The following is a 72,089-nucleotide window of genomic DNA, read 5'->3' on the forward strand; positions in this document are numbered from 1 at the left end:
AGCGATCTGTAATATTACAAAAAGGGAGAAAAAATAAATAAACCAAATTTATTCTTCAAAATCAAGTCTGAAAGACACAAAAGTTGAAGTAGGAGCTGATATGGGTGCATCAGAGCAGCACTAGTCAGATGCCACGTCTGTTGAGAAACTCTTTCAGCGCTAAAGCCTGGCCTCACCTCAGCTAGCTCTCAAGCCCTGTATACTCTCTTAATACCCTCCTCTGCTTCCTGCCCCAGCCTCGGCCTCCTGTCATGCATATCAATGCTGCATGAGAGCTAGAACAGAAGGGTTGAGGATTGGGCCGAGCACTGAGGCCTACACAACAGTCGGAATCAATCAAGTCTCTAGGATTACTGCTCCACTGAGTTGTGATCAATAGATCCACAACACTATCCCCCTACCAGGAGATTGACGGGGGTAAATAAGAGTCCATTGGCTGATGCCGCACCTCTTATGTAGCCCCCCCTCTGCTTCGATCTTCCATGAATGCCCACACCAAAAGGGAAGGCTGGGGAGCAGAGGGCAGGTTTTGTAGTAAGTGGGCAGAGCAGAGGTTCCTCTTTGGTCCAGCGCCTTCACACAATGACCACAGAAGAGAACAATTATTCCTGTTGTGGCTTTAAAATGTCTCGACAATTGAATGGAGCGAAAGAATGATTGATTGATTGATTGATTGATAGATAGATAGTCGCAGAGACAGAGGGGGAGGAAGCGCGGAGATAAGAAACGTCCCTTTCTGATATCTTGAACTTTAGGACAGAGTGAGTCTTGTGATATGAAAATGACACTGAGATTGAACAAAGTGGGTTTTTAATGAAAGCAGGGGGCTTTTTCATGCGTTGGCAGCCGACTCAAATGTCAGAGCTAAACATACATTAAGCACAGAGCTTACGTCAGTGTGTTATACTAAGAATGACCAGAAGGGGGCACTGCTGTAGTTTTGAATGAGCTTAAAGGGGAGACAACTCAGCAGTCAGGCTGTCACACATTTTGAACACACACATACTGTGCCAGGCCAAACACTCCTGTTTTCAAATCAATTCCTTGTCAGATCTACAAGAAACATCATACATATCTCCTCACATTTCCTAAACTATGTGCAATTCACATTAACATAAACCAGTCTATGGTGGTCTCAGTTGGTTTGAGGTGGTCTCTTAACATCAGACCATGTTAGAGACTGCATAGCAACACCCTGGCAACCACACACATCATAGTGACACATTCTGCATGTCATGTGTACAACAAAATTCTTTTTTTTGTCTTTTTTTTTTGAATTTTGAATTTTGTTGTACACATACAGAATGTGTCACTATGATGTGTGTGGTTGCTATGCAGTCACTAACATGCTCATTTATTGGTCTTAGCTGGTTGTACAGCTGGCATCCAAGCCTGACTTCAGTGGATAATGTCCAAAACCCCTATAAAACCTGTTAGCACCAGTCTAACCAGCTTGTCCACGATGGGAGACTAGTTAAGTTAATCTGGTGTATTTTGTATTCCCTCCAGTAAGGATTCTGGGTTGCATTTTCTCTCTCTGCATGGGTTAGCCTAATTTGGCTTGTGTCACGCATTTTGATAAAACACCACAGAGTTTGATTGGATGCACATTGTGTGCTGTTTTTTTCCAGCATGGGTTCTTTTGCCCAAGTTTTGTTCCTGGTTCAACAGTATGTCATGTCATGTTGTCATCTGCCTAACTTGCCTAGCTTCTACCAAATTTGCACCAAAATATCACAGAAGTTGGACTTTTATGCCTTTAACATCAACAACATTCCCCCCATCTGTCTGCAAATGAACAGACATGTGACCACTATTATATAAAAAAATAAAATAATTTTAAATGTGTGTTTTTGTCATATTTATTCCTTTTAAAAAGTCTATATAGTTTTTTAAAATATATTTTTTAGTTAGTTTAGTATAAGTTAAATTAAATGGCAGTGGTAAATGTTGCTGAAATAAAATCAGTTTAAGGTTTCTTATATATGTAATTTAGTTAACATAAAAAAAATAAAAAAAATCTGAATAGTTTTAGTTAGCTATAATAACCCTGCCTGCAACCCACTTTTGGGTCACGGCCCAATAGCTGAGAACCACTGGCTTACATAACCAGCAGGCCTTGTACTTATTACAGTGGCGTCATTAAACAAGACACAGCACATCTGGCTAATGCTACAGACGACAAGTAAGAGTAAGTCTAACCTCCTGAGAGCCATAACAGCGGCAGATAAAGACTTTAGCAGAGGCACTGACCTCCTGCGCATGGCTTACCTGCGGAACAGCTGCAGTAATGTCCTCAGTCAGGTAATTAGTCTTGCATTAATACACACGCTGATCTTATCTGCTCTATTAGACGACCATACGGCCACGATGATTTATGCTCCTCTGAACTCTCTTATGCTGCCTGCAGTTCATAGTTATATTGGTGGAAGGCGTTATTCAACAGACCCTTGGGGAAGACCATGAGAGCTCAGCTTTAATACTGAGGCAAACGCATTACTGACCTTCTGAGATCGGCAGGATCAAATGGTAGTTTAGTGCAGTTTAAATTGTGCTGCGACACTGCCAGGCTTCAAATTAAGACATTTAGTTAGGGGATTCAATAACAATGAACAGCAACTGTTGATTTATTCATTTGTTTGTTTATTTGGTGATTAGTGCTGAATAAGGAGCGGCCTCACACAAGCGCAGAACATCTGCATGATTGCGAGTGTGATATTGCACTAATAGAGCAGTTTAATTATCAAGAAGTTGTTTAACTTACCTTTTAAGGCCCGTTCACACCAAGGACGATAACTATAATGATAGCAATAAAGATGTAGCTGTAAAAAAAATCATTCTAAATGTAAAAGAATAGCCGAGTCAACACCACAACTAACAACGACAGAGAAACAAAATAATTGGAATCACTTTCACAGCAATGTTTTTTTTTTCCAGCTGATGAACAAAATAGTTATCACTATAGTTAGTATTATTGGTGTGAATGGGTCTTTAGACTATATTCCCAGTGTTTTTCTTCTTCTTCGCCAACAAAAATAGTTCTAAACGAAGCCAAAGTGGAATCAGCTGTCATGAACTTCGTCAGAAAACATAGGCAGCTGGCTTGTTGCCTTGCCTTGTCAGACAATGACTTTGTGGGCAGCATTTGTGCATGAAGATACCTCAGGAAACTGTTTTTGGAAAAACTTCTGAGGCAGCATAATGATTTAATGATCTATAGCAAAGTAGAGCGAGCTTTGGTGATAACTATGCAAATATTGAATTACTACAACATTAACAAAATTTCTCGCTAAAACATTGGTCAAAAACGTACATTTACACATAAACTGACCACCAACCGCAACTTTCAGATGCCATCTTTATTTTTAAGCTCGACTGTCACAGAATGGAAAGCACAGGATTGTGGGATATCAAAGGCAGCGAAGGATACATCTGCAGGCTTCACAAATCTATAAGATCAAGGGATCTCTGGAGCTAACACTGCATTTGGATGTGCCTTGATGCCTTGAATGCATACTCCGAAGGCAGCATTTTTAATCTTTCGGACGCAGCCAAGGTGTTTAGTTCCTGAATGAATCTGGTTTCAATTAATTGTTTGTGTGAATGATTCACTGATTCATAATACCCCAATAGCCACTTGTTGCCACCTTTTTGTCCCCCTTGATAATTTTTCTTTTTGTGTTCTTTGTATTGAGCTAAGTGGTCAATTTGTGACGTTTACATGCGAATTCGCCATACTTCACCAAACTTGAACCTTCATACGCAAGTGGTCTCCTGTGATTGTATGCGTATGAAATCAATCAAAGTCAATGGATCACAAAGGCTAGTGTGACATTGAGGTCTCAAACACTAACAAGGAGAGTGATACAAACACCTCAATAAGCACACTACCCAACTGTATACATATGTGAAAAGAGTAGTATGTCCAAATTCACAGTATTCATAAAACGATAGGCACAAATTCATATTACTACTTCCAGCAAGATTCTAAAGTGCACATTCAATGGACTCTTTACTATCCCATGAGGCCATGGGAGAGGAAATGTGAATGGCGGTAAAGTGACGCAACTGACCGCTGTTGGTCACATAACAATGACAACATGACGGATGTAGTGCAGGACATCTGATTCTGATTGAAATTCATATATAGAACCATTGATATCATATAATAAAGGCTATAAATCTCGTCCGCGCTGCTGGCCAATGAAGGTCGACGTCCATACACGGCGGCCATCTTGCCACAGGGGGCTCGCTCACTCGTAACATTGTTTTAATGGTGCATGTACTTTTTAAATAACCATAACTTGCTAAATTTTCTACCGATTTTCAAACGGGTTGGTTTGTTATAAATGTCAGAGATGTAGTTATGACACTGCATACTCATGAATAATTATAATATGATATATTTCAACATGTTCAAGAATTATAGCCACGTTAATAACGTTTGTAAGAAACCAAACCATTTATAAATCCGTTAAGATTTCAGCGAGATAAGAGTATTTGTGTTCGTGCAGATCACTCACTTTACAGAAAGCTTCCCTGTGACAAGATGGCCACTGGGTGATGACGTTAGAGACTCCGCCTTAAGACATCTAGCCTTTATTATGTATATCTATGTATAGAACATACTTTAACATACAGGTCATGAACTAATTACTTATAAGTGCCTACTCAGAGAGTATGCGACTTTGAATGCAGACTTTGAAGTCTGACGCTTGACCAGTCAAATTTGAGGGCTGATTAATTGTTTTATTATCTATATTATGGCTAATTTACATATAAAGGAGGCCTGTTTGTGCTAAAAATGGCTTAATTTACATAAACTGACTGCACCATTTAGCAAAATGCACCTGGCTAAATTGGATTGCTGGTGTCTTCAGTTTTCTGTACTGAAATACCACATGTATTTGCCTTTTCAAAAAAGTTTTAAGTCAAGACGAGGAAGAAACAAAATAAGACAAGTCTTGAAAGGACTCTGTAAGAAAAAGGAAGTTAGCGCTCTGCTAACTGTCAAAGCATGTTCATCTAATTCAAATGAGAGACACATCTACGAATGCCAAGAATGGACTGGCAAATGCATCTTAAACATCCTGCAGCTACTGTGTAGAGTGTCGAACAGTCAACAGCGAAGGTAAAGCGCTCTGAACATAACGCACTCTCAGTGACAGCCACACTTAACAGCTTCAGTGCAGAAGCTTGAGACGCAGCTAATGATGGCCCCGGCCCTATTAACTTCACCCACGCTGAAAGACACATAGATTATTTATGCACAGAAAGATGTGTTGTACTGACATTGATGCAGAAAAATATATGACAGCCAAAGAGTCGCGCACACGCTAGCACAAAGGAGGAGGTGTTGCTGTAATTTATAGTAATATTTTCAAAACCACTAAGAAATCTAGTTGTAAATATAATTCTTTTGAAGTGTTGGTGCTTAATGTAAAAATATCTAGTGTAAACGATAAATCACGTTTGAAAATTCTGCTGGCTACTGTATACAGGCCACCAGGGCACCATACAGACTTTATCAAAGAATTTGCGGACTTTCTATCAGAATTAGTATTGGCTGCAGATAAAGTACTAATTGTTGGTGACTTTAATATACACATAGATAATGAAAAAGATGCATTGGGATTGGCATTTAAAGACATTATAAACTCAATTGGAGTTAGACAACACGTGTCAGGACCGACTCATTGTCGTAATCATACTTTAGATCTAATACTATCACATGGAATAGATATTGATGCCGTTGAAATACTGCAACAGAGCGATGACATCTCAGATCACTATCTAGTCTCGTGTAAATTACATTTAGCCAAGGCTGCAAAGCCGACTCCGTGTTATAAATATGTTAGACCGATCACTTCTGCCACTAAAGATTGCTTTATCAATAATCTTCCTAATCAGTTTCATCATCTCAGCATCCCGGATAGCTTAGAAGAACTTGATATTGCAACAGAAACTTTTAACTCTCTCTTTTCCAGCACTTTAGACACAGTTGCTCCGCTGCGCTTAAAGAAGATTAAAGAACATAGTCCGACGCCGTGGCACAACGAGCACACTCAGGCCCTTAAGAGAGCAGCCAGAAAAATGGAGCGCAACTGGAAGAAAACAAAACTAGAGGTGTTTAGGATTTCATGGAAGGAGAGCTCGATTGCTTACAGAGAGGCTTTAAAAGCTGCTAGATCTGCTTATTTTTCAACCCTATTAGAAGATAATAAACATAATCCTAGGTATTTATTTGAAACAGTGGCTAAACTAACGAAAAAGAAAGCTTCAAGCCCAGAAGTTTCCATGCAACACAGCAGTAATGACTTTATGAACTTCTTCACTTATAAGATCGATAATATCAGGGACAAAATTATAACTATGCAACCGTCTAATACAGTATCGCATCAGGAAGTGCATTGTAGTCTCCCTGAGGGAAAATTTGATTCATTCATTGCTATAGGAGAGGAAGAATTTTGCAAACTCGTCAAATCATCTAAATCGACAACGTGCATGTTAGACCCTATACCGACTAAGCTGCTGAAAGAGATGCTTCCAGATGTCATAGATCCTCTTCTTAATATCATTAATTCATCTTTGTCTCTAGGATACGTACCAAAAACCTTTAAGCTAGCTATGATTAAACCGCTTGTTAAAAAACAGCAACTTGATCCTACAAAGCTAGTCAATTACAGGCCGATCTCTAATCTGCCATTTCTGTCAAAAATATTAGAAAAAGCAGTATCCTCACAACTGTGTTCCTTTCTTGAAAGAAATGATATCTGCGAGGATTTTCAGTCCGGATTTAGACCGTACCATAGTACCGAGACAGCTCTCGTTAGAGTCACAAATGATTTGCTCTTATCATCCGATCGTGGTTGTATCTCTCTATTAGTATTACTGGATCTTAGTGCTGCATTTGACACCATTGACCACAACATCCTTTTAAATAGACTCGAACATTATGTTGGCATTAGTGGAATTGCACTAGCATGGTTTAAATCATACTTATCTGACCGTTATCAGTTTGTAGCAATAAATGAAGATATGTCTTATCAATCACAAGTTCAGTATGGCGTACCACAAGGCTCAGTACTAGGACCGCTGCTGTTCACTCTGTATATGCTACCATTAGGAGATATCATTAGGAAACATGGAATTAGCTTTCACTGTTATGCCGACGATACTCAGCTGTATATTTCTTCAAAACCTAACGAAACCTACGAATTCACAAAATTAACGGAATGCATAGCCGATATAAAAAATTGGATGACTAGTAATTTCCTACTACTAAATTCAGAAAAAACAGAGATTCTAATTATTGGACAAAAAACTTCCACACGTAATAACCTAGAGTACTGTCTAACACTTGATGGCTGCTCTGTTAAGTCTTCGTCGTCGGTTAGGAACCTGGGTGTGCTCTTTGATACCAATCTTTCATTTGAAAGTCATGTGTCTAGTATCTGTAAAACCGCTTTCTTCCATCTTAAAAATATATCTAAATTACGTCATATGCTCTCAATGAATAATGCAGAACAATTAGTTCATGCGTTTATGACCTCAAGGCTAGATTATTGTAATGCTCTACTGGGTGGTTGCCCTGCACGCTTAATAAACAAACTACAGCTAGTTCAAAACGCAGCAGCTCGAGTTCTTACTAGAACCAGGAAGTATGACCATATTAGCCCTGTTCTGTCAACACTGCATTGGCTGCCTATTAAACATCGGATAAATTTTAAAATATTGCTGATCACTTACAAAGCACTAAATGGTTTAGCTCCGCAGTACTTGAGCGAGCTCTTAACGCATTATAGTCCTTCACGTCTACTGCGATCTCAAAATTCCGGTCAGTTAATAATACCTAGAATATCAAAATCGACTGCTGGCGGTAGATCCTTTTCCTATTTAGCACCAAAACTTTGGAACAGTCTTCCTACCATTGTCCGGGAAGCAGACACACTCTGTCAGTTCAAATCTAGACTAAAAACACATCTCTTCAGCCTAGCATACACATAACACATTATAGACTTATATAATTAGGCTGCATAGTTTAGAACAGCCGGGACCGGGAACACTTCCCGTAATCCTGATGTACTTGGTACATCATAAGAAGGACGGCGTCTACGCTAATATTAGTCTCTCTGTCTATCCCGAGGTTTACCGCTGTCCACTGGAACCAGGCCGTATCCAGATCTGATGAAGGACCAGCGCCAGGACACGACGACGACACCGCTGACCTGAAGTGTCAACCAGTCTCTCCTCCTCTCCACTCTGACTTCAAACAACCGGAACTGGACAAATACTCTGATTCATTCTGAACTTCATACACTGTTTACTCATTGGCCAGAGGAGAACTGGCCCCCGACTGAGCCTGGGTTCTCCCAAGGTTTTTTTCTCCCTTCTGTCACCTGATGGAGTTTTGGTTCCTTGCCGCTGTTGCCTTACCTTCTGGCTTGCTTAGTTGGGGACATTCAATATTCAACAATATTATAGATCTGCCTTAAAGGTGGATGATGATGAAATTATTTTTTGTATTATTTTCATGTTATCACTGTGAAGCTGCTTTGATACAATCTGTATTGTAAAAAGCGCTATATAAATAAAGATGACTTGACTTGACTTGACAATGGTTTGAATAATGGCAGGATGACAGGCGGAAGAGAAACTTGTGATTTAATGCAATTCAATGGTTGTTTTATGTTGCATTAATGTAGTCTGCGCTTTTAAAGGCTGAGTCCACTCATTACGCTCCTCAGGTTATAAGATTGGTCGTTCTTTGAAAGTCTTGTTATGTTTTGATGAAGCACAGGCTTTCTTTAGCCTTTGGTTGCAAGCTTGTTTTCTGAGAGCTTTCTTCTAAAAAGTCTCAAATAAATTGAAATCTCTTTCAAACATCCCACCTAAACCTTTGGAGGAACTGCTCTTAAGCGTAATGAAGTAATACCAATCAACCTGTTTTTTTATTTTATTTGAAGTATACTTGTCTGGAAAAAAATGATAATTTTATAAAGATGAACCGTGGCAGGCCTTCACTCACATCATGTCTGAAACTAGAGTCTTTTCATCTCTAATGCTATTGACTAAACTGAAGATCAACCTGTATGCCAACTGGTACCTCCAATGTCTCCCACCCATAACATTCTTCACCTCTGATGTGCACATGTTTGTCTTTCATTAGCTTTCATCTCTCTTTTTATTGAACTTAACCACCGGCATGAATGCGTCTGGCTTTGATGTGATGCTCAACCCAGCATAAATCCATATTTACCCCACTGCTCATCTCCAAGCTAACAAACATTAAACATGTTGTTTTTTTTATTAGCACAGGCTGAAGTCAGTGGTGTAAATCTGAAAAGTCTGCCCTGACTGCTTTATCCGAAACTGATGGACTTGAATCTGATAACGATTTACGTACTGTTGTTTTCAACGATTTAAGTATCGTGGCAGTTCAGAAATAAAATGTCTAAATATTAATAGGTTAGTTCACCCAAAAATTAAAATTCTGTGATTACTCACCCTGATGTCGATTTCACACCAGTACTACTTTGGTTCATTTTCGGAATGCTTGTTGGAAGTTGCGTAGCTGTCAATGGAGGGACAGAAAGCTCTCAGATTTCATTAAAACTATCTTCATTTGTGTTCTGAAGATGAACGAAAGTCTTAAATAATTACTTGCGAGTAAATAGAGACATAATAAAACATTTTGGGTGAACTAACCCTTTAATGATCGTGTTCGAAAATAACGTACCACCTACACTAAACCTAACCGATAGTGTTAACAAAAGCAAACAAGAGGCAAATAAACATTTTCTGAAGCAACCATTCCATTTATGCTTGATTCTACAAGTCATAAACTCATTTATCATGAATCGTGTTTCACAGGACTCGTAATTCTGCTTCGACACACTTACCTGTTATACCTTGCACATTTTGAATAGCTGGTTCAGGTGTTTTTGATAAGGGTTGGAGCTAAACTCTGCAGGATGACAGCCTCTGCCCCTTTAATAGTGAAAGCGAAAGTGCCCTTTTCGGACGTATCGCGAGACCCCGCGCAATATGATTTCTACCAAGGGAAATGCACATCGCGGAACGCAAATCTCCAATTTTTTATTTTTAAAAAGCAACTTTTACCGTGGGGAACCATACCTCGCCCTCCCCTCCGGAATGTGAGGTCTATGCACACCACTGATTTGAAGGACACTTAAAGCAACCAATCACATTCGTGTTTACAGTTTGTGTTTAAGAAAAGATAAATGTATAAATGATAATATAATAATAATTACGAACTAAATTGAAAAAAGAGAAGCCATGCATTAATCTAGGCCCATGTGCTTTGAAAGCAAGCTGAAGAGGTATTGTTCTCCACTGCTTCGAGCTGGTCTGATATGCTGACAGGAGATGGAATGATCAGGGACTCTCTTCGTGATCCCGAACCATGGTGTTGAGGGGTTAGCATTCCAAGAGGATTTGTGGATCCTATCGCTGATGGAGAACACTCTCTAAATGGAAGAGATGTCTATTCCTTCACAATATCATATGAAGAGCACCACCAATTCACGGCTGCTTAATTACCAATGAAGAATTTTTATTTTTTTTACTATGGAGACTTGCATGAATAATGCGACATGTCTTATATAATCGTATGCGCCATATTTGAATGTATGTGAATGCAATGGATATGATTTGCAATGGATATTATGAATATTACATTCCTCACACTTGATTTAAATTTTTCACTGAAGCAGTCTTCTTTGAATGCCAGGGAACCCAGGCAATGATTAAACTTATTCCCAGCTAATTCCAAATAGAATGAAGAGTTGACAAACTGTGACATCATCTCATGCACAAAGACAAACAATTTTTCTGTGAACCTCACCAAAAGCAGTTGTGAACAAAGGCTCAGCACAGGGCCCCAAAATTCTTCAAAGTGGCCTACAGAGCTAATTGTTTTCTTTTGTCTTTTAAAGTAACAAAAAAGTACAAAGAAGAAAAATCACAGCAATAATATGATTAATATTTTTAGCCCACAGTGAGAACAGAAGTCTAATGTTAAAATGAACAACTAGTTATGTAAATGAGTGGCTATGAAGGGGTCTTATTTGAAGTTGGAACGTTTGTTGTGGGCTCCCACTGTACTCTCTGCTTTCTCATCACAGCGAGGGACCTTTTAGGCATTTCAGTAGGGAATTAATCTGAATTATTCATCTCGCTGATCCACAAATGATGTTGCCTCCAGTCTCTTTTGGGCCTCTTGTTTTGTGGTACACAACACCCTTATCTGTTAGAAGACACCAAATGTATTCTGATTTAATAAAACACACACACATATATATATAACAATATCACCGATAGAGTGTGGGTTCCTTGCCACTGTCTCCTTTTGGTTTGCATAGTTGTGGACACTTAATATTCTGCAATATTATTGATTTGACTGCACTGACATTATTGGAATGAGAACTGAACTGAGCTGGACAATGACATCAATTTTCTACAGAGCTGCTTTATAACTGAATTGAGCTAATTTCATATTTGATAATCTTTACACAGTTATTGAACGAAACTGAATAAACTCTGAACAGACCCCATCTGAAGAATGACACTATTTTCTTTTTAGAGCTGCTATACAGCAGAATTGAACTCTGTTTGTATCATTGAATCCTTATTTTTGTTGTTTATCCCTGTAAAGCTGCTCTGAAACCATCTGTATTGTATAGAGGACTATAAATAAAGGTGACTTGACTTGACAATATCATTTAACAGTTAGTAGTAAACGTATGATGTTTAAAAGTCAGTTGCAAGGCAAAGCAGGCAGATCAGAAAGCAAATAAGTTGCAAAAATAATAATTTTAAAGACATTCTCAAAGACATACCTTCCATCTTAATCTGAGTCCCCCCCCTGATTATACCACTTTCTAGCATGGTTTCTATTTCTGCTGAGTTTTGCTGGTAGACCAGCTCTACTGTTCAACTTTATTGGTCCAGTAGTAATCATCAAATATGTTGTGATATGTTGCAATTTCATTTCACAGTAACATCCTGCCCTAATATGCCTGTCAACACTGAACGTGAAACAGCACAATGTGACAAAGCCAGGAGATGCAATGTTTAATGTAGTGGTTTGTGAAAATAATCTTTGGACCAATGAGATTTCATTGTGGGCAGAGTCTAACGGCAAAGAAAATAGAAACTAAGTGTCCATCAATAAAGTTCTGTTGCTTGTTACGATGATTAAAACTAAAAACTCAAATTAGCATGTTTTTCACATCTCGCCTGGTTACGACTTGAAATGCTGTGTTCAAGACTAATTTATTTGGATTTAATTGGCTCACAACAGATTTATCTTTCTACAATAAAAGATCACTGCAAGCCAAAATAATCCAAATCATAATTCATAAAAGCATAACGGAGGAAGTATCTATGAAAACCTAGGTTTTTTTTTATCCACTCAGTTGTTTTAATCAAACACTTGAATATGTAAAGCCGAATGGGGGAAAGATCAAAGAGAAAGGCCATAGGGCACTCATATGTAGTGTTGTAGTGGTGCGAAGAGTCTTCCTGGTACATTAATTAATTATTGAACCACAAAATATCCTCCAATGTGACTTGTAAAGGGAACCATGTGCTGGAGGAACATTTCTGGGAAAGATCTATGTCGGTTTGGCACATATATGGCGTGCGTGTGTTAAATGATTTAAAGTAAATCCCAGAGAAAATAGTATGTGTGCCACTTCTCTCTGTTTTTAGGATGGAAGGAAACCAATGAATGTCTTGTGTTTCAGCAAGCAAGACCGTCGTTTAAAGAGACAAAATGTACCTTAACCCACCACAGAGAGGGGAGATGGGCAAAAGGCCTGATAAATCCATGTCAGCAGGGCCAAAATGATCTATCACCTTATTCAAACAAACTATCTGTTCACTGACACTCTCGGGCAGATGTTGTGTGTGTAAGTAGTGTCAGCGCAGCTCCCCCAACCTTCATCACTCTTGTCTTATCTAGTCTTTCTGTCTTCTTCTCATTGCATGTTGAATAGTCAGAATATCTCATTGCCTGACACACGTAGACTCACATTCCCTTTCCTGTTGTATTGGCTGACTCTGGAAAGAAGAGATTTGGACAGAAGAACAAGAAGAAAAAGTTAGAATTGGTGGAGAATGTAGACATTGAAGATGAGGACAGAAAAGAAGTAGGTTGAAAAAATACTAAACGGATCTCTTTAGTATCTCAATTGTTTCTCTAAGACAGCAATGAGATTTTGTGAAGAAAAGATTTTGTGAAGATCTTGTGCCTCAGTTTGTGAATAAAATGCTTTGACAATTATGTACTTACAATAATTCACTAGCTAGAATTGTCATTGTGTTTACAAACTGAAATACAACTGCAAATTATTTATGGTAACTTAAAGCATGACACAGAGAATGAAACAAGTGGAACACAAACAGCCATAAAAGTCCACTTACAACTGTTTACAACAGTTTGACGTTAGCATGTTGCTAAGCTAACAGCACAGTACTCTAATAAGCTTAAAACTACATAAATATTGGGTGAAATATTAAACTACTTTTTCATAATTGTTTAGTTCATAATTAACCTTAGATGGTTGGCTTGTCTTAGCTGGTTAGCTGGTTTAGCAGTAGAGGGGTTTTGGACACTTCTTTAGATGGTCAGGCTGGTCTTAGCTAGGTCATCTGGGAGACCAGCTACTTAAACCAGCTAAGACCAGCCGATCAGCTTAGGCGGGTTTTAGCTGGGGTGGTTTTCCAGCGGGGTTAACAATCGTCTTAGTTTATCCATTGAATATCTTAAACCATAATGAGAACCCCACTGACTCTCCTGAGCTGTAAAAGAGCAACCTCTGAGCAATGCTTTTTCCCTTTTGGGCAGGAAGGAGAGTGTGGAATTGTGGATGAATACCGGAGGGCAGGACCTGGCAGCTCTTTGGGAAGCTGCCCATTCTACCTCTCTCACATTCCTGGCTTATGGGTTTCAATCAATACTCGCTCCCTGTGGTCACCCAAAGCAAGCTGTTTGAAAAGTCAGAGTAGCATGAAATGGCCATTATTAAATCACTGTGATGGACACATTTAGAACACTATTGTATTAAGAAAAGCAAGCCCACCAATTAGATGATTGAAGCATTAATAACTCAGAGATAATTTGGGGATGTGATCAGAGATAATTTTTTTTGATTCCGGTTCTGTGGTGTATGTTTCACTATAGAAGTGCGTTACTAGGATTGCATTATGGGATGGGTGTTTGGATATGAGGGTAGGTAAGTGAAGTAATTATGTAAAAAAAAAAGAAGAGATTTTGCCATTTTTCAATGTAGAAAAAAAAAGCATACAGACATGTTGGCAAACATTGTATGTGAAAGAATAACAAAACTATGACTAAGTCAAAAACAAAAAAACTGTGCAGAAATAAACCATGTGTGCTGCTAGAAATGTCCCTGGAGTGATTTGACCTAATTGAATTATTAATCATTGAGCTTTCTATACCATAAACCTGTAGTCAGATTTTGTTCTCAATTATCCTATTACAAAGAAAAACAAAGAGCATGTATAGTTTTTTTTTATAGCTCTGTCCTTTAGTTCTGCTGGCAGCATACCTCGAGCATGTTTCAATCTCCAAATCAAACCTAGACATCTGGGGAAACGCTCCAGTACGCTACACAGAACAGGTCTATTTCTAGAGCGTAAATTTGCTTTAGCTCCGGGAAGATGTCTGAATCAGATCTCACTTCTATCTACAATCTCCTGGATGAATATTGCGTTACAGGTGTGCACATCTTTTAAAGCCCGCTTTGCACACTGTTGGTCTGTATGGCCCTCGGCATCTATTGAGTGCTTCTGTGAAAGACGTTTTTAATATAAATTATTTACTCCACAAAGAGGCACCGAGCACCTCCCTTGCTCCTAATTTTACAGATGGTCAGGCAGAGTTACAAAAAGTAACCCCTGGTCATGTTTTTCAGAGGGAATTGCTTTCCTGGCACTCCTCTAATTTACATTGCCATAGTACAAATCGTGTTATGATGTGTGCAGAAAACAACTATCCAGGACCAAGGCAGCGGAGGTGATTATTGGTATCCGTCTGTCCCACTCTTTTATTTACCAGTGCTTTCCTTCCCTACCTCAGGCATGATGCAGGTGTGAGAGAAAACAATCTGCATTTGATTGGTTGTTTCATTGTCTGTTCAACTGACCCATAAACTTGGACAGTGTTGCATATCTCTGTGAGAGGGCTTGCATGTACAACAAAAATGCTGATAACAATTAAAAATCAGCTCATTATGCTGAAAAAAAGTCATATTTACATAAAATTGCAGGTTTACTTTGAAATGTAAATTGATATGTGCATGCTTAGAATGCAGATAAATGTAGAAATGTCTGAAAATGTTGATTGGGTATTAAATCAGATGAAAAAGCACAGCCCAAAAATGTTTATTTTATCTTTCTGTTGTCAAATGAAGATGAGATAAAATATTAAAATCTGTTGAAAAAAATATGGGGTTATACTTTATTTTAAGGTTTGTTATGGTGTAATCAGACATTTAGGTACGGAGTAATACTAAACTACATGTACTTATACTATAGGGTTAGGGTTTGGTACTTACTATAGGGTTAGGGTTTGGTTTAGGGTTAGTTGCAAAAAATGTAATTATACTGAGGTTATAGTTATTTAAATGGTGACTACATGTAACGTGTAACAAGGACATACACATAAAATACAGTATTAACAAATATGGACATCTGTTTAAAATCTGCCCCAAAATCCCAAAGCTTGATAAAAAACACAAAACAAACAAGATTAATAATTCCAAGAATTTACCAAACAAACCAAGTGATAACAAACAAACCTAGACATAGACGAGAGGCAAACACAGGGGTGCAAATACACCAGAGCTAATGATAAAACCAGACACACCTGGACATTATCAGTTTGGGGTGAGCAAACAAAAACAAGACAAGAACATCAAAAAAAATTACTTAAAAGTGAAAGCCGAAAGGAAAATGTCAAAATAAAACAGTTGAGAACACACCAAAACATCCCCAGATCCCTTACACACAGCAGTTAGTTTGACTGTAGAATCAGCAGAATGTGTTAGTTTAAGATCATGTTAAACCCGGGAGACTTGGTCCGACGAACTGCAAAAAAAGTTTTGTGCTGTTCAGCGAATTAAAAGGTTGGGTTGATCTGAGATTTAGATACAATTATTATGGAAATACATTCTATATGCGTAACAACTATGCTATTCTGAGAAACTAAGATGCCATTTACACTTGGTTATGAACCAATCAGAAGTGGACATACAAACAAACATTTTTGTGTTCAAATTACTAACACCACATTGGAAGGTAGTCAGAAAACCTTTCAATCAACCACTGTGCTAAAACAAGAATTTTAAATTAAACCTCAAAGGGTTAGTTCACCCAAAAATGAAAACAAAAAAATTGTCATCAATTACTTGTGATACACAATAAGTGTATCAAGTAATAATTCTATTCAAGAAAAAAAAAAAAATGAAGGTGGGGCCCTGGCGGGCATATTACCCCAGTTTACTCAATATCTATTTTTATTGCGTCATTCCTTTTGTGTCACTTGTATTGAAGTCCATTGTGCACACGTGTGTGCTTTACACAAGGACTATAAGTATGACGTTTAGAGTTGTTTCCTTTCTAGAGCATTCCAAATCTGTAACTTGAGATGTTCCATGTTGGTTAGGAAGCTGACAACTACCTACAGTATGTAGGCAGTGAGGCAGCTTACTAGGTTTTGGAACAGGGCTGGTATGTCAGGTACATAGAAACTGAATCTGAGTTCCTTTTTCATATCTCGCCAGCAGCTGTTTGTGAGGTGATGCACACCACGCAAGACGTCTACAATCTCCATCCTTTGTTCTGCTTCCTCCCGAAAGCTTCTGCTAGATAAACAAGCTCTGTAGACAAACATAACACCCTAGAGAAGATTAGATAGCAGCGCTTTAAGCAGGCACACATGTACCCATCCAAAACTGGAGAAACTATGTTGAGAAGAGCCAGTTCAGGATTGAGAAATGCCTGGACACCTTCCAGGCTGCGAAAGAGTGTTGAGCGAGACTTGGAACGGTGTTGGCGCCCTCCAAGCTTGATGGATGTGTGGCGCTTCCTTACAGAACGGAGAGAGCATCAGACAGCTGTACAATTGTCTCAGGACATCCGAGAAGAGAAGAAAAGCCTGCCAGAGTCATCAGAGGTTTCCCCCGTCCATGCTGCACATGTCTCATCCAATTCTCTTCCTGAGCCTCTGTGCTTTCGTCCACAGGAATCCAGCAGAAGTCTCACTTGAAACGCACACACTCACATACGCCGCTGCAATCCGTTTGAATGATAAGGCTTTCCTAGACCGTGACGGAAGGGAGGAGAAGACTCTTAGGGAGCTGGAACTTTCCAGAATGATCTCCTGATAGCGATGTGGTTCGCTTTATGGTTCAATCTTATAGTAATGCCAGGGAAAGCAAACGATCCACGGAGGAAATCTCATTGAGAAGCGCTATGCGTTATAGTTTTCCTCCAGACACATGGGCGGTTAAGCTCTTGATGAGGAACACAAGAAGGACATTTTTAAATTATGTTTTTAGATTTTATGGCAGAACATTTTCAGATACGAGCCTCTAATTTTTAACAGCAGGAATTAGATGGATGGATTATGCCAAGCTAATATCGGAATAGGAAGAATTGCACTATGCAGTGAAGCATAAACGTAAACCTTACAAGAGAAGTAATAACGCTTTAACTGTATACAGACTGTATGCATTATTTATGGACTAAACTTTCAGCTGCCACACACCAAAGTGTTCTCAATAATTTATTCCCATGGAGACACATGTCAACTTGTGCAGTTGGACACCTCATGAATTTCAAATAAATCATGCAAAACAAAAAAGAGACATTATTAACGCTGCTTAAAAAACTGCTGTGCTAAAATATTTGTAGATTGCTAACAGGGTTTGCTCTCATGCGGCAGGATTGGGATCTGATGATATATTGAGATTAGTTCAAATATATTAATGTCATATTATACATTGATAATTTTCAAAAGTGCACATTTCACAGAGACTGACACACTATGTGAGATGACAACAAAATATTGTGGACTAAGACTGGCAGGGTTTTCAATTTCCAGAAATAATAATAAAAAAACGATATGGTGATATACTGTTTCCGTGATATGGAATTATTTATACTGTGATATATTCACACTGTGGTATTTTGGTCACACCTTCCATCCTTATTAGAGACTAAAGGATTGAGTCACAAAGGTCACACCTGTTATGGGAAGACTTATAGTCTCATATGCACAATAAGAGACGTGGATATGAATATGAATTATGCCCAAACCCATCTGAATTATGCATTTAATGTATAATCTAAGTGAGAACAGGGGGTTCCAATGGTCCAGGAATACCATATTCCCTGATATTTATATGGTGTACATTTCTACTTTTCTTCTCTCAGCTAAAAGTTAGTCTTTGTTAGTGCAATCTAAAACAATTTCTAAAAATTAAATGGTCAAAAAAAGTAATGCAATTCACTAAATCCTTGAGATATTTATTTCGTTTTTTTTTTTTTCATTTATTTTGTAATTTTGAAATGTGTTGTTTTGTTCCCTTTATCCAGTTTTGGGGTTGGTATCGGATACCTACAGTACAACTGTTGTGCACTATAAAAGCACAGAGCAACGCTCAACACCTTTCACTCTGATACTTTTCTCTCTAAAGATTTCTTATAGATTTGTAACAGTGCAGACTCGATGTTGACTATAGGGAGTTGTAGAATAATGATTTTCAGTTCATAGAACAAGGTCAAAAAATGTCTGAAACAAAACAAATCACAAGTTCTCCATCACATGTTTCAATAGATTATGTTCATATTTCCAGATGCATAAACATGCGTAAACAATGCAGACAACCTTATGGCTTCTTCATATTTACAGTAACATCCATATACCATGAATATTTACTAAAACAGTACATATGTGGTACATTTCATGTTCACCTTGATCAGCGAAAAGCAATAAGGCCACAAGGTTGAATCTGAACATGAGGTTGTTTGTGTTAATGCATATATGAGTGTGTATGCAGGTAGGAGGTTTTATGGTAACCCTTCAATGTCATTTGCTAATTGAGTTTTAATAAGCATTCTTGCTGCTCCACCATTCTATTTTGGCAAATTTGGATTATTATAAAACTATTTAGCATTTGACCTAAATAAATCATTTATAACATTAAGAATTGGTTAGCTTTTCAGAAGTACAGCTCAAGGTATCAACGCCCTGATTCAGAACTGGAGCATAAATCACGTTGACCCTGCCGCTTTCCGGATAAACATATTTCAACCGCTGCTAGAACCTGAATGGAATGAAATGCAACATCTCTCCTCTAACCTTCTCTCTATCTGATCATTTAAAGTTATTATGAGATAACGTCCATTTGAAAACTTGGGCCTCCAAACCTAATACTATACTTTAAGTATTATACTATAAGTATTATACTATACTTTAAGATTTTTTTTTTATAAAAATCTCCAGAAATACATTTATGATTGATTTATGATAGTCCAGCTAATATACTTTTTAAAACATATGAACATGAATGTATCTTCAACATGTTCTTAGGTTAATTATGGCATGAAGCTAGAATAAAATGGTTTGTTTCTGTTGTTGCTTAAAAGCAGAGGCTCTGTACATTCTTTGGATATATTGCATATTCAGGTATTCAGAAAACAAAACATTCTGGGGACCATGAATTTTTTGTGGAAAATGCTGGCGGGGAATGAGAAGCAATCTCAATGGCTGCAGGATCAGCAGATGCCAATCATCTTGTGCTATGCGGTGATGATGTGATTGCTTAGAGTTTGCATGCTCTCCCTTTGACAGCATGGGTTTCCAGGTGCTCTGGTTTTCCCCACACAGTCCGAAGACATGCAGGTTAGGTGGATTGGATATGTCAAGGGCATCCAATGTGTGTGACGAATAGGACCCTGTAAATGAGTGGGCCTAATGCTAGGAAAATATATATATGGTTCGGGAGGAGCCTAAACATTCAGTCCTGTCAATCATCATTACAAGCGTACTATATAAGCAGCAGACACCACGTCATCTCATTGACAAATTCTTCCGGCATCCCTCCTCCTCCCCTTCTCCTCCAGTAAATCATCTCTATCCTCTTATGCGCAATTCCATCATTGGGGGGGTTTAACTCCGAGCTCAAGCCGAGCCTCGGGTTCAAGCCTCCTCCAAGGACAGCAAGCCAAGTTAGTTTACTATTAACCTTTAAAGCAACACTAAATAACCTTTCCTCTTCGGTCGCCCTACAGGTTGGAACAGATTGTCCATTACCGCTGTTTAACGCTTGACGTAAAGCAAGTCAAATTTTTAGTTTTCTTATTCTTTCTTGATGAACCACTGATTCGTTTTTGGAAACATTATTTTAAGGTAAAAACATGTCTTTAGTGTTGCTTTAAGGCTGAATGCAAACGAATTATACATATATATATATATATATATATATATATATATATATATATATATATATATATATATATATATATATATATACAGCAAATATATAATAAGCTATATAAGATAAAAAATATATATATTTAAATGGGTCTAAATGTTACTTTACTATGGGAAAACGATGCTGTCCTCTCTAAAAAATGCTTCTCTAAGTCTATACAATGAATTTAGACAGAGTGCATTGTGACTTGAATTGAAAATGAATTGAATTGTCTTTCTGGCTCCATGTGCAGACCTATTTCTATATGGTCTACAGACCAAGCAACATTTCAGCGCACAAGGACCTCCATTTCCCAAAGTAGATGAAGGCGACAAGTGCTGAACCCTAAGCCAAATCCTGCACTGCTGGGTCCATTTAATCTACACATGGAAATGAAGCCGGTGTTACACGGCACACTCCGGAGGAGGTCACTTGAGAACTAATCAGACTGATCCATTTAGCCAGCTCCCAGAGAAGCGTCTAGCGCATAACACTACGACAAACTCTCTCCATTCTGTGCTCACTTACCCGTGCTCAATTTTTTCAAATGAGGCTGAGGGATCAGACCAGATCCTGCACATGTTTACACAGATGAATCCTGAATGTGCGACGGCACTAAGGTGTCTCGTATGACAGGGCCGTTTAAACGAGACGGAGAAGAACATTTAACCTCCACCCTGTTTAATGCACGGAATAACTGCGTCTCCCACTATCTGGAAATTTCATACTGTCCTAGTCATCTGCTGGGGTCAGATATAATTTTCAATATTTTCCAATACATTAGAGTTAATACTCTGGCAGAGAAGTCTATCTGTGATGTCTTTAAACCAATATTTGTGATTAATCACCCGTCATTAATACTGATCTTATTACAAAATACGAATGTATGCCAGATTGGATATGGTAATGGTCAGCTCATTTAATAAAAGAAATGTCAGTATGTGACTGGATAGAGATGACTATCGTTTTGATCATATTTCAAATGCAGTAATATTGCAGCTGACATTAAATTAGAATAGTCCACTAGCTTCTACAATTATTCCCCTAGAGCTAAAGGGAAAAATGTTTAATTCATTTCATATGGCTGTATTCCATAAGTGCAGAAAGATAACAGAACATATAAGCCGCTCACATCCGCCCAGAGCAGCAACAGAAAGTGACTTAAACACATAAATCAGCAAACAAACCAACGTAAAGTAGCAACATACATACAACTGACAAGAGCATCTATTCCAGAACACTTCATGAAATACACTTCTAAAGATGTAAAGTTTATTTTCACTGTTGAAAGTTTTAGCTTAAACTGTTAGTGCTGACTCACGGACAATAAAATTTTCCACAATGAACAGCACAATTACAATATAGAAAAATACATGCTTAAAACCTTTAAGCCATCCATGGTACACAAGAGGTTTTTACAGTGGATTTAAAAAAAAAAGTTCTTTACACTGATAACTGTTCACTGAATCTTTATTTTTTAAGTGTATAAAACTTGTTCCCTGTCTAAAACACAACTCGGTGAAAAATAATAATTAAAAATACGGGTAAAACGTGAAAAATCATTACAGAAAATGTCTTTATATTACATTGGTCTATATTTTTAAGGTAGTTTCTTAAAGTGTACAATGTGAAGCAACGGACAGACTGTAGTTCTCTGGAATTATATCCTTTGCGGTCTCTCAGAGGTAAGTCCTTTCTATTTTCTGTCCATACTAGGGGTCCACAAACCCTCCACATAATGTAATGGGTTGGCAGTGTAGCTGAACAAACTCCTGCTGCACCATTACAGCACAATTTCATCATCTGGGGAGAACATTATGACAGACAGCCATTGCATATTTTATTTCCATTTCAGTTCACATGTATTTAATTCAGTCTGCACAGGTGAAGTCTAACATTTTTGGTGGGATAAAAATATTAAAGCATCAGTAGCACTTTTGGGATAAAAAAAAAAAAATCAGAGTAGGGATTGGTTCTCTTTTAGTTCATGAAACGTAATCTGAATCGAATTGAATTGACCACAAGTCCCACAGGGTGTTGAATAGGGATGGCAAAAATATTTATTTACTAATTCTATTAAATCAAGTTTTGGGATACAGCATAAATAATTAGAGCATTAATTTAGACTATATATCTCTATTTAATAATGCACAATGATTTTATTGATATATTTCTCTCAATTTAGTATTTACGAATATTAATTCAACCATAAATATAATATAATATAATATACATTATTATAACAAGTTTATAAAGGTGGCATTCTAAGCATTACATTTTTCACTACAATTCGGCAAATTAAGTGTTTACACTACATTTAAGCAATACATTTTTCTCTACTGATTAGATATATTTCTTTTGATTTAGTAATTAGTATTATATAATATCGTCTATCACGAAATGAGGCCATGCTGTGTGTATGATAAAATGTGTATGAGTAATTCAAATTGAAAATAAATAAATAAATTTTTAAACAAATAAATGTATGATTATAGACTTATAGCAGTTATTTGATTTTCTTTTCATTTTATTCCATTTTAATTCCATTTCTGTGAATCAAATTACAATGACACAGTACTGCATACAGATATCTATTTCAAATTCAGTTTGGTATTTTACAGGCATTCTAAAGTTTTCTAAAGAGTGCATGACCCTGTCTCTCTTATGCTTTTCTCTTTTCCCCCTGTCATCATATCTGACAAAACATGATACATGAAACACCCGTTTAAGCTTGCAAAGTCATAGGACAAAGTCCTGTCAAATGGCATGTGAGCTTAGTCTTTCTCAATATTTGGGTGAAATGTATCAGTCTCCAGCGCTTTGTGACATATGATCTAGTGTAATAGCTCCATGTCCCTGAGGCACAGATGAATGATGGAGAGATGGAGGGATGACATTCAAAGACTGACAGATTGAGTGGCAGAGATTTGAGTATCTGATTATCTGCAGTTTTTCGCCCCACACAGCTCAAAGGGTGTCCCATACACACGGTGTCATTCAGAATGAGAGCCATTCAATGCTTTATTCAGTGTTTCTCAATGGCATTTTTGTCAGTGATAGGGACATTTCAAAATCATGGAAAATTCTGATTTATACAACAATATATTGGCTTAATCCACCTTTTGTAATGTTTATCCAACATTTTTGTCTGCCATAACAATGACTTTGAAATAACTTTGGGGCTTTTATTAGTAAATATGAATACCTACAATGAATTGTGATTAATTTGATGTGCATATCATGTAATTAATCTGAGTTTTATGAAATAATCTGACTAAATCTGAAATAAAAACAATATTTGAATATAAAATATAATTTTTATCGATTGACAGTTAAAATACTTCCTCATATCCCAGATTACTATACGCCATTTATAGGTTGCCTTCTTTAAAAAGTGTAAACACTCTCTGGGTCTGAAATCAAATAACCTACTAGTTTGCGAAAAACAGTACGCCAGCAGAGTACTATGTCCAAATACATATATTCAAAATACAGTGTGGCAAGAAGTACCAGTATGACCTACTACTTCTGCAGAGTTTCTGAAGTGTGCATTTGATGGACACTTTACTATCCCAAGAGGCCATGCGAGAGGATTTATTAATGGCAGTGAAGAGACGCAACTACACTGGTAGGTCATGTGACCAGTGTTGGGGAAGCTACTCTGAAACTGTAGTTTGACAAGCTACAAGCTACTTGTAAGTTAAAGTAGTTAAACTACAGTCAAGCTACCCTTTTGGAAAAGTAGTTAGCTACACTACAAGTTACTATCAAAAAGTAGCTAGCTACATTGAAACTACTTTTGATTTTTTTGAACAACGTATAAATAACTGAGTAAGTGTCTGAGGAATGTTTTAAGTAAAATATTTAGTGTTTAAAACAATGCAATACAATTATGATTTCAAAGAGTATTGTTTTATTACACACAACACTCAAATATCTCAGACTGTTTGTTAAAAGTGAAAAATTGCAACAAATATGAACTTGGACAAATAAGGCCATGGGTAATTAACATTAGTTGTTTCTCCATCCTCTAAATCTGTGGCAGCAACCACACAGCGTGCGCATACACTGTCACACACACACACACACACACACACACACACACACACACACACACACACACACACACACACACACACACACACACACACACACACACACACACACACACACACACACACACACACACACACACACACACACACACACACACACACACACACACACACACACACACACCAATATCTCACGACCTCCCGAGTGACCGAACTCGCACCGTGTATACGCCCGCCTTAGCCGCAAGATGCGTGATTAAACAACAGGTGGCGGTAATGGCTAAAAATTTGATTGTAATCTAACAAGAAGAAGAATATCCTGGCATCGCGCTGATTCGCGCAGGCTCGACAAAACGCAATGTAGCTTTTGCTCGCGCTACACCGCTACTTGCTGCAAAAAGTAGTTAGCTACTGGAAAAGCTACACTGTTTAAAAAGCAACTGAGTTACTGCCAAGCTACTGAAAAATGTAGTTAAGTTAGTAGCGTCGCTACTTGTAGTTAACTACTCCCCAACACTGCATGTGACAGTAACAACATGGCGAATGTAGTACGTCTGAATTTCATATCCATATTCATAATATATAAAAAAGACTTTTTTAACGGCCACAAAGTAAGTTAAAATTCAAATGCAGTACCTACTCAGACAGCATGCGATTCTGGACGCATCGACTTCGTCTCTGTGGTGCTATTAAAACCTTGCAGCAACACTGCACGACCAATGACGTGATTTTGTGGCGGGAATAACATTTTGTCTGACCAATGGACGAACTTTAAAGGATTCAGGGAGATGATTATGCCAGTGCATGCACACCTACAGTATGCATCTAACATGAACGTAACACATTCTTGCTTACAGTTCAGTGAAGATTGAGTGTTTTGAATGCTAGCATCCCTCATGTGTCGCAGTGCGATTATACATGTTATCTATATTCACAGGCTGAGGTGTAATTTGGTCTCTAATCTGCTCATCTTTCCACTTTTTAATGAAGTAGCCACTTCAGTGAGGAGAAACGGATGCCATCAATTTAGAACAATATTCATAATCATTTATTATTCAGATTCATTAATTTCCACAAATTCAGTAGTATTCACTGATTAATAAACACTCTCAACCTCTTGTGGTGTCATCAATAAAAAGGGAAACATCTTGAAGTCGCAGTAAGGTTATTACTGCTATAATTTGCACTACTGGAACTGGTTAAAATTCCAATTGAATACATTTTCATTAGCAGGAAATATTATGTGTTCAAACACATTGCTCATCTGACTTAACTGTTAATTTTTTATGATGCAATTTCATTTAAAAAATGAAAGTAGTCTACATATCTCTTATCTTTGCATTCTCGTGCATTCATAAATCACAAAGAAAAATCCTGCCTATTAGTCTATGTCGGTCCATTTCTTTTTTTCTTTGCAATGCAAAGAAATCTCGAAGAACATCCTGGACAAAATAGTTTTTTACACGTAAAGAAAGTGAACGAGGACTATGGACAAGTTAGGGTTGACTGATAAAAAAACAAAAAACAAACAAACATAAAATATAAAAAAAGTAGTCAAAATGATTTATATTCCGAGTTTTCAGAAGTCTTAAAATGACTTAGTGTAAGGAACAGAAATCTATTTAAGTTGTTATTAACTGTTAATCTAATAATTTTGAGTTCCCAAAAGAACATTTCAGAGAACAGTTCTTAAAAGTAAAAGTCTTAAGCCGCTTTTCCACCCTCGGGCCAAACCGTTCTCGTCGCTTAACTGTTCGGTTCCGTGCCAAACTGATCCAGCCGGTACGGATATGGTTTCATTTTCCACTGTGGAGCTGATAACAGAGGTCGTTGGAAGGTAATACAAATACGTCAGTCGTTGCCTTTATAACGCAAGAGTTTACAGACGGTATGAGATGTTAATAGCAGCCACGTTATGGAAGATGATCGGATTATTAACTTCTTATTAGCTCGTGTTTACTTCACTCAAATAGCGTGCTTGGCTGGCAGCAGAGAAACTGGTAGCCAGGCAACAGACAAGTGACCAATCCTGAGTCCAGCCAACCGTGCTGAGTATTCTGGGCCGAAAACGGTTTGTAATCGTGCTGTGCCGAAAAAAGCCCAAGTGGAACTATATAACTGTTTCTTATTTTTCTTAGAACCATTCGGCCCAACTGTGGAAAGCGCCTTTTGTTTGAAGAACAATTAAATAAAGAACAATTTTCCACTAAAGAACCTTTTGTGCAATGGAAAAGTTTCATGGATGTTGGTTCTTTATGGTGCCAAAAATGCCAATATAAACTTTATTTTAAAGAATGTATGATACTCATAATTCTCATTAACTTGGATTAATTTAACTGGAAAACTCCAATTCCACAGAAGAAAGTAAACCATAGCAGTTTGAAGCGACATGTGGATGAGAAAATAAATACATAATTATGCTCTTTTCTTTTTGGCTGAACTATCCCTTTCACAAATCCATAGAATAGCATATAACAATCTGCTTAAAAACATCAGTTCAGTTCCTGCATAAACATCTGAATATTTATGTGAACCAAATCTGAACTCGCTACAGTGTCATACTCTATTTATTTGGATTACATCTTTGACACAATTAATTTCTAGGTATAAATAGCCTGTGGATGTTTGCATGAATTACAGTCTGCTGAAAACCATTACAAAGCATTGTGGTACATACTGTACAGCACTCACATTCTGCCTGCGAACTCGATGGAAAGCTCAGGATCCAATCCTTCCCACAGTTCAGTCCTGTACCGCCTCTTTCTGACGCCGGCCACAAAGTTGTTTTCTCTTTGCCAATCGCATAGGGAAGTATGACTTGATTAGACTTCAAAACATCCAAGGGTAAAACTATTGATTGTCTGCAGATGGAATTAATCTAGAGCACAATTACGTGGGGGTCTCTTCTCAAACCATTTGTCTTAGTCCACAGCCTCCAAATCAGCAGACCCCATTTTGCAGATGCTCAACGAGGAATGGGAGAAAAGAAAAACTCAATCCAATTATACAGATAAATAGGACTAATCATGCAACCAAAAAATTTGAATATGAGGTTTATGGGTGGGTCGATAAGCATTATCGTTTCACCCCTGCTGAAATTTACAGCATAATTTTAGATAACGCCAGAAGAGAAAGGATACAAATTGCACCGATAAATAGTTCAACATTAGACATTAACATATGGATTGTAAGGGACCCTGATAAGGGGGAGACATTTTATTAGAGGCGAGAAACATCCCATTAAAAGGCCTCACTAGGTGAACCATTTCCATTATTCATGCACTAGAGGCATCGGAAAGGTAAGGCTTCCATTGTGGAATGGGTAAATTGACTTTCAAAAGCCATTTCAATGAGGATTATTCTGATACAGGTGACTGCATGACTGGTGAAATTATTTCACCAAATAATCTGTTTTCCACATCAAGAAATTCTTTATCACTCGGCTGTAACGTAAAGTATCGTTTCATTAGCCAAAAAGAAAATGTGCTGACAATACAGAGTTTACATAAAAATATTAAGCAAGACTGCTGTTTTTGATATTGGAAATAACAAGAAATGTTAGAGTGATTTGTGAAAGATCATGTGATACAATGTGAACTATTCATTGTATTCATACTCACTGCCATTTGGAAAAGTTTGGAATAAGTACAATTTATTCCTGTGATGGCAAAGCTGGATTTTTACTAGCCATTACTGCAGTCTTTAGTGTCACATGATCCTTCAGAAATCATTCTAATCTAATCATTCCAAAATTTTTACTGGTAGTGTATTTACCTCTGTGGATGACAGAAATATAATTTTTTATAACCCACTTTCCTGTTTTAATATATTTTCGTCACGCAAAGAAAACATTCGTCAAGCAAGTTTGCACAAAATTTTAAGCGGGGGACATTTTGAGGATCAGAATCAGGTTATAATTTTTTTTTAGAAAAAAACGTTCCATAATCAACATCTGGGTCTTGAAACTGTTGCATCAGTGATACGCGCTACAGCTTTATAGCTCACAAAACCTTAGCATTAGCATATAACAGTAACATACACAGATCCATTCCTCTAAGAGAACCATTTTCATTCATTCCTCTATCTGAACCATTTTCAATGAACAACAAAGCTAACGAAATCGTTTCTATAATTCACGTGGCAATTTGAGTCATTTTAAGTATTGTTAGCTTTGCTGCAGATTTGATCAATATTTATTAGATTAACCTTCAATTTCCATACTTCCTCTTAAGACAGCTGTAACTGCTTTGAAGTCACATCCTTGTATGCTGCACAGGGAAGTAATTATGAATATGCAGCAGAGAAATATGACAACATGACCGCACAATCACCACACGCGGCTTTAATTGTGTACCAATGAGCTATTGCCTAATTGCTGGAGCCAAACTGAATCAGCAGACGAATTTATAAGGGCATTTAGACCCCAATTTCATTGGAAGCTTAATGATGTCGATCGATGGAGGCTGTGTATCTGAAGGACAAACACATGTTTTCGCTCTTCTTTTGCCTAATGGCTGTGTGCTTCCATCACACCAGTTAATCAAGTGAGACAGGAGCGGTGTGGGCCGACTGCCAGACATGGCCGTGTTTTCTGAGATACAGACCCAGGAGATGCTTCGGTAGCAGGTTGGCTGTAGTACAGATCTAGAATCAATTGAATCGCACCCATTACAGGGTACAACACACACAAAAACTGGTCTCGGGATGTCTGCGTCACCTCCAAAACCCCATCACTTCACCTTATCCACCTACACAATCCATTCTGTACACCTAGCTGGCATGACGTCCCCGTTCCCCTTGACTGCCTCCCTCAAATCACCTGCAATCTGTACACAATCCTCTTGAAGACCCTCAGAGGACCTTTATAAAGCTGCGTGTCTCCATCCGTGATCAGGAATGAATGTGGTTTTCAATCACGTAATCAATTTGAGACATGGTGGGTGTGCGGGAGGTCATTTGAACATTGGCAGCAGCCATATTCCTTCAAGAGCGTATCGCCTTATGTTCTTCACGTGTAATATTGTCTTCATGTCCATCGGCACTCTAAAACTGTGCAGGCCCGCCCGGGCACGTTGCGGGGTCACAGGTATTTCACCGCATACTGTCACTCTACAAACATCTGACCATCTATTTTCAGCAAATGAAAGAGTCCAGAGCTCTTACATCCTCTGGACGTTTCTCCATCACTGTGAACTCCATCTCAGCTGGCAGCAGAAGACAATCTTGCCTAATTTCATGCGTAACTACGTACCAGATGTCATCCGTAGTCCAGGTAACATCGATACAGACCTTGATAAACACAATGGGCCTTCATGCAACACAAGCAGAATACATTTTTGTGTAAATCCTTAATGCATCCATTGACTGCAACAGTAGGCTTTGTGGAATTTTCTTTCTCCACAGAAATATGTTCTTGCTTGTGTTTTATGAATAATGAAATTACAATACTAAATTAAAACCATGAAAATACATACTGTAATTGCTAAAAATGAAAACTTGGTAAATTATGAACTTTGGTTCTTGCACATTTCACAACACTTTCAAAGTGAAGTATCCAGTTATTGACACTAAAGTCACATTCACTTTTATCCAAAACAGATGAATGTGAATCTGGCAACGTTTTATTACGTTTGTTATTGTATGTAACACTATTGATAATCACGTTTGAAAATAAGGTACCCTATACCCAACCGATAGCGTGAGTAAAAGTTAAAATAAGACTTTATTAATCAATAATCTGCCACTGTCATCATCATTTTCAAATGGAAACTGCAGTGAATTGTATGTACAGTATGTATATTTTTGGGAATTTTGCAAACATTTCTGATGTCATCCCAACACACTATAGGCCCAGGAACAAAGGCACTGCCAAGGTGCATAACATGATTCATTAGTTCCCAGTAAGGATGCATATACCATATTGGTTACTGCTTCATATTATTCTTTTTATTAATTGGTATTGATTTAACTGTACAAGCTCATTTCCCTTATTTTTACATTTATATAAAAAAAGGCAATAAAATGTACCATATTGATCAAGGTGTGGACATTGTGTTAAGATGCTGAGAAAGAAAATAAAGTGAAGAAAATAATGTTGTACATGCTGTTATTTAGCATATTTTGAAACATCCATATCCCCTGAGATACGTTGCCAGATTAGAGTAAATTATATTAGAGAAAAAAGATTAATCCACAATATTGACAATATATGTATTTTTAGTTTATGAATTGCACAAATGTCAATATTCACGTGTTAAACTCATATTATTATATTTAGATGACTACATCTTTGCATTTTCTACTAGATATTTACTTGCAGTGTATAGAACAGTGTTAGCCAACCCTGCTCCTGGAGGGCTACCGTCCTGTAGAGTTTAGCTCCCACCCCAATCAAACACATCCAAAACCAGCTAAAAGTCTTTTTTAAAGTCTTCAATTTACATGGAAATTACAGACATGTGTGATTGATTAGGATTGGAGCTAAACTCTGCAGGACAGTGACCCTCAAGCCAGAGTTGACCTCCCCTAAGGCTGAAGATGAGGCAGTCCAGCAGTGTAGAAATAAAAGTAATTTGAATGCCTCTTAGGACCCTTACGGTCCCTACACACCGGACGCGAATAGCGCGTCAGGCGCGAGTGATTTCAATGTTAAGTCAATGCAAAGACGCGTTACGCGCGTAAAACGTGTGTAACGCGTCTTTGCATTGACTTAACATTGAAATCACTCGCGCCTGACGCGCTATTCGCGTCCGGTGTGAACGCACCATTAGACATGTCATACATGCAATATATTTAGCATATTTCATATTTTTCCGTCACATTAAACACAGCAATATTGATGAGTTTTGATAAGGCAATGTATCCTTGGAGATACAGCTCATAAAATACACATTATATCCAAAATTATTTTAAATAAGTTTTACTTAAGTCTAGATAATATAAAAAGAGACAAGAAATGGATGATCAATTTCCACTCTTGCCCCTTTCAATGTTAAAGTTACAAGCTATTTTCCCCTAAAGTTGTCATTTTTGCACATTTCTAGGACCAACAAAGGACTGATCTAGAAACTGATGTAACCATCTTTTGTCCAAAGTCGTGCTATGGCAGTCGTGACCATAGCAGTTGTGTACCCTCTGTTGTAGGGTCAGGCTATTCTGCTTCACGGAGGGAATATTGATGTTCTACACATTCATCTTTGCAGTCTGCTAAAGCCTTCTCCATGGTCAGGTTTCTCCAAAGTGCCTGGAAATCCAGGAACATGACATTTACGTGATGGGTAAGCTGCAATATCTTTCTGGTCAGGGGCCTAAAGATTGACAAAAAGAAGAGAGGAAGAAGTGAAAATTTTACATAAAGTGCTTTGGATAGAGTCAATTTAATTTATTCTCAATAGTCCTTTTGGCTGACAAAATGTTAAGATAAATGTGTCTGCTCTTGTTTTTGTGAACCCGCTGCATTAAAGGTTCAAATTATGCTGGGATCATAAGGACGGGAGGTAATGAAAAGATAAATCATTTGGAGTAAGTGGGAGGGATATTAAATTTTTCATGAGGGGTACATTCAAAAACACGCCCCCCCCCCCCCCCCCCCGTTCTCATTGCTCACACACAGAACAGACATGTTCTGCTGAATAATCACAATCTCTAATGAAACAATACAGAAAATGCGAGGACGCAGCGGCTGTTCTGAATTAACTGGTTGAAATGTTTCTCACGTGCATGCAATTCTTACTCCTAGCTCTCGCCATCAGGACGATCAGTGAAACTAATTGCATATATAATTAATCTATAAGCCATTACACGTATTAGTCAAAACACTCTTACAAGACACTGTGAGCAGCGCAGTCTAAGGCCTTGTTTACACTCTACACAGATTTGATTTGTTCTGAAAATCTTTGGGACTGACTGTCCCAGCACTGTCATTTTGCAAGTGAGAATATCAGATCCATCTTTTTTTTTCTTCCAGAAAGTATCAAATAAATTAACACCAGTTGCCATAATCATAATTTAAGAAGCAGCACAATGCAGCGTTGTGAAAAGAGAGGACATATGACATATACGTTTCCAATTTTCCATGCTTATAACCATCACGACATTGAAAGTAAGGGACCTACCATAAGACGAGGGGGAAAAAACTTAGTGACTGACTGCTGTTAGCTTAAAATAGAAAACATGAAATAGAAAAATGGTCAAAATATAGCCCTGATAAAACATGAAACCCATATGATTTTCTTTAATGGAACTATAAAAGGAATTGTTTAATGCTCTCTTCTATTCAATGAAACTGAATGGGTTTCAGAAAAGATTTTCAATGAATGTACAACAGATTACATTACTATATGGCTTCAGAATACTAGTAGGGATATAGCTCAGGAGCCATATTGACAACTTTTATTTAGCTTTTCATCATTTTTTTTAGCTCTACTTTCATTATGGTGAACCTTCTTCAAAATATCTCATTTTGTTACAAAGAAGAAATCTATACTAGTAAATAAAGACACAACTACAATTGTTGGCTGGACTATCCCTAAAGCGCTTTATATATTCTACGGTTCATATTCTGGGACTTTTTATTATTATTTGAAGATCTTCTGTAAGCACAGAAGGTCAGGGCATGTCTCACTGTGACAGAGGCTGCATTCAAGCGGTCCGTTCACTAAATATCTCATCTTTGAGATAAGGGAGAACTGAGTGTAATTATGTGGTGCTGTCAAGCCTGAGAGGAATCCCGAGCAAAAGCCCCAAGTGCTGATTTAGAGCAGAAGGAAAGAGGAGAGATGTGACAGTGGCAGAGCCGAGAAAAGAGAGAGAAAGAGATAACATTCTCCAATCATTAAATCATCCCCCTCCGCTATCTGCACATGAGTGTCACTCAGAGGGAAAAAATAAAGAGGTGCAAATGAAATATTAATGTGTTCCTTATTTTTGAGATTTACATTAATCTCTCTCTTTTTCTCTCTCCCTCTCGTGGAAGGAGCTGAGAGGTTTCCAATCTTTTTTTCTTGCTGTTGATGTTGAGTATTCATCTAATGAGATTCTTCAACACCCTTGATATGCTTCTTCTTTTCTCTTGCTTTTAAACTCTTAAATCTTTATAAAGCGCAGAGAAAAGAATAAAAGGTTGATGCAAGCTTGCCGTACTGTAGAAAGTCCCACGCTTTGGCATGCTTTCAAACAGAAACCTCGAGCATTGAACCCGATTCCCGCTGGGAGGTGGGGGGAGAATCTGGGGAAGTCAGGTGAAGCTGCGTCGGATGCTGTCAGCCTGTTCTATATATGAAAAGATGAATGTGTGCCCATAATTACACCCCTATATGAGCTCATGTCGCTCATAGGCATTGAGAGCTGAACATTTGTGTAAATACCAAGAGCGCTTCCAGACATCAGGAATATAATTATTCTCTATGGTCAGGAAACAGAGTGACTCATAACTGATAGCATTTCTGGTCACATACTGTACAGACTGCATGCAGATCGTGTTAGCCAGATTTACCAATCAACCAATAATATTAGCAACAAGATGCGTATTATCATCCATGATAATCCTTTGTGGAGAAAACAATCCCAAAAATTGGTTATGATTGGTTGTCAAAAAGAACCCTTGTGAAAAATAAGTGTTTTTTTTTTTATGTGCACTTGTAGAGTACTTACATTTAAAAAATAAAAATGTAATTATATTTTCAGAAAATATAATATTAATTAAATAAAGGTGTAACAATTAAGTGTAGTTCAAGATAGTACACTTTCATGATGATGTTTCCTAACTAATAATATTTCTTAATATTTCTAATTAATTAATAAATCAGTTATACAAATGTACTTAAATCCTAGTAGATGGGTAAAAAAACACTCTTAAGTTCAACTAACTGCATTTAGAGCTTCCACTCTTCTGAGAAGGCTTTCCACGGGATTTTGGAGTGTTTCAATCTTTGCCTATTCATCCAGTAGAGCCCAACCCCTGAAAAACAACTGCATACCATTAACACTTCCTCCACCAAACTTGACAGTTGGCACAATGCAGTCAGGCAGGTAACGTTTTCCTGGCATCCGCCAAAGCCAGACTCGCCCATCACACTGCCAAACAGAGAAGTGTGTTTTGTTACTCCACAGAACACGTTTCCACTGCTCCAGAGTCCAGTGGCGGCATGCTTTACACCACTCTATCTGACGCTCTGCATTGTTTTTGGTGATGTGAGGCTTGCACTTGCTCGGCCATTTATTTTCGAATAATACCAGTGACAATTGACTGTGGAATAGCTAGCAAGGATGACATTTCTTGAACTGACTTATTGCAAAGGTGGCATCCTATCACAGAAATAAAAGTACATAAACATGGTTTAGCGTAATCACAAATAGATGGTTTTACCTTATTTGCATGTGTTAGCAGTATTTTATGACTATTCGAATATTGTGCTCTTAGCTTACAGTAGCAACTTGCTTACATTAAACTTTATTGAAATCAACTGTTGATTCTCACGACTCTCCTTGAGTAATTTATTTGTGTTCTGTACAGATTTACTGCCTATTTAGAGGGTTTCAGATTATTCACTTACACGGTTTCTATTAGCATGCTAAATAGAAAGCTGCAGTGAGAAGCTCACAATGTTTGTACTAAATGAGATCAAGCAATCAATGTCCCAACTTGCCCATATTGATGTAGTTTTAATTTTTTATATGGTCATATTCAAACAAGATAATAATGACACCCAATCACTTCAGAATTTTTTTCTAATTCAAATCTATAAAACTAAATCCAGAGATGACAGAGTTATCAGCCTCTTTTTTTTTGAGGAGTGGATGAACAGCTGCCATCCTTCTTTCTCTCTGATGTCTGATGGAGGCACTTGATGCGGCTAGAACCACAAGCACTCAACATACATGAAGAGAAAAAACACAGATGTGGTAAAACTTCAAAACAAAGCACATCTGTGGTTTCTCACTACCTCTGCTAAATGGCATTCACCAAAATAAAGCTTAATTGGTTTCATGATAAAAGGCCACTTCCCCATCACACAAAAATTTTTTTTTTAATTTCCAGTCCTTGTGAAAGTTAAAGGAATAGTAGCTATAATTAAAAAAAAATATTTACTTGCCTTACTGTGCGTTCACACCGGACGCGAATAGCGCGTGAAATTTGCGCCTGCCGCGTCTAGTTTGACGCTTGAACATTTTGAATGCATTCGCGCGTCCAAAGCGAAATACCCGCGCGTAAAAAGCAAGCGTTTGGAGCGAAATTGACGCGCGTCCGAGGCGAAATCCGCTTCTTCTGGGAGAGGCAAGTGCTGCGGGAAATTTGCGTCAAACGCGTGAATGCACAAAAAGCACTATAAAATCTATAAAAAACTATAGAATGAGGCGTATTCGCGTTTACCGCGCCGCACTCTACGCCTCATTCGCGCCGCAGGATTTTTTTACGCGCGTAACGCGTCTTTGCAATGACTCAACATTGAAATCACTCGCGCCTGACGCGCTATTCGCGTCCGGTGTGAACGCACCATTAAGTTGTTTAAAAATCCTATGGCTTTCTTTCTTTCAAAAGATGATGCTTTAGTGCTGGTCAGACAAAGTTCAGAAGAAGTCCGCACAAATTCCAGATGACGTAAGTCTGGGAACAAATTCTGAGCATTGAACTACGAATTTTTTTGAGACAGACCAAACGGATATCTTCTGAAAGGATCTGGATCCAGTATTCCTGGCATGATCTAACATTTTTGACGTAGTTTTGACGTAATGTTTTTCTGGAACATAAATCAATGTGAAATTGAATGAGAAGGACTGTCAAGCTCAGAAATGATAAAAAAGTACATGCACTAACTTTATATATTCTTTGGAAGAAATATAAATGTGTGATGAAGACACTGAAATTTAAGCAATTAAAAAAGTAACAAGGCCAGTGTGTTACTTTTTTTTTTTTGAGTTGGAACGCTTCGAAGAATCATTTGATTCAGTTCACAAAACCAGTTTGAATGATTAGTTTACAAATTGGATAAATCCGATTAATTCAACTCACTTTAACTCTTTCCCCAGCAAAAAATAAAATAAAATAAAAATCACCGAACTTTCATGTCCCCCCAATATTTTGTTGAATGAATATGCCTTTCTGAACATGCAATTTATCAAAAGAAATAACATTTTGAACAAAGAGCTGAGAAAATTGGGTATTTGTCAAAGATTACAACAAGTGCATAATGCGTCTATCGCTTGTTTCTGCTTCGTCTCTTTCCTGTCGTCCCATACTGTATGACAATGGAAACATGGATTGTCAGAAAATTCCATCAATGATTGAATGGAAGCTGTGATATTAAAAAAGGAAAACTCCGTCAATTGTAGGGAAAGAGTTAAACAGTCCACTAGAATTAATGTATGGTTTACGGAAGACTTGAATATTTTGGTGGTCTTTTAGACAACTTATTTGGTGCTTTTATGGTACATTTACGTCCGTTTGAAATTTAAAGTTCGAAAGTTCCCATTCATTGAAAATGCATGGGAAATTGTTACTGGAACATTATTAAAATATCTTGCATTCTTATAGTGATACAGGTTTGAAATGACATGTAGGTGAGTATATGATGACTAAAAATGTACTTTTGGATGAATTATACCTTTAAAATAATTGTAAACATTACAGTATAATGAAAATGTTAAAATAACCATTACACTCTAAAAAATGCTGGGTTGTTTCAACCCAATTTTGGGTAAAATATGGACAAACCCAGCCGTTGGGTTAAATTTTTACATTACATTTTTAACCCAAAGTTTGGGTTTGTCCATATTTTACCCAAAATTTGGTTGGAACAACCCAGCATTTTTTAGAGTGTAGAAATTAGGATTTACTCAAGTAGACAACTAGATAAAGACTGCCCCAGCAGAACAAAATAAATGTATATTTTCAGGCATAAAAACCCCCACTTGAGAACCTGACGTCTCTTAGGTTCATCTCAGAAGCACAAGCTCCAGTTTTATTGTGCCAATCCTCTGGGTAAGCTAAAAAGGAAAAGCAGGAAAAATTGATCCAGAATAGAGCCTGAGGAAATTGTCTCATCTCTCTGATACTCCTTTACTTTCTCTCTCTCTCTCTCCTACTATTTTTCTTTCATTCTCTTTTTCTCTCATTATGCAGTCTGAGCTACAGGGCTCTATAATCCTTGAAGGTTTAGCAGAGCAGTCATGTGATTGGTTAGACATTACATCAGGATGATGTAATACTCCGAGGACTGGCTAGTGTGTCAGACACAGTGAGAAAAGGAGAGAGAGCGAGGGCTTTGCTGAGGAGAGGAGTGCAGCAGCCTGCAGCACACTGAAAGAGAGAGGGTGAGAGAAGGTAATCCCAAACCACACAACAGCGCTTTAGAGAATGGAGGGGAGAGCAGAACTCTTTTTCGTGAGCCCTGACTGAACAGTGGAGATAAGCACAAGCGCTTGCTGCAGCAGCAGACTGCTGCCAAACACTCTTGGGTGTTGCATTTCTGTTTATGCAGTCATTAAATGTGTTAAATAGAAAGAGTGTGTGTATGTATGTGCTCACATGTTTAAGCTTTGTGAGGTAATGGAGGGAAAAAGACTGATATGACATAAAGAATGTAGTCACATGTTGATTCCTAAAAAAGTGGTTCTCAGTCTCAACTGGTGTTGTTTCAGGACCTTGTCTTGTCATGCAATGTCAGTTCATAGTCAGCATTGTCAAACTAAAACACATACACGCACGCACGCACGCACGCACACACACACACACACCAAAAACAGCATTAAAAATCAAAGTCCTTATAATCTTCGAGGCACATAAACTTTGAGAATTTTTTGCTATCCTATATGATTATGATTACACGGTTAGTTGCATTTTATTTTTCTGCATTTAGACCCCGATTTTTAGGTCATGAAACAGAGTTAATATACACTGACATAATTCATTATATGAGCCACGATGATATATGAAAATCACATTCACAGCTGCACTGAATATGTAAATGCTTACAACCACCATTTGCATGTCATAACAGCTGTCGAGATTAGCACAAAAAAGGCACAAAAAAAAAAAACTTGTAATGATCATCATTTTAAGACTATGTTAAAAAAAAGGAAAAGATTAGTTATCAGGTGTCAGAACTGGCATCCATAAAAATGACACAAAAATTATGACAATCCTAATTGGACCCCAGACTGATTGTAATTGTCCTACATAAAAATATGCAAAGCTGCTGTTAACTCTCAAACCAATATTAGTCCTTAGGGTACGTTTGTTGAATGAAATCTCACTTCAAACCTCATATCTGTCCCACTTTCCTAATGAATTATTACTTCTGAAATATTCAAAGAAGAGACATAGCCACAGGTTCTCTGTTTTTGGCACACAGAACCAGGATACCCAAGAGTTACTGTTGATGAGGATGGCAGGACATGTGCATAAATTGAGACTGTCTAGAGAAAAACACCTTAAGGCTGCATTATAGACAACAGAAAGTGGCATTACTTCCTAAAAGCATCTAGCAAGCAAAGTGCGTCCACAAAACACTTCGATTAATGTCTACAGAGTTAAATGAGGACAAAAGACTTGGAAATGCAGCATTTGAAGAACAATTTGTTTATTTTAAAGATCATTAATTGAGCAAGCACTGTACACATGCTGTAAATGAGCTAATACACGCACAACACAATGTTCATCTTAATATAGCATTGCATGCAGCCGCATTTCACTATTCGCTGATTTGAATAATGTCACACGATTTGATAGTGATTTATTTTTTTTGCCGAAAAACTCATTTGCTCTGCGCATCTTCTGTGGGCAATCACTGATGGATATCAAGTAGCGAATGTTCATATGATGTTCATTTATCAGAGACAGCTTGTTGAAGTGTAAAAGCTATTTGCAGTCTTGTGTTGCTTCCTCCTCAGGCTGTTATACAATGGAGTTCTCATGTGGCCCGGGTCGAGAGTGACAGCCCAAGTCTGACGGAACAAAAAAGTACCGAAATGACAACTTGATAAAAGCGAAATGACTTTACGTCTGTGTTTTGCCGAGAGCAAGGTAAAAGGCGTGGGGTGGCTGGGTGCAGAGAGCATGAATAAAAGAGTGATGGGCGGCGGGAAAGATCTGACAGCCAGAGAGTGTGATGTCTGCGCACTGATGCCTGTGTTTGTCTGGGTCAGGGTTACGTCGACGTTGCGGACCGAATTTGGTGAGTGAGTGCATGTGAATGAGACATGGGGGGGGTCAGCGGGTTCAGAAAGGCTGAGTGGTTCTGTTACACGGCCGTGTTTTTCTTCCCCTCAGTTGCAGCTGCTTTACCTCATCAAGACCTGAAGAAGTAAACATATCACTTATTAAAAGCTACTGTGTTTCAATAACAATGTCTGTTACTGCACAACATTCCTTAACAATAATGGAGATTAGCCAAAAAATCTCTTTAAATCAGCATTTTACAACTTTTAAAATAGCTACAGTAGGCCTATATGTTCCCGTTTAGGCTGGACCGATTGTCAGATTGTCAGAAAATACTGGCCAAGCTGGTTTAGCTGCTTTTCCAATTTGACTATGTTGGGATTCAGGTAGTTTAGCAGGTGAGGAAGATCGTCTTCCAGCCTGACCAGCTGAAAAATGCCGCAAACCCTTAAAAAAACCTTTGTATCAGACTCAGTGTTTTTTGTTCATACAATGAAAGTTGAAAGACACCAGAAGTGCTTTATATGTTGCAAGTTAACAATTTTAACAATTAAGAAACATCATACAAAACATAAAACATAATAGCTCAGTCAACTGAAAGCTTGTCAAAATAGAAGTGTCTTTTTTTTTAAGGCGAGACACTACAGGTGAATATAGGGTAACATTTTAGAATAATAGATATCACCATGAAACTTCTTCAGTTGATTATTTACACAAGTATATAAAAAAAAAATTATACATGTTTTTGAAATTTGCATGTTTAAATATGCAAATCAGGCATTATCTCCTTAAATATGCACAATTTTGCATATATTTTCAGTAGATAGATCTGAACATATGATAAAGCCAGGTGCAAAATTCTTTTTTTTTTCATTTTGTTTAAACACAAGATGAAAAAAGAATTTCAGAGGGATTTCAGGATATATGCTTTCATTACCTAGGAAATAAAAATATACTGTCCATAGCCTTAAAAAAATTTTTTCGCCATATATTTTTTTATTCAAATGTCACATAAATCAGGCCAGCAATGATTTATTAACAAATCCCTCTGAAAATATCTTCAGAATACTGCTAAGTGTATAACTGGAAAGTTTGGTGTACATAGGTGCTACATAGGCGGAGATGTTAATACTGGAGAATGACAAAAAAACTAATTTTGAGAAAAAGGCTTTTAAAAATGTGTAATGTAAAAATTCTATTTCTAACTATTTACAGACACAATATCTCATCAAATCATTAGCAACAACAATACAAACCAACTAAATCACATCAAAACTTATAAACACAGCATTTATGGCCTTCAACTGAACAGAAAAACAGTGTGATGACAGGGTGCAGACAGCTATAGCGGAGCAGAATGTTGATTAAGAACGCCAACTTTTGTTGAATTTAGGAGAAATCTACAGACACAAACAGAAAAAGTTTAGTAAAATAAATCTGTTTGTTTATTAACATTCTTCAAAATATCTTCATGTGTGTTCTGCAGAAGAAAGAAAGCCATACAGGTTTGGAATGACATGATAGCGTGTAAATGACAGATTTTTTAAATTCATTCATTTTTGGGTGAAATCAAGCGTAGCGTTAGTTCTGGCAGGTCACGTTAGTCAAGATCGCATCAGCTGACTCTCAGCTGATCCATATCCTATAGGAATACGACGCCTATCACCGTATATATATATATATATATATATATATATATATATATATATAAGCTCCTTCAGTATTATCAGCAGCTATCGCGTTTCTCGGAGCGAATTACCCTCCTCCATCCCCAGCTCCTCCTCTCATCCAGTCAGGATTTCGCATTTTGATTCCCCTTCAGAATAAATTCTCGAATTATGTTGTACCTTAAAATCTTGAATTAATTAAATGTGCATAAATTCATGTTGGTTCTGTTCTGTTTACCCCAAGGTGGGTTATTGCTGCTCTCCCTGCTCTTATTCATGCTAGGCTGCATGGATGCGCAGGGATACCGCCATACCGCCAATCCAAACTGTATGCTAATTTTCAATCATATTTGACGATAGTGGTCCTGACAGAACTAACCTTATAAGATGTAAAAGATGTTCAAGATCTCTGCAGGAATTATGGATGTAATACATACAATGATCAGTTTACATTATTCCACTTATGGCATGGATACATGATATAAACAAATAAACATTTCATTATTGCTGTGGAGTGATATATGTTCCAAAACCAGAAAATATCAAAATACTTTTACTATAACTTCTTTTTATTAAATGTTTTGCTTGAAAATGGCTTTTATCGTTTCTTTCCAGTAAACACCACCTATTTAACAAAATTATGTTCTAAGAATGTTTCGCTAACATTCCAATAAACTTATGAAAACCTTATGTTCTCTTAACGTTTAAAAATTTCAATTTTTTTATGTTTCAAATTTTTCTTGGTAATGCGAACGTTAAAGGAACATAACATTCCATTTTTTCTTTTTGCAATCATCATTGGAACATTTCTTCTGAATTTCCTAAAAACATTCTGAAACAAGTAGTAACATTAGTAACAACTAAAACATTTAGTACACACGCTCCATGTATAAAAAATGTATGTGCTAACATTTTAGAACATTATTAAAAACCAGATAACTTTGAGCAAATGTTCTATTAACGCTACTGGAAGAATGTTTGTTCATAACCTTGAGAGAACCTTGCCAGAACGTTTGCCACATTTCTGAGAATGTTCCCTGCAGCTGGGCATTTTGTTTAAAAAAAAAAAAAAAAAAAAAAATTATAATGCAATGATATTGTTTAAGTGTCCAAACAACTTCTGAGCTGCTTGTTTTGATCTCAGATAAATGAATACTGTAATTCAGACATTTTATTCTGTTATTTTAATGTAAAACATAGTGCATGATAAGCAGTGATGAGATATGGGAGCAGTGTGCTCTTCACCTTTGCTTATCTGACACACAGTTGGACTCAGCAGTTTTTGGCCAATCTCTCTCCATAACCAAGGGCGGGAAGAGCTAATCTGGCATGTACGCATATGCAAATATGAACCGTAACTGTCTGGGCCCTGTTTAATTCCCCATTATTTTACAGACAGAAGTCCAATCAAGTTGACTTTGAAATGGATTGTGGGCGATTAAGCAGGATTTCTGGGTGTGTGGACAGAAACACTGCGGCCCGTCTCTCTTGCTTTCCCTCAGCTGCCAGAGGCGTCAACTAGCACCGATCCAGGTAATTAATTCTCTGACAAGCATCACTGATTTGCTAAATCAGTGAGAATGGCATGCGCTGATCAAAAGAGAAACAAGAGGAGAGATGTTTGAACACATGGACTCAGAGATGTCAGTCACTTGGCCCTCACAACTGGCCCTGAGTCGCAGTGGCAGATTCAAGGACGTGAGCGGAATATACATTCAAATCAAACGCACACGACATATGCCGACTGATACGCACGCCATGCCTCAAAGACATGCTCAAACATACATGCACACACGCACATATTCCAGAACAATTATAATGCACATGCAGATAGATATTAATTCATGGACACAAACTGGGTTTGTTAAAATAACATGTTTTACAAATGCGCTTCCTCTATTAAATGAGTGTTATACTGTATGCACAAGGGGAATTAACAATTCAACAGATGAAGTCCTTAGTTATTGAACCAAAGGTCCGCAGTTTATCTGATTGTAAAGAGGAAAGATAAATCATGTTACTTTCGCATGTAGAATATTGGTGCTTCGCAATCCACTGGTGATAGATTTTTCTTACCCTAAAGAAAAACGTTCTCAGTGTAGATCATAAATGATTTCTGTTAAAAGTCAGTGTTTTTTTTTTTTTTCATCAAGGATGTATTAAAATGATAAAAAGTGACAGTAAAGACTTTTACATTCTTACAGGTAATGACAAATAATTTTCTTTTGAACTTCCAATTAATCAGAGAATCCTAAAATTGCATAAAGATTTCCACAAAATATTAGGCAAAACAACTTTCAACATTTATAATAAGAAATGAGCACTACATCGTCATATTAGAATAATTTCTGAAGGATCAAGTGACATTGAAGACTGGAGTAATGACTGCTGAAAAATATTCCTGCCATTACAGGAAAAAACAAAAAAACATTTTAAAATATTGAAATACAATTTTTTTTTAAACTATATATTAGGTTAAACAAATGAAGCCTTAGTGAGCATAATAAACTTTTTTTCTTTTCTTTTTTACTGACTAGCATTTGAAAAAAAAAGCATTTTGCAAATTTTTGGTTGTCAAACTTAGTGGATAATGTTCACATACCCATTAAAATCGCCTTGGGACAAGTGTTTCAAGCAAAAATGGCTTGGAAAAAGTGAAGTCAGCTCTGCGTCTAGCATAAGATTTTAAAGATAAAACTTGTTTTGATATATTGTATGGACTGCACAATGAAATAAAATTCATACATTTTTATGTGTAGCTTAAGTGTCTATATACTTTTTGTTGCCACTGCATGTAACTTCATGCAAAGGCGTCACTCATTTCCCGCTGAGTGTGCCAATCATTTGATGCAGTGTGTGCTGAATTGAGCACTATTGATCTTTAAATAAATGGATTGGATTGCAATGTAACAGCTTTGGCTCGATGGCTGTGCTGTCTGGCGCTACAAAGCAGGGAATTTGGGAGCTGCTGAAAGTATCTGGCACGTCTCTTGATTAACTGGCTCGTGTTTCGGCTCTTTTCCTTGGCCATTATCAGTCCTCGGCCTCTGCCAGTGTGGCTCAGGGCATCCGCTTTTAAAAGAACTTGCCAGATCAAACTGGCATGTCATAGAACATTAGGCCTGACATTATTTCAGCCCACTGACTTGCTGTCTCTCAGGTCAACTTAGCGGTCTTTGCTGGCTTGGATGTTCATTGGTTGCCATGGCTGATAAAAGGAGTGTGACTGAGAAAACGGACTGAAGTGGATCAGTGGACAAAGCGTGTGTCTTTACATCGCTTGACTCGAACAGGAAAGCATTAGATAATGACTCTTGCCAAGGTCCCCACCGGACCAACCTATGTAATCCAAGCTACACTTAATCACCACAGCAGAGAGACTCCCAAATGTCATCAGAGAGTGAAGAAAATGAAGGTTTATAAAAATGCAAAGGGAAAATCCACAGGGAGTAAAAGTCTGCAAAATAAAGGCTTGCACTACAATAAAATGATATGTAGGTTAATTATGAATGAGTTCTAGGCTCTGATAGAATAATGTTCTGAAGGAATAATGCACTGGGATACTGGGGAAATACACTTTTTCTTTCTGCAGTAACATGCCAACGGGCATTTAGAAATGTATATGCTTCTGTAGAGAAGTTAAGTTTTGATTCTGACTCTGTGAGAAGCAGATGCCATCAATCAAAGTCTGAAAAAGAAAAAGTTTAATTTTGTGGCGAGCAGGATGAGGTCGAGGATGGCGCGAGGCCGGTGGCGTGATTGATAATGAGCGACACCTGCGCGACGCACCGGTCTCGTATCTCTCACGGAGGAGCGGAAGCATAAAAGGAGGAGCGACGACAGTGGAGATCGAGAGAGGAACAGGCCTGAACTTATATTGTGTTTTATTATGTGTGACAGCAGTCGTCCGTGAGGGGCTGCTGTCTTTTACTTTCGTTTTGTAGCATATTTGTTTATTTATTATTAAAGTCTTTAAATGTTCGCCGGTCTCCGCCTCCTTCTTCCCATAACATCTAACTGCGTTACAAATTTATTTGTAAAACAAAATGGAACCACATGCCTGATATTGTAGGCTTATATGTTTTCCTAAATGCCCAGTCACTTAATGTATGTCTACAAAAACATATACAGTTTGTTCTGGTTCTCGAATTTTTATTGGTTGTGCGGCGTTCGAAAGAGATCTGGGGTCTCATTTATAAAACTGTGCGTAGGATCCTTACTAAAAGTGTACGTGCGCCCGAAAGCCAAAAATGGCGTACGCAAAAAAATATTCAGACTTATAAAAGCGTGCGTACGCCAGAACCTGCGCAGGATTCACTTTATAAATCCCACTCAGCAGAAGATTGTGCGCACATGCGTCTCCTCCCCGAAATAACCATATATGGAGCTTACAACGCCTAGTTTTACTATGCAGATCCTCATCTGCATATCATTTGCATATGATTATTCACCACACGTGATAACATGTTTAACGGTACAAGACATTAGGAAAATATGAAATACAGATGTGCCGTCACATTAAATTAATAAAAATAATTTAGTAGCCTATCCTTGCCTTGTTTTTGAATAAATAAATCAAATAGTGTAAAATACATTTCAGAGAAAGTTTTTCTCAATCTTTTTCACTGACCAAATAGTCTTTTTAATTGATTTATATTTTTAATGGAAACAGATAGACCTTTTTGTGCATTATATTTGCACAATCTGCTACTATCATGATACGCAATCTCTGTAGCTAAAACATTAAAACAGCATGCCAAAGGAAAAGTGTTCAAAAGCATTGCATCCACAACAAATATTTATAGGCTATTTATATATATATTTTAACTTTTCAGTAAATTTCATGTAGCTGTTTAAGTGTTTAACTCCATTAATGAGAATGGCATATTTAATCTAAATGTTTATCAGAAGTAAAACATAGTTTAAATCATTATTTTATTTGAACTGTTATTGTGAACATGCACTGTATTTATGATTAGGACTCATAATGAAGATTTAAGGTTTTACTTCGTCTGCCGTTAGATATGCGTCAGTTTCACTGGACATTTAAGGGATGGATATTTGCTTCAAGCAATAGGCTTGGTGACTGAAATTATATTTGAATTATTTTTCTGTATATGTATAATTTTATTTCGATTTTCTGTCTAAAAGTGACCAAAAAGACATTTAACTCCAGCTCACCATCGGTGTCGCCAATTGCCTTTGTCTCCAGAATGTGCGTACGCACGGCTCAAAGTTTGCTTAAAGATGCGCACGTTCTCCCGTCAAGTTTGTTTTTTATAGATCACAACCTTTGCGTGGGAACTGGCGTACGTACGTTTCCAGCCCCGTTTTGTGCGTACGCACGCTTTATAAATGAGACCCCTGGTGTGTAGTCCAAAAACTACTGGGACTTTTCAGTGTTTGTATCACTTTCATCTCCAGTAGATGTCAACAAGTAGCTGTCTTTATGACTCATTTGAAACACTCAGTCGATTCACAAAAACAACTATAAAAACAGTATCAAAAAACAAACAAACAAGAGACTATTTAATGAATGAGTCATTGAAACATTCACTCAACCAGTTTGTTCAAAATACTGATTCATTCTGGAACAAAACAAGAGACTTTTCATTTGAAACATTCCCTCAGCTAATTTGTTTAAAAACACTAATTTATTCAGGAAACCCTGTGTGTTGCTCGGAGACGCAAAACTGAGAATTCAGACGTGGCTTCGTTTAAAACGGTTGTTGTTGCAGAGCAGATGGCTACATTCATACTGCCAGTGTTTGGGACTGATAGTCACATTTACTTATGGGCATGCAGGCCCGGTTCTACGGGGGTGCTTGAGGGTGCTAAGCACCCTCAAACAAAAGTGAAAGCACCCTCAGATGAAATTATTAATAGCACACATGTAAACGAGATTTTGCCGACAATAGAAACACAGACGGATTCACACTCATACATATAGGCTAATACACAAAATAAATCCATTAACACGATTTTTCAAATCAGAAATGATTTAATTATGCTTTCATGTTTAATGCATTTGATTGGTTTTGTCCTTTCGCGATACGCATAGGTGAAGATGTCTCTTTAAGTGCCCACTTTGTTTGCGTGTGTGCGTCCCGCTCAGGAAATTTGTTTACGCTAACAAAATTAAACCTTATTATAAAGTGTTACCATTTTTTAAATAAAATGCCTAGCGTTTCTGCTGTTGGTTTGAAGCTTTAAAATAATATTTAGTTGCTAGGCAGGCAACGTGAAACCTTTGAGCTAGTCAGCTTCATGTCAGTGACTATACTTCACAGCGGTAGAGTTACTCACAGGACACTGCACTTATTCGCAATCACAAAAGTTAATTATTTGCTCGTGTTTTAAAGCTTTGCCGGGTTAACATTTCATTGGCGTACTGTTCTGACATGATGCACTTTTTCTGAGCGTGTACGCGCGCGCACTATCAAACGATTTTTGTTGGGTCAGACCCATCTGCTGGCAATGAGGGGCTGAGACTGAGAGAGCTACATGGCGCTACATGGAAAAATATGCACCAAACAAGCCACTTTGAAATTTTTCTATTTTCATGAATACAAAAAAACGGTACAATATGAAATTTGGGTGACGCTCCCCCTAGACTAAAAAGATTTGGATGACCCTACGTTTATGTAAGCACCCTCACTATTTTCAGAAGCACCCTCAGTGATTTGGTTCTAGAACCGGACCTGTGGGTATGTGTCTTGAAAAATGTACTGTTCACACAGCAGCTTACGATAGCAGTTTAAACCGTGCAGCAGGAGTCATAGCGATGGTGACTAAAGTAATATATTAACAAAGATGGCAACCTCCATAAAACTGTAAAGTCTTATTAAGTGATGCGACAAGATTCCAATTGTGGCGTGAGTCAAATTTTAATTTTTAATTTTCAATCTTTGAGTGTATAATATGATATAATATTTAATATATATAAATATTTTTGTGTATTCCAAAGGTCATGTTTGGTGAACTCTGCATTCATAATAATCATTATTATTACTATGGATGTATTATATGTTGAATTATGTTAGTTTTTTAAAAAGATGCCGCAGATACGACCATGGCAGTGTCCGTAGAAATTTCACGTTCAAAGTCTTGAGTGACTGCGGCTTTATGCGAACAGCCAACCCGATCTCACGGCAATTCGTATGAATTTTACGAGGTGGCTAATTCGTAGCAATTCATACGACCTCACTCGTACATATTTTACGAGTTGCCAAATTTGTATGAATTCGTATGAATTCGTACGAATGACGTACGCCTGACCCCGCCCCTAAACCTAACCATCACGTGGGTTTAGACAAATCGTACAAATTCATACAAGTGATGTTGTACGAATTCGTACGAATTAGCCACCTTTTAATCACTCATACAAATTCGTACGAATTGGTCGTGAGATAGCGTTGGAACAGCTCGAGAGAAAGAGTGGATCTGAAACCTTCAAATGACACACAGCTCATATCTGCGTTGCTGTAAGTTATCAAAACCACACATGAAAACACAAATAACAAGATAGACATGTATATGTGCAGCGCAGAGCGGCTCTCTCACACAGTCTGGACATCTAGTGCTCAGTCCAGTTCTGTTCACACAGCAGGAATCACAAGTGTGAATTTGGTTGTAGAATGTTGACTATTCCATGAGTAACTGACGTGTGTGAATGTAACAGTATGAATAACTCAAATACAGGACTGACAACCATATTGTAGATGTGTACACATGGCCAAAAACAAACAAACACGTAAACAGGCATAAACATAAGTTACTCAGTATTACCATTGTTTATTAAACTGTTGTATTAAAGAAATATCACACTATAATCACAGTTGGTCTGAATATTACCCTGGCTCTGATTAACAACACTCTTGTGATATTGCTATCTCATTAAAGCAGGCAATGCATCTATAAGAAGGCGAAGGACAATGAAAATGGTTCCAGAAGCCTCTGTAGCAGGGAAAGGGATTCAGCTGAGCACATACCTACAGGAGTGACTATGAAGCCTCAACATTTTTCTGTTCCTGTCAAGCAGATACCTGAAAGCACTTTCTTTTGCACAGAATGACTTCATCTGATAACTGCTGGGTATATTCCATTTTGTCAGGCAGATGGCAGCTCTGTGGTTGTTTACGTTGTGTTTGCGGTAGGCTTATGTTTACAGGCGTATACGTACGGTTGCAGCTGCGTCTAACCAGCTGATACTCTGTGGAGTGGATGTAAATGCAGGCCAGGGGATCAAGGGCTGGTGGCATATGCTTCCCGGTTCTCTGTTCGCTTGTGTGGAGAATTGATAGTTAGGAGGGACCACGCGTGAATGGATGCGTGTTTTTGTGAGGGGGTGCTGTCATATTGGCGATGCGGCAGTGTGTGCGGTGACAAGCTCCGTGCGGGAAGGGGTGGGAGGTCGTGTGGAGAGGAGAGGCGGGTAGCTGACAGGGACATCAGTTTCCTCAGACATTAACTCCCCCTGTACCTGAGAGAGTGGAATAATCACACGCCGGGGCCATGCACCATGAAATGGAAGTGCAGCAGAGATCTGGGGGAGTGGACACACAGCCCTGTCCAAGGAAATGAGAGCCATTTTTTTAAAGTATGGGCCGTCGTGGTGTGTGTCTGTGTTTGTGTGAGATGCAGCAGGAGGGAAAGAGCAGGAAAGAGAGAAACGTGTGTGTTTGGGATCGAGTCTGTATGCCAATCACCCCTGCTTGTAATCTGATTATTATTTTTTTGAATCTCGTCAGTAAAAACTCTGTTCCACCAAAACAGAGCCACATTGCACTGAGGAAAAACTGTTAAAACCGCAAACCAGCTGTCGAACTAAACTATATGGTACAAAAATAGATCTCTACCATAATAATCAACAAATCTGTTGATGCTTTAAATTACCAATGAAAAGCTTTGCAACAAGATGTACGTTCAGTTAATGAACATTCACTTTCTGTTGTTGTTGCTACTGCACAGTTACTCCAGCCCGTCAATCTGAAATAAAATTATTTAAAATTGCGTGTCAATTTAATACTGGGTGTTTCTTCAAATATGGGCATTTTGTCCCTTTGGATCTTTAGAAAATAATCTTAAAACGTACTTTTCACACTCTCACTAGTGTCCACTTACAATGTTGAACAGTAAATATACAAACATCACAGAAGAATGTCTTCGAAAAATTATGAAAAATACCACAACAGTGTCATATCGACAAGAATATGGTGTGCTACTGTATGTATCTTTGAGAACAGGCTACACATTCACATGGCCAGGCACTATTTCAGTGGTAACGGTTTATCAGATTGGATTATCTGTTCCACCTTATGTTCCATGTTTATTTCTTCTCACACAGAGAGTACAATCAGATTTATGCCTCAATTCCAGTTATAATGCCACTCATTCTCTCTCATACAACAGCAACCAGCTCAGCTCTCCTGGACATCAGGATCTGGGGCTGGATTCATGAAACATTTTTATGAATAAAATCTTCTTAAATGCTATTTTCTTATTTTTTTTTCTAAATAAACAATAAAGTTAAGAATATCTTGTATTCCCTAAAATATTTTTTTTAGAATGTTATCTTTTTTTCTAGGTGCTAAAGACAAAAATGTAAGAATCGGAATACCAGAAAAGTCTATTGTTTTCATCTTTAAATAAAGAGATGTTCTTTAGAAAATATTTAAGTCCCCCTGAGGTGAAAATCAAGCTTTTAATGTTGTTTATATGTCTATGTGGTGTTTTTAATATGCTTTAAGAACTATGTTGCCTTGGCTTTTGGCTTGCTTAGTTGGAGACATTTATTCCACAATATTATTGATCTGCCTTACTTAAGGACGATGGACGATGAGGCAATTTTCTTCTAGAAACAACTTTGTTGTATTATTTTCATGTTATCACTGTGAAGCTGCGTTGATGCAACTTTGCTTGAATTTAAGACAAACCACATGCATATTCATAAGTCAACACCATTGCTGAGTATTTTCTCTTTAAAACTGCAATGAACCAAAGACAGTCTCAAAAACGGGGGTTGAAATCGCCGGTGTTTCTGACGTCACAAACTACCCTGTCAACGACTGGATCCCTGAGGCGGTGTGAGTGAGTGGAGGCGGGGCTAATTTGCATATTCATAGAACACGTATACTAAATGAGGCAAGGGTGTAGTTACATTCATTTTAAGTCATGAAGAATTGTTTTTTACAAGGAAAAAAACATTTAAATGTGTTATTTTGGTGATCAAAGACGAGTTTTAAGGGATAAAATAATTGACAACAGGAGGACTTTAAATTTTGAATTGCACTTACATTCTTACGAACTTCTTAAATTCTTACATTTCCTAAAGGCGATATCTTACAATTCTGAGGAAAAAAAGTCTGAATGATACAAATGTTTTCACACAAACGTTTTAGTCTTGATTTACTATGATTCACTAAAACCCACTGAGGCTGCATTCAAATTTCCAGTGGACCGGTAAAGCCTTTCCTGCGTGAATGCGTGTTGTTTTGTGCCTCTTAAAGATGCCTAAAGCATATCACGCTCTGATGGTGTGAGACAGTGGCTGTGCTGATTAAATGTATTGATCACTGTCTGTCTGTTGAACACAGTTGGAGCTGTCTGACACATTATGAGAGTAAAAAGTGGCATACTGTATGTTCATCTGGAGCCGAAATCCATATACAATTCTCATGTTTTCCATGTTTACAACAGCTCCCTGGGAGACGATGCAGATTTCCGGATCCGCTAACTCCATCTGTGAGCGCTGCTTGCTTTGCGTCTCCCATGTTTTAACGCGCGGACAACTGGCAGCGCGTGAGGCTCCAGACCATTACTCTGATGTTGTTTACATGCGATGCAAATGATTGGTAAACAAACAGCGCCGCACAGAGCCACATGTTCCCCCCGGCCGTCCTTGCAGCCTATGCAAATCAGTGCCCACCGCGCTCTCGGCTCGCATGAGGCAGGAAATTAAGAGCTGAGGCTAAATTACAGTGTAATATGTAAATGTGCAGATGTGTGGCTATGCATTGTTGCTTCATTATGACTGGAATAATGGCCCTGCTTAATATTCCAACAACTTTGTAAACAAAAAAGGCAGCGCACGCTTGCAGTCCCACAGGGGCAGCGGACCACTGAATGTTTCTCGCCACGCAACACGCACTGTAACTGTGTTCATTTACCGTCATCAAATACATCACAGCGGGCAAACAACTACAAGAGCCAAACGTGTTGGACGGCTTAATGCGAATCGCAGTCGTGTGTGCTAATGCGCTCGGAGTGACACGGTAGTCATGATGCTCATTTATCAATGTGGCATGGTTCTTGCCCGGTCGGAGAGGGAATCTGGCCTTGCTGACCCCACTCGCAGGTCGCCGTCTCTCCCACCACCCACACCAGGAAAAGAGATTACTGCCGATCAATATCTCAGAATGCACCTCATGCTGGGATTCTGCTGGGATTTTGGAGTACTACAGGGACCATGTAACCGGCAATGCCAACGTAATTCGAATGTGCGCATCAGTAACATTCTCTAAAAATTGCCACACCAATATTTGATGTGCGTTTAAAGGGACACTTCACCTTAAAATTGATTTTACGTCGTCATTTACTCACACTCATGTCATTCCAATCCCATATGACTTTTTCTTGTATCGAACACTTGCATGAACAACAAAAATAGGTTTCAAAAATAATATGTTATTACTTTTTACTTGAGAATTACACCACATTACACCACAATTTTAGAGTCATTAAACTCAAACTTTCCTTGAAAATTACAAATCATATGAATACATTTCAAAGGACTTGGCACATGTGTTTCAGATTTTCTTCCTTTTAATATATTATTTTCCTTTTATTGATAATTGGCATTCTTTGTTATATATATTATATATATATATATTAACTCTGATGTTGGTTTCACTTTATTTTCATGGTCCTTTAACACATTTTGTTGACTATAAATTACATTGCACCTACATGTCAACTAACTCTCCTTAGAGTGTTAGTAAAGTATTAGTAGACTGGTAGGGTTAGGGTTAGCAGAATAAGTTGACATGTACTTGCAAAGTTACTTAGAGTTAGTAGAATGTCTGTTGGTGGACCATTACAATGAAGAGTTATCAGATATTAAGCAGACAGTTTACTAATACTCCATTGAGAGTTAGTTAACATGTAGTTGCAAACAGTCAACTGAATGTTCAAAAGGGACCATCAAAATAAAGAGTTACCCAGATATTTAATATATTGTTCAAGATGCTCTTTTCCATAAAATGTCAGTAAATGGTGACCTCAGCTTTGACATTCGGCTAAATATTTCCTTTAGCTTTTCACACAATAAAGTAAGTCATACAGGTTTGAAACTACATGACGACGAGTAAATTATGTCATACTTGTCATTTTTGGATGCTCTATTCGCACTTGTGCTTTGAGGCTACCAGCTTGTTCATGGTCAGATGTAGTCACTGGTGAGATTTATGTCTATAATGTAAGTCACACTGAGATCTATGTCGAGTTCACATATCAAAGATCTTGTGTATGTCAAAAAGAGATGCTACATCAACACACGCTATGGGTATTTGTCTTGGCAGTGCAACTGGAGACTATGTATGTACGGCTTCCAGAAACTTCTCCACTAACTCTCACAGGTCATTGACAATGCAATACGATATACCTTGGCATGTTCTGCCCATGATTAATGTAACCCATGTATTTCGTGAATTATGGGATGATACAAGAACATTGAACTCAACGTATTTCCCAAAGAGATCTTTGTAGCATTTTCCCAGTACAGATTTATCTGTGGATTAAGGAAGAGTTTACTGAGAATATGTTGAGTTTACATAGATCAATGTGGCACTGTGCACTTGGGAAATCCAAATAAAGACAAACACACAAACAAATGAATACATTTATATCTATAAATAAAGAATTTACTTCAGAATACACAACAGAAGTTTCTCATTAAAAATTATACCTATATACGCCTATAAGAACGTTTGTATGACGTTCGCGAATGAAACAAACAAAAGGTTTCTTGTTTGTCTTTTCCGTAAAGCTAATTCATAGCCATTTCAAAACTTCCTCTGCAGTTTCAGCACAATAGCAGAATTATCAAAGTTAACTGGGGACATAATTAAGAAAACATATATGCTTGTTATTCTGAGGTGAGCACACTCATGAATATTTATGTCATTACTGCTGTCCTCTGATAGTCTTTGTGTGAGTTTTGATAAAGAACGCGGCCGAGGCATGAAATTTGTAATTTATTCCTAAATGTGTTTTCAGCTACAGTGTTGTGGTCCATTCAACATTTCGTCACTCCCTATTTAAATCTCTTTTCATTGCATTATTAGGAAAATTCAAACCGCCACCTCTCTGTTATCCAAGCGTAGAGTGAAAATAAAAGCTATTTGTATGTGAACATGCATGTTGGCCATGCTGGCTGAACAGCTCTAATGGTTTCATAATTTCAGAATAATGGCTCCATGTCAGTATGAGATTGCCATTAGCCGAACCGTGCCACTGATGTGGGCATCTTTCGTCTCGTGTGGGGTTTTCTACTCTGGGGAGCTTCAGGTGTGTATTGTGCTGTTTGAAAGCCTTTGCACAGGGAAAAACACAGGGAAATGCCTCATATTCAGTGCTTGTTTTTATATGGGTTTTTCTGAATTCTCTGATTGTGACCGCAAATTAATGAAGGGCCAGGCCTTCTAAAGCAAAGCGTTGCGCTTGTGTATAAAAAAATATCTATATTTACATAACTTCATCGACTATAGCTTCCGGCTTCCAGCATGTTGACGAAGAGCAAACATAACACAATAATGGTTAGAAAATGGCAGAGCGAGATTGTTGCTAGCTGGATTCAAACTTGCATAAATGCCACAACTCAAAGTGTCCAGACATGTGCATTATGGCTCTGATTCTGTCATGTTTTGGGGTTAAATCTTATCTTAAAGACTTTAAAGTGTCTTGGGAAGAAAAGGCCACTGGAGGCCTGATGATCTGCTCCTGAGGTCAGGGATGGAAAAGGTTATGGAAAGATTATTAAGGCTCTTTTAATAATGCACGCATGCACAAAAGCATGTGACATGCACACACAATAACACCACACACCCTTTGACCCGATGTATGTTTATGTATGTATACGAGTTGCAGACAGCTACGAGGGGAAAGTCTTCTCATCTTCTGGTCCAATCCACGGCTGCCACTCAACTTCAAAGCCCTGGCCGTTCGGTCTTTCTCAACCTCCAAACACAGAGTCTTGTTACAGCTGTGAGCAGGGGACAGAGTGCATAGTGTGCTGGACTCCTGATTAACCCTTGAGCCAGTGTTGTACTCCACCGCCAGACAGATCCTCTTTCTCTGGGCTCGGCCCTGTAACGGGAGCCCTTTCACACACTGCCCACTTCAAAGCTCCCTTGCCTGCCAGGAATGTCAGCTTCAGAAGTAAAGAGAGATGGTCACTAAGAATGAGTGAGTGTGTGTGTGAGAAGAAAACCCCAAATGTTTGTGTGAGAGTTCGTATTTGAATATGCAGGGAGAAAGTGTCCATCTCCATTTCTCAACAGGAATTGCCTCTCCTTTGCCTGACACAGTTAACTGCTTCCTCTTTTTTCATTTGCGGCAGAGACAAGTTGTTTTTAATCTAATTTGGCTGCAGAGCAAAGGCCCTTGGGCTTGTTTGGCCAGTCTCGACTAGTGCAGGACGCGCCATGTGTGCAAAGCTTAACAACTAGTTCTACTGCGCCTGCCAATGTATCAGAACCTCAGTAGACTACATTGCCAGCTATTAATAAATGAATAGCTACATACAATATTTTTTTCATTTCAGTGTTTTTACTGTTTTTTTTTTATACTACAATTTTGGTGTAAATAAAAGTTTTGAATTGAGGCAATGTGAATATGTTTAACCCTCTGGTACTCTTTGGTAATTTTTGGCCAAAAAATGTATACAAATCCCCCTCCCCCAGAATGTTTTACTTCATTGGAAAGTAATGAAACTTGGTAAACATTTTGGGACTTGCTATGTGAACACAAATAAAAAAACATAGACATGATTCGAAAAGGTTAAATTGGCCTGAAAAAAAAATTCACACTTGTACTCGTCGCAGTTAAAAATGACTGCATTGGAAATTAATTGGAAAGGAATTTCATCTAGTGGAAATGTTTGGTACTGCGTCCAAACAAAATGTTACTGAATGTAATTTTTTTTGAGATATCAACCTCAAATTTGGAACACAACTTGCTTAGATTTATGGCTTTGATTTTCTTTCATTCATTTCATTGAATAATGTTTTTTTTTTTTAGTGCCACACGAGGAGCACCATTGGATTAAGCGTGTATGAAGTCGGGACACTCTGATGTAAGAAGTCTACAGTGAAAGAGTTTGAGCCAGTCACTTAGTTCTGAATAATCCGATGTGATTACTCCATAATATACATTTTTATGTTGAAGTCAAAAATCATAATTATAAAAAATATATGTTTTAAATTCCCCCAATTACAATTGCAATTCAGTATTCACGTCTATTTGCATACTGTGATTTTACTTGCATATAATTAACCAACTTTTACCAACACTGTGCCTTTCAGGTTCTGGCATTTCCTGAAAATAATAATCTAGTTATATACCACAAACAGGAAGACCAATTCTGTATATTTCACCATTTGAAAAAACAAACAAAAACATTTAAAAAGTAAAGGGTTCCATTAGAATATTTTTGTTCTGTTACACATTTATCTTCAAAGAACCATATCCAATTCAATAGCGTACAGCAAAAAAAAAAAAACAAAAAAAAAAAACAAAGAAAGAAAAACCGTTCCTGATGAGAAATTCCTGGGGAACTTACAATGGCACAGAGAGTTGTTATATAACCTGCTGCATGAGAGCAGAAAGACAGGTGAAACCTTTCTCTTTTTCCTAATCTACACTGAGGACTGCAGGTGACCTCTGCTCTGACAGACTGGGGAAGAGCACATTTCAGGCCCTCAGGATGGGTCCTAAGACCCTATCTTTGATCAAACCTCAGTTTAAACCAAGATCAAGGCCTGCCAGCTCCTTTGTTCTTGTATGGTTTGAAGACCCAGTAAAATCCCAAGAGATCTGCCCAAAAGGCCTGAAATGTAATGGGGTAAAAGTAGGTTCAATGGGTCCTGCTTACCTTTTTGGAGCTCACCAAAAGCTGAGGCCTGAATCGAAAAATGTAATGCATCTGACATCCTAAATAAAGTCACACTAACCTTCACCTGTTGAAAACAAAATATACAATATTATAACTAAACTGATATTATTGAAACTAAACGTTTCATATGTGCAAAAACTATGTCTATAATACAGATTGTTCATGTTGAATGTCTCTAATGGTCACAACGGCTGTTGTGTTGGGTAGGGGGGTTGTGACTGCCAATAAAGCTCCACTGACTAACTGCTCTGTCGATCATTGTGATCTTCCTTTTGTAAAGAGGAGACAATGAGCCGCTTCTGCTGCCTCAGAGCCAGGCAACCTGAACCAACCAGAGGAAGCTCTCAAAGCTCCATGAAAACAAACTGCTGAGCCAAGCCATTTCCCCTCCTCTTGAAAGACTATCTCCAGCACTGTTTAAAGGTGAAGATGCCTAATCTTCCTCAAAGTCACACACATACACAGCTTGTCCTTCCTTCCTGTCTTGAAGATTTCCTTTCTTTCCTGTGAAAGAATCTATCTATGTATCTCTCTATGTATGTCTCTATGTATGTCTCTATGTATGTCTCTATATGTATGTCTCTATATGTATGTCTCTACATGTTTCTTTCTATCTATCTATCTATCTATCTATCTATCTATCTATCTATCTATCTATCTATCTATCTATCTATCTATCTATCTATCTATCTATCTATCTATCTATCTATCTATCGGGACACTCTGATGTAAGAAGTCTACAGTGAAAGAGTTTACTTTAAGAGTTGGATCACTATTGTTTTCTGTAAAGCTGCTTTACAGCACAATTTACATCATTGATCATTTTCATGTGTATTACAGTTTGGTTTTGGTACATTTCTCAGATCAGAATTGACATTTTCAAAACTACCTGTTCAATCTTCACATCATTGTGTCACTTGTGCACATCAAAAAGGCAGTTTCTCATTTCTTTCAACAAGTCGCAAATGCTTTGGTACATTCATGCAAATGATTGTGATGATACAATTCTCTGCTGTTTCCTACATTATCAATTGCTTATGTCATGTTGATCAAAATGTATTATAATGGGTCCCTGTTGAATAGTCTCACCCCCCACAACATTTAGGCATTAGTTCATAGCATAAGTCTTTACATGCAAAATGGTTGAATAAGTTGTCATAATTATGTCAAGCATATTTCTATACATTTCCATTTGACTTTTTTTCTAAATCTGTCCTGAATTGGTAAATTGCTCTCAGGTGAATCTTGACTTTCTCTAACGAAGGTGCATCTCATGAACCATCAACTGAAATATCATCGGCCACATAGCTACAGTTGATGTGCCAGGCCAACGGGCCGGGAACGTAACCATGGTGCTGCTATCTCTGAGAATGGTGTGCTAACGCATATTCCCATTACTGGGCCATCCAATACAGAGTGTCTCGTCACCTTTTTGGACACTCCACCTTTTTGGAATCTCATCCCTGAACAAGGGGGGTCAGATTGGAGATGACCTGCCAAAGTATGTGATAGTTTGGTACAATGTCTGTTTCCATCGCTCCAACATTCAGGCAATGGTTTGCGGCCCACAACAGGATGCTGAAGGAGTTTCTCTCACCCCACTCCCCATTCCTTAACCCCATTGAGGAATTTTTCTCAGCATGGAGATGGAAAGTATATGATCATCAGCCACATACAGGAACCTTCTGGCTGCCATGGATGCAGCGTGTGATGACATCACAGCGGAGGCTGGATAAGACACTCTAAAAGATTCTTTCCACACTGAGAAGAGAAGATATTCGTTGCGATGTGGATGAGAATTTGTGGCCCAACAGACAGGAACGTCATGAGGTGTAGGAAGACTGCACTGTAATTCCTACAGCACTGCATGTACATGTTTCCCTCAGAAGATTGTCCTATGTTCACATTTCTATTATTTTTTTGCAGTGCTATCTTTTCCTTTCTGTATCGCTATGACATGGTCTGTCAACAAATTACAGTACAAACAGTAAAAGCATAAATGTGAATCTTGTCCAGTCTCTTGCAATCAAATTGTTGGTGTAATTGTCATCAAAACTTTAGCCATAGTTTACATCAGAACATCCCTCCAGAGTACACTGTTATATTGACAATGTGACTAAGTAATTTGACTGTCATATCCGTACAAAATGACACAAGGACTTGTCCTTCTGATAGCACTGACATGTTCATTGACAGATATTTACTTTTGAGAGATGAACTAAGGATTTTGAGCAAGAGACTGGGTTTTGCAGGTAACCCATGGTGTTTTGCTATTTGTACAAATAGTTTTTAGTAATGCACTTACTGTTCTGCAAATGTTGAGGATGATTCGAGAAATGTACCAAAGCGACTGAGAAAAAACTGTAATGCAAAGCTGCTTTGAAACAATCTGTATTGTATAAAGCGCTATATAAATAAAGATGACCTGATCTTCGCCAAAATACTTAAGGAACTAAAGTTCATATTAAAGTGGATCATGTTCAATAAATTTGGAGTTCAAATCATGTAAGAAGCTTTCAGAATCTTTGAAACCCAATTTCAAGAGAAAGGGTATTTTACAAGGTGGAGATTTTTATGAAGTTGTACGATTAAGCAGACCATCTGAAAATACATAAATGAGATTGAACAAATGTATACAAATTAGCCACCAATTCGCCAAAACTCAATATGATTACAAATTGATTTGTTTCTATCAAATTATTACTATTTTTTTTTTTATGTGGTGGCAAATACCTAGTTAGACTTACCACAGTTTTTCTATGGTCACAATGTTATACTTATTATGGCAGAAAAAGTTGTTACCTCTCTTGAGGGTTATTATCTTTTCTGGTATGCATTATTTCTTGGAAGGGCCCTCCACTGTTTTTAAATGGCACCACAAATAGGGCTCTCTTTAAATTGTATTCAAGGCCACCATTACCCGATCACATCTGCTTTGCCTGTGTGCACACCATCTCATTAGTTTGGCAAAAATGCCACCTTAACCTCCATTACAATCTGCCCCAGTAATTAATTACTTTTTAAGCTATTGAACCGAAAGCAATTAGGTTATAAAGGCTAGCTTGTTAGGTAACACGAGCCCGGCCCTTTATTAGTCAGCTGTTGAAGTGTGGACACGAACAGCACCTGACAATGAGCAAAATTAAGATGCTAATACGCCGGCCTATTGGACTTGTCAGTCAATGCTTCTGCTTCGAAATGGTTTAATTTTCTCTGGTTTAGCGGCATTGTATGAAAACAGCAGTTTGAATATAACATGAGGTGATTTTAGTCCCTGTAGACATGGAAGACCAAAACATCAACAATGTTTCAGTTTAACGTTTAGTGTATGCTTTACTTTTTGTTTTACTGATGCAAAATAGCATTATCTACACTTTATAATACCAGATTCGTCACTATAGCACCTGAAGCAATAGCACAGAATACAACCTGAATACATTAATAACTACATATATGCACCATGTATGTTGACCATAAAGGACAAAGCAGTGTGAGGCATGTGGAGTTGATTGCACTGGCCAGCAGAGGGTCAGCGTGAGGGTCAAGCATCACATTAGTCTCTGTCCAAGGCGGACAAGCCACAGAGCACAAGACTAATGTTGCATTTCATATAAAAGGTCACCCGTGGAAATGAATGTGAAACCCTAACTTGAGGAGCTTGGAAAACAACAACAAAAAAAGAGGAAACTTAAACTATGAACACAGTGTATGTGATATAGATAAATATTCAGACTGCAATTACGCAGGTCATTTCAACATAACCCTCACATATCTCTAAACAAATGAACGCACGGGCAGTTAATTTATTTTCTCAGGGGCTGCATGGTAATCGAAGAACCCAAATTACTTGTCTTGGCATTTTCTATCCTGGTGTGTGTAGTATATTTGCCATGACATCACATCATCACATTATTATTTACTTGAACGATGTAAGAATATGTTATGTAATGGCCATCATTTGCCTATAGTTATTTATCTTTTCATCCACCTATGGCAGATATACAATAACTTGATAGCGAAAGTGATACTGCAAAATAGTTTGAGATGGATTGAGTTGAGATGATGTCACAAATACCACTGAAGATCACGTCATTTGATAATATTTTACCTGAAATACAGCCACACATTTACAGGCACACTTGGACTCTAGCTAAGGTTTAGCTCAATCAGAGGATATCGGGAATACTAGATGCTGTAAGCTTTAATGAGTTCAAGTATGAATGTGCGTATGTCTTGGTAAAACATACATATCACAGTTTTGTATAAATGCAAAAAACATCACTTACACCAAATACTTATGCAAAATATAGTTATAGGATTACTAATGCTATAATGTTGATGGGTTTGTATGAGGTACAGACAACTTCAGTAAAATCTCATTTGTTTTTGCTTACTGTACATTTCAATGATGGTATGTCAATTCACTGCAAACCCTAATGCTCAAAATAATTGATTGGTTTGAGTAGGGTGGACTTAAATTAAACAAGTCTTAATCTAAACTAACTAATCTAAAACTAAATATTTTAAGTTCACAAAACTGACACATTTTAAGTAATCTGAATTGTTTCATTGTTTTGAGTTTTATGAACCTGTTTCTTTTAATTTAGACAAACTTTGCTGTGATTTCCATTTCCCAGCATGCTTTGCCATGACACTCGAAAGGGAGAGTAAATGAGTAAAAAAGTGTTATATCATGTTTTTGTATTGTTAAATGGGAGATTTAGTAGTGTTTAATGTTTTGCTATAATTTAGAAGAGTTTTCACTACTAAAACTTTGTAAGTTGAGATTACATCATCATTTTAAGAAAATATATGACTGTGCTTAAGTTAAAATCACTTAAAATGTACAAAATAAAATTTGCCACTTGCACTTTGAATTTACAGTGAAGACATGTCACATGTTCTTCGCAAAGAGTTGTACGGCAGTTATATTTGTGTTTTTATTGCGATTTTTGGAGCGAGAAACCTCACACAATGCGTGTCAAATCAAAATGAGTTGTTTAAGTGAACAGGAGTGAACAGTAAACAATAATGAGTTATTTTTTTGAATGTTACATATCTTTTAACATTAACCTATAGAGACACAACTTCACTTCGTCACCCGAGTCGAAATGGTTCATCAATACTTACATTACAGCGTAAAATTTGAGCCGCCATCTATTTGAGTTTCATCTGCATTGACTGGTGCACTTTTATGGTGTCAAATGCACACCTGTTCTGCTGACTGGTCTGGTGTGTGTGTGTGTGTGAGTGTGTGTGTGTGTGTGTGTGTGTGTGTGTTTTGGCTGCTGCTCAGTAGACTCAGGTCACCTTTATGTAGTTAACCTCTCTGGAGATTGATTGATCTTTGTGGCTGTGCAGGAGTTACTTCCTAACAATGTTGCTTCTCTATTTTTGAAGTTTGCAGACTACTTTTCAACCATCGTTGGATAATGATCGTCCTCCAGCCCCACAGTATCGATTGCTGCTGGAGGTATTGATTAACTATGATGATGAAAAAACTAGGGAGAAATGTGCTGCACATAACGTGTGTGTGTGTGTGTGTGTGTGTGTGTGTGTGTGTGTGTGTGTGTGTGTGTGTGTGTAAGCCCATATTCTGGTGTCTCTCCTGAGTGAAGCGTTAAATCTAAATCCCCAGCCTTATCAGCGTGGATGGTGACAGGTTCCTTTATAATTGACATTCCTGAGGCAAGCTTTGGAGCCTGGTGTTTAAAATGCACCCCACGATTCTCTCCGGGTTCATCTTTTTCTTTTGCGATTTTGTTTTAGAATTCATTATTTGGCATGAAATGTAAAAGTCTTCTTCATAAAATGGTGTGAAATCCCTCACTGTCTGCAGGCACTCCAAAGACTCCCGAAACCATTTTAATGTGTTCTCCGCGCTAGCTGCCATCTAGCCATTAAAACACACATCTGTGGGGAGATAATTGCCTCATTACCTAAATGTATACTGGTTTGCAATGAATATTATGTTTTTGAATGAATATCATTTTGATGCATGCTTGGTGTACATGCTGAACTGTGCAAGATTTTACAGAAAGAAGTGAGAGGGAGAGAGAAATTCCTTAGTGACATTCACACAAAGTGTTTGACATAGTAAATATTTCCTATATGTTTGGACACAAAGCGTTCAACCAAATTGTTTTGTATATGCTATGTTAGCTCAAATGAAAGCAGTGCAAAAATAGGTAAAAAAAGAAACATAGTTTTAGTCTCTCATTATTTAAATTTGCTTCACTGTCCTCATCAGAGCTCATTTCCCAGTACATTCAGAATCTGGCTCATATTCAAAATCTCAAAACTATTTACAACATCTTCAAAATCAATATTTTGATCGCTGACAGCTTCTTCACCAGATCCACCAAGTGACAGTGACACTAATATGTGATTGCATTCAGTGCTTGCTCTGCAGTAAATCACTGAGCCATTTCAAGTTTTGCTGATGATTCTTTTGTTTTCTGCCTGCGGTAACTATGAGTGAAACGTCACTTTATCATTGCGTATCAGATATTGCCACCTTGTGGAATAAAGGTGAATTGCATTTATTCAGTCATCAAATATTAAATTATTGTAGTGCTGAAGAAAAAAAAAAACTTGCACTGTTACACACCTCGGGTCTTTAGCGACCCTTTAATTTTTTTATTTTATTTTTTTTTTTACAAAAAATGAATGGCAAAAAAACAGGAAATCGTTTATAATGAATTTTATAATGTGTATAATGAAGTGATTGAGAAATATGAAGAAGGTTAATGTCTAACTTTAAAAAATGAATGAGGATGAGGGTGAATGAAGTCCCGGGTCACTAAAGAGGGTTAACTACATGTGTGTTCTGGGAGGTAATTTTTATTAAACGGATTTAAATGTTTTATATTTTTGTTATGATGGTCATATTGTACAATTGTCCCAGACCTAGACTTTCAATGATAAAATACAAAAAAATCACCATACAAATATAAACAATTACATTTTAAAAACTGACAATGAAACAAATTGAATAAGAAATATTCATATATTTTGTCCATATAATAAAGTAAAAAAACAACAACAGTGGTTCTCAACCTTTTTTACTTAAAGTTTCATATTTGTCCAATCAAATATTTGAACACCCCTATATATTTTATAATTATGTTAAGCTGTTTGTTTCCAAACTTTTAATCAACATAAATTACGAGTATTGATATTAAATGAATGAACCATGATTCATTTTTTGATTTCAAAAATGTGAAAAACTACATGAGTAAAATCAACCGTTTAGAAATATGATTTAAATTTACATATTGTGTTTTTAATTTAGATTAGAGTTAAATTATTTTAATATATTGAAATAATTTACTAATGTAAAAACCTTAAAGTCTGCAGCCTCTTAGAAAATTTGCAAAGGTAAAGATGTAATAATGTAAAATTGTGCAAAACGAATAAAATATTTAAAATATGTGAAATGATAGCTATGAAATATCCTTAGCAAGACTATTATAGTTGGCTATTATATTCCAAAGCCTGTTCAAAATGTCATTTCCACCACAAGATGTCATTAAACACAATACATAATTTGAGGAGATGCAGAAATATTCATGCATTTTCAGAGAAAAAGTACCGTGACAGTCCGTCTGCTTTTGGACATTGTAGAGAGCACCTTGTATCTTAACAAACCCAGGTAACTAGGTGAACAAACCCAGGTGAACTACAAGAGGCTGCATGATGCTGACAGAGGGAAGATACTTCACCTCCTGACACAATAAACCAGCAGACAAACGTGGCTGCCAGTGCAGTCACTGGCTTGTATAATTCCCTGCTCAACCTTGCTCACGATCATATTATCCCAGACCTGATGTATAGAGTTATGAGGGAGCGCTGACCCCTCTGGGCTCAGAGGGTTGGTTAGAGGAATTTGATGAAGGTGCAGGAGCCTGTAATTAAAAGATATGTTATCAGTATTTGTTATGGGTAAGCACTGGCCCAGATCCAGCCCTGATTTAATCCTATTCCAGGCTACGCTGAGGCCAGGGTCAGGAGGTTAGAAACTGCTTCTACACTGGCTGCACCTCAGCTAGATTGCCAGAAAAAGCAACTGATATAGTTTCATTCTCTATCTCTATAGTTTCTCCACATCTCTTGCTTTCTCTCCATGAACCTGCTGGACTTTATGTAACCTCCATACCTCATTGTAAGTGTTTCACTGTAACCCAGAAAAAAATAATAATATTTTTTTGTAGCAATCAACATCATGCCACAAATGCTGTTGATAGAGTCTAAAGAGATGATACAAATTCTGTCATTTTTATTCGCCCTTATGTCGTTCCAAACCTTAATGACTTACTGTCTTCTATGGAACACAAAATATATTTTGAAGAAAGTTGATAACCAAACAGTTTTGATTCCCACTGACTTCCGTTGTTTTTTTCTTCGTCCAAGTCAATTGGAACCCAAATTGGTCATCATCATTCTTCAAAATATTTTATTTTTATGCTCCACAGAAGAAATAAAGTCGTACAGGTTTGTAATGACATGAGGGTGAGTAAATGACAGAATTTTAATTTCAGAGTGGACTATACCTTTAACTTTTATTGAACTAGGAATATTTTCTTGAAGCTTGTAGTAGAAATCTGTTTGTTCTATGTGTTTGCCCATAAATAGATTACCCTACACATTTCATACTGGACCTGATCAATGGAATCCAAAGCCATTTTTTTTTGCTATCCATTCTCTCAGGATTGATATCATCCTAATGAGCATCTGGCTGGAGATGGTCATGTTTAAATCATGACGGATGTGAACTGTGCCAGACTTTTGGAATGAATGCACTTCAGGGAACTGTCTTAGCTTCTCTTCTTTCAATTGTACGGTATCAGCATCATCATGTCAAAACTTCATTAAAAATGCAAGATTTGTAAAAGCAGAGTGCATTCATTACATTTATACATACACCGACCGTCTACTTTTTTAGGTACACCTTGCTAGTACCAGATTGGACCCCCTTTTGCCTTCAGAACTACCATAATTCTGCATGGCATAGATTCAATAAGGTGCTGGAAACATTCCTCAGATATGTTTGTCCATATTGACATGATAGCATCACGCAGTGCAGATTTGTCGGCTGCACTTCAATGATGTGAATATCCTGATTGAGATCTGGTGACTGTGGAAGCTCTTTGAGTATAGTGAACTCATTGTCATGTTCAAGAAACCAGTTTGAGATGTTTTGAGCTATCTTGATAGAGATATCCATCAGAAGATGTGTAAACTGTGGCTATAAAGGGATGGACATGGTCAGCAACAATACTCATGTAGGCTGTGGCATTTAAACAATGCTCAGTTGGTACTAAGGGGCTCAAAATGTTCCAAGATAATATCCTGCACACGATTACACCACCAGCTGCCTGGACCGTTGATATAATGCAGGATGGATCCATGATTTCATGGTTATGACCAATTCTGACCCAACCATTTGAATGGCGCAGCAGAAATCGAGACTCATCAGACCAGGCAATATTTTTCCAATCTTCCATTGTCTCTATTTTTGTGAGCCAGTGTGAATTGTATTTCAGTTTCCTGTTCTTATCTGACAGGAGTGGCACCTAGTGTGTGTTCAGCTGCTGTAGTCCTTCTGCTTCAAGTTTCGGTTTGTTCAGAGATGCTCTTCTGCAGATCTCGACAAGTGTAACTTGTGGTTATTTGAGTTGCTGTTGCCTTTCTATCAGCTGAACCAATCTGGTCATTCTCCTCTGACCTCTGGCATCAACAAGGCATGTTTCACCCACAGAACTGCTGCTCACTGATGTTCTCTTTTTCTGACCATTCTCTGTAAACCTTAGAGATGGTTGTGCTTTTAAATCCCACTTTCTAAGATACTCAGACCAGCCCGTCTGGCACCAACAACCATGCCACATTTAAAAACACTTAAATCACCTTTCTTCCCGTTTCTGATGATCAGTTTGAACCTCAGCATATTGTTTTGACCATGTCTAAATGCATTAAGTTGCTGCAAATTATGACAGAATTGTAATTTTGGGTGAACTGTCCCTTTAAATTCTAAAATGAATATCTAATCAACTGCACAGTATGTGTACACCATTTTTATAAACGGTATATGAAGCAGTATGAACATTTTAAACTGTAGTATGCTAGATTCTTCTCACATTACCTCACTATGTTGAATGATTACATCAGTGAGAAAATAATTTGTCATATTGAAAAATAAATCAAGTAGTTTGGTTTGTAATACAATTTTGTGTGCAAATGAGTAGTTCAATCAAATGATTAATTCGCCACTTCCATTTATTGAAATGGATGAATGGAGCTGGGCACAGTGCATTGTGGGATACAGTATTCCAATCAATTTGGCCTGGTTGTTTACTTCACATAATCAGATGTGCACAATATATGCTGCAATCCTAGTATGAGTAGTAAACTACAGTATGCCACATCCCTTAAATCTGATCTGGTTTAGTCTCAGTGCTAAATTAACTTCCATATCTGCATTTCCCTTCATGCAATGTGGATCTGATTTCAACCTATAACTTTGATTGAAATAATTGATCAGGGTGCTCATGTGAACTTCCCAGTGAGGTTTTCTGGATTTGCTCAAGTGAAGCCAGATGTTTGCCACAGCTATGAAGCATTTGAGATGCCGGTTCCAGGTTAAAACAACAAACATGTGTTATATCAGTCAGAGGAAGGTGAAGGCTTTATCTCTGGTCAGCTAATGTCATGTATTTCTGCATTCTTTGACATTGAATTTGAGGTTCAGTGGAACACTGTTGAGGGATACAGGCCTCATCAAAGCAGCAGGTAACATCGCACTCACTTCTGGATTAGTCAAGTTAGTTAGTTTTTTTTTTTTTACATCCATATTACATTTATACCCTATTGATTTCGAATAAACATTTGTATTATGGATGGATGGATTTCAAACGTTGTTTGCTTTTAGTAAATGTAAGTAGTCACCTCCTGACAAAATTTCATTCATGTTTCTCTACAGACCTCTCAAGTCGTTTCAATCATTGCATCTGTTATTCCTGAAAGGAAAGCATATATTTTCAGAAAGCATCAGAAGAAAAAGGATTACTTGAGTATCCAGTTTCTATGTCAACATTCATTTTCTCCTGCAATTGCTGCCTTGTGGAAGCATCAAAATTGATTTAGTTGGCCTGGAAATGGAACCATTGCAGTGACAGGTAGCAGAGGTTTCTTTAAGCAAACTCTTCTGAAATGCATTGGAATGAAGTAAGCATAACCACGAGCAACTACAATCAAGTCAGCTGGATGAGACATAGCAGGCTGATCAAAGAGCAATTCTTTGTGTTCATGATGAGGGTGACGGCAGCCCTATACCACTGGAAGAGGGGTTGTGCTGTTGATACTGGCTGAGTTACTTCATGAAGAGTGCCTGCTAAACAGATCAGCCCTACAGTACTCTGGGTACAGTGCATTTTCATAATCTCCTCATATCTACCCTCAAATACTTGTCCACAAGAGACTTAAAGTAACTGTTCACAGATGTGGATAACAATTCCTTCCTGCTTTTACCACATTTATTTGGGTAACGAATTGCAGTTTGTGCAGAATTCTCACTTAACCATGTACATTATGCAACATAAGATACAATTAATATTCAATACCACAGAGTTTTGAACACTCTGGGACGTAGCTGCAAGCTACAAAACGGCAGGTCCAATGAAATCAAATGCACACATCAGAAAGTTAAAGACGATGGAGAATAAGGAAACATCACACGACAATGGATCAACTTTAGTTAGTGTGTAATGTTGCTGTTTGAGCACAAAAAGATCTGCAAGGTTACAAAGCTCAAAGTCCATTTCAAAGAGATATATTTTATTTAACAGAATCCACTTTTCAAGAACTACAACGAATAGCTTGTTTGGACTACAACACACTTTTTCCGGATCTTATGAAGTCATAACGTTCCTCATTTAAATAATCCCTGCCCACGAAATACTTATGCAAAAAAGTTGGGTTGCGCTAGAAAAGATGAAGGGTTTTGTCGCTGTTTTTTTCACCGCGGAAAAAGTTTGTCCTAATGCTGTCGAGTGGTTAAAATGTACTTTTACCACTGTTTCTGAACATTATAACCTCAACGTTTGTCTGTGCGCTGCACATTGTACGGATAACAGCTTCCAGAAGAGAGTGCAATGCAGGCTTTATGCACAAAAGCTTCTCCTGAAACATCCATTTTGTCAGGACAATCTGTTGTTTATGGATCACAACTTGTAAGTAGGTCTTATTATTTGTGGTTGCGTTTTCTATTAACAGTTTCGGTTATAGTTTTTATGCTATATGTAAAAATTATGCGTTTTTTGAACAATCAAGCATGAAAACATATTATAGTACAGCCCACAAACAAAATCAAGACCTTGAAAAAGGGCATAATAGGACCCCTTTAAAATCATCAAAGATTAATCAGCAGTAAAGGTTAAAATTATGTAAAAGTGATGTGAATCCTGAAGAGTATGCTGGATTCATATTCATGTGAGGGAATGAGTATAAGCTTTGTAAAGTCTTTACAATGTCAGCAAATGGAGAACAATCCCAGTTGGAAAAAAAGGATCACCTCTCAGCAGGGTTTACAGGACAGAATAATCCGGTTTGCACACTTCCAAATAATTATAGTAATACGAAGATAATTACAATGGAGGCAGGGTAGCCTCATCACAGCCAGCCCTGCTTCTCTGATGTAATTCAATATATGTTTCCTATGAAAATAATCAGTCATACAGATGACTTAAAACAGAGATGACATGGTTGTAATTGTGTTCCATTTATTTGCAGCAAAATTATAGTTTTGAAATATGCAGGAACCCCATTATCTTTTAAAAATAAGAAAAAGGTCTATATTTTTTATATGAGAAATTAGGTGCTGTAACTCAAAACAGGCATTTTGCATTTCTGCGCAATACTTTGAAAAGAAATCTAGCATATTTAGATAAACAGTAAACGTGCATCTAGAAATTACTCTCCCCCCCAATTTAATTGTCATTTAGGTCAATAATAAAAAGATTAAAATAAACAAAATTATCTGTGCAATAACAGCCAAACAACCATTTTTATGTAACATTTAAGCATACATGAGTTTTTTTCTAACTAGTAAAGTACATTATTCTTTACCACTCTGTCATCATAAAGACAGTATGGCACACAAAAAAGTGACTGGAAATAATTGGATTTTAATGCAAGTTTTGCAGGCTGGACGATAATACGATTATCTTATTTGATGTGGGTTGGTTGGCAAGCTACAGGGAGCAGCTCCAGATGGAGAAAGATGGGCGGTAATACTAAACCGGTCACTGTGGGCATAAACCTCCCACCGGTTTACGTACTTCTCCCTATCCCCCCCGCCTCTCTCTCTCTCTCCCTCTCTCTGTGGCTGTCATTCTAACCCTGATCCCTCTCTCTGCTCCCATGGAGGTGGAGGCAGCATCAGCAGTCGTGCCCCCCTCATAGCTGAATCCCACATTGGGGGCGATGGAGCGCTGCCCTCCCATTATCTCGAGGTCTCCGGGTTGGAATAAAACCCTCAGGCCTAGCAGCTGTCAATTAGCGATAACTCTGCCCACCGATGGACTCCTTAATCAGGCCACCATCACCTAGCAACCAGCCGCCGGGACACCTCACAGTGGATCCCTGATGTAAAGCACAAAACTGTGGACCCTAATGAGGGAAAGCCATCCCAACCCCCACCACTGTGATCCTGAATATTGCAAATCAAAGGCAGTGTCATGAGAACAAGCTGATACGGTTTGTATTTTGCTTGACACATACCATTTTTAGACTGTCATCTTTTTAAATGTTGGATTTTATTAGTGTCAGTTTTCAATCAGTTTAATCTGCTACACTTTAGATAAGAATCCAGTGCTCACTAACCATTAACTACGACTTTTGCACAATAAACTAGGTACACTATAAAAAAAACTGGTACATTTACGGTAAAATACTGGCAGCTGTGGTTGCCAGAAATTAAGTTGAGGTTTTACAGACCTAACTTAAAATTTACAGTAATAAACCGTATTTCATTATCTGATATAATGTTAATTTACCTACCTACTGAAGTATTAATATCTGTTTTGTACTATTGTAATACACTGACAACCACCAATGAGAGTAGTGGTGAGCAGTGATGAGAGTCACATGATCAATCAAAGCTCATCATGTCAATTTTTCAAAAACTGTAAATTTAACGGTATTTTACAGTAAAATTACATTACATGTACCATTAGATCTATCACAGTTATTTACCGTATATAGTAAGGAAACTTTCTGTTAACCAATTAACAGTTTTTCACTGTAGCATTTTTACAGTGTAGTAGTAAGGTTGTTGTTAAGTTTAGGTATTGGGGAGGATTAAGGAATTTAGAATATGGCCATGCAGAATAAGGCATTAATATGTGCCTTATAAGTATAAACAGTAAATATCCAACTAATATGCATGCTAATAAGCAACTAGTTAATAGTAAGAATTGGACCCTAAACTAAAGTGTTACTGTTTAATCTTTTAAA

This window comes from Phoxinus phoxinus (assembly GCF_949152265.1).
Source record: "Phoxinus phoxinus genome assembly, chromosome: 13".
Classification (NCBI taxonomy): domain Eukaryota; kingdom Metazoa; phylum Chordata; class Actinopteri; order Cypriniformes; family Leuciscidae; genus Phoxinus; species Phoxinus phoxinus.